Below are 71,455 nucleotides of genomic sequence, written 5' to 3'. Positions count from 1 at the left end.
CAGCCGCTCCAGGCACTTCATGATGACGGATGTCAGTGCAACAGGACGGTGGTCATTCAGACAGGAGACCACTGATTTCTTAGGAATGGGGATGATGGTGGATGTTTTAAGGGACCACTGACTGCCTCAGGCAGAGGTTGAAGATGTTGGCGAACCCCCCTGCCAGCACACGCTCTGAGAAGCCGGCCTGGGATGCCGTCCGGTCCCGGAGCTTTGTGAGGATTGACCTTTTTGAAAGTCCATCTCACAGCTTCTGTTTTGAGAGTTACAGCCTCCCTGTGCTCCTGAGGGTAGAGGATCTGCTCTCTGTTGTCTTCATCAAAACGAGCACAGAAGCTGTGGAGCTCGTCTGCGAGAGATGCAGTGGGCTGAGCACTGACCGTGTTGTCCTTCTTGTAGTCAGTGATGCAGTCAGTCCATCCCACAGTCGCCTGGTGTCAGAGCTGTGGCAGCTGGACTCCACTTTGTCCCTGTAGTCCTTTCTGGCCTTTTTTATGGACTTTCGGAGGTCGTACCTGCTGCTTTATATGCATCAGCGTCCCCGGAGTTAAAGGCAGAGGTCCGCACTTTTAGCTTAGCACGAATGTCTTTAATTACCCAGGGTTACTGACTTGGATATATGTTTCTTTACTGTGTCACTGAAAAATGTAATCTGATTACACTGATCATACATCACCATTATGTGGAAGTGATCACAAACAGAAAGATCTGCAGCTGCAGTGAAGGGTGGGAAACATGCAACAAAGAAGCCGGTGGAAGGTGGTTCTGAGGCTCCCTAAGTTAATGTCAGTTTTGCTGATTGGCTGGAAGCCATGGCTCTGCTCTTTTCTTCTTCAGAAGCTAAATGCCAAAATTGCAATCTGTGCTGGAAAACTTTGATCCAGTTTGATCAGATCTGGTCCGTCTACATGACGGGGTCCTGATCACAAACCAGGTCCTGATCACAGAGGCCTCCCCGCAGCCCAGCGGGAGCTTGGGATCTGTGTGGGCCAAACTGAAGGATTCTGGGAAGTCGACACCTAACCTGCCGCTGATGCAAAGACTCTGTTCAGCTTTAGGCTGCACTTCATCCATGATAGCATGCGACTGCAGAACCTTTCTCCTGAAATCTGTAATAAACGTCCGTATTAGAACGAAGCTGTGCACAAATTGCTGCCATCATTTTTACTTTTTAGTGCCACTGAATGAAAAAGGTGTAATTCACTTGTTCTAAGTGTTTCCTGTCAGGTTCAGACCTGCGGCTCAAACAAAGCACAAAGAATTCATTCACATTCACATTCAGAGAGAAAGCAGCCACAAAATGATCCCCCTTCAGGCTGACGCGTCCCCCGCAGCTCACACTCACATGCAAAGGTAACCTCCCTGCTCAGCATTAAAAGGCAGCTGTCATTAAGGCCACTGCAGTGTGTAACCACGTGTGTGTGTGAGCTGCCATTAGGCGCCCACCGCAGAGCAGCTCGGTCCACTCTGGCCCACGGCATGCTGGGAAAATCTTCAGCTTCCCTGCCGGTCTGAGCTCAGAGCCAGAGAGCTAAATGACAGGGTTGGCTCCTCCTGGACACCCCGCACGGCGAATCCAGCGCTCCCTCCACTGCTACCCTGCAATTAACACACTGCTGAGAGGAGGAGGAGGAGAGAGCTGAGGGAAAATAAAAGTGATGAATGTGTCAGATGAGGATAAAGATGTACTGAAGGAGTCGCAGCCATGATGGAAAAGCTCCATGTTCATGTATGTAGTCTGTGTACCACTCAGCCTCTTCTCACGGCTGCTGAATCATCATTCAGAGCCTGAACGGATCATGATGTCAATAAAACAGCAGAATAGCAAAACAGTCCTCTTTCATCTAACTGATGAACTAAGGACCGTTAAACGCTTTGAGTCAATTCAGATTAAGACTTTGGGGTGAAAAAAGGCACCAGGGAGCCTCCTGGGTGGGTATTTCATTACCAACATCATGGAGACCCAGATCATGCTGGGGGTGGATGGATGGCTGACAGACGGATGGATGGATGGATGATGGATGGATGGATGGATGGATGGATGGATGGATGGATGGATGGATGGATGGATGGATGGATGGATGGCTGACAGATGGATGGCTGATGGATGGATGGATGACAGATGGATGGATGGATGGATGGATGGATGGATGGATGGATGGATGATGAATGGATGGATGGCTGACAGATGGATGGCTGACGGATGGATGGATGATGGATGGCTGACAGATGGATGGCTGATGGATGGATGGATGACAGACGGATGGATGGATGGATGGATGGCTGACAGATGGATGGCTGACGGATGGATGGATGATGGATGGCTGACAGATGGATGGCTGATGGATGGATGGATGACAGACGGATGGATGGATGGATGGATGGCTGACAGATGGATGGCTGATGGATGGATGGATGGATGACAGATGGATGGATGGATGGATGGATGGATGGATGATGAATGGATGGATGGCTGACGGATGGATGGATGATGGATGGCTGACAGATGGATGGCTGATGGATGGATGGATGACAGATGGATGGATGGATGATGAATGGATGGATGGCTTATAGATGGATGGATGATGGATGGATGGATGGATGACAGATGGATGGATGGATGGATGGATGGATGATGAATGGATGGATGGCTGACAGATGGATGGCTGACGGATGGATGGATGATGGATGGCTGACAGATGGATGGCTGATGGATGGATGGATGACAGATGGATGGATGGATGGATGGATGGATGACAGATGGATGGATGGATGGATGGATGGATGGATGGATGGATGATGAATGGATGGATGGCTGACAGATGGATGGATGGATGGATGGATGATGAATGGATGGATGGCTTATAGATGGATGGATGATGGATGGCTGACAGATGGATGGCTGATGGATGGATGGATGACAGATGGATGGATGGATGGATGGATGGATGGATGGATGATGAATGGATGGATGGCTGACAGATGGATGGATGGATGGATGGATGGATGGATGGATGGATGATGAATGGATGGATGGCTGACAGATGGATGGATGGATGACAGATGGATGGATGGCTGACAGATGGATGGATGATGGATGGCTGACAGATGGATGGCTGATGGATGGATGGATGACAGATGGATGGATGGCTGACAGATGGATGGATGATGGATGGCTGACAGATGGATGGCTGATGGATGGATGGATGACAGATGGATGGATGGCTGACAGATGGATGGATGATGGATGGCTGACGGATGGATGGATGATGGATGGCTGACAGATGGATGGATGGCTGACAGATGGATGGATGATGGATGGGTGGATGGATGACAGATGAATGGATGGCTGACAGATGGATGGATGATGGATGGGTGGATGGATGACAGATGAATGGATGGCTGATGGATGGATGGATGACAGATGGATGGATGGCTGACAGATGGATGGATGATGGATGGCTGACGGATGGATGGATGGCTGACAGATGGATGGATGATGGATGGGTGGATGGATGACAGATGGATGGATGGCTGACAGATGGATGGATGATGGATGGGTGGATGGATGACAGATGAATGGATGGCTGACAGATGGATGGATGGATGGATGGATGGATGACAGATGGCTGACAGATGGATGGATGAATGGGTGGATGACAGATGGGTGGATGGATGGATGGATGGATGGATGGGTGGATGGATGACAGATGGATGGATGGATGGATGGATGGATGGATGGATGGGTGGATGACAGATGGGTGGATGGATGGGTGGATGGATGACAGATGGATGGATGGATGGATGGATGGATGGGTGGATGGATGGATGGGTGGATGGATGACAGATGGATGGATGGATGGCAGATGGCTGACAGATGGGTGGATGAATGGGTGGATGACAGATGGGTGGATGTCCTGACTGCACGAGATCTTAATGCAGATTTGATATTTGCATTCTAGTAAACAAAGTAAACAGACCTACAAAGCTTTGTCTCTCTCGGGTCATCTGCTAATCTGAAGGTCGATAGTTCGATGCTGGGATGCTCCAGTCCACATGCCAAAGTATCCTTGAGCAAGATGGGACCCTGAGTTGCTCGTGATGGAATTACTGGAGTGTGACTGTGTGTGGTGACATATAAAGTGCTTTGAGGGCTACAGTGGAAACATGGAAACAAGGACCGGTCCTGATGACCTGCAGCTGACGGCCCTGCACGTTTCACACTGATGCATCATGATGCGACGCCGACCGTGGATCAGAGACACGTCGGACGAGCTTAAACGTCTCGCAGCATCTGTGCTCAGTCTTTATGTGATTTATTTATTATGTGATTTATTGATTGTTTTGTAGCGATCAGCAGTCAGACTGACGGCTGCACTTCCTGTCCTCTCGACTCAGAGTGCTAATTGGATAATTATCCAATCAAACATCAGAGCTTGTCCACAAATTAGCTGCTAATTGACCTGAGAGCCCCGAGAGAGCCAGAAACATCCACCCCGCCTCTGTGTGTGTGCGTCTGTGTGTGTCGCAGTGGGGGTTACTAATGGAGCAGGTAGGCAGTGAATTCATTACTGTGTCATTTCTAAGGAGGCCGTTTAAATGACCGAACCCCACGGAGCGAAATTACTGGTCTGTGTGTGTGCGTGTGTGTGTGTGTGTCTCCTTGTGCGTGTGTGTGTGTGTGTGTCCGTCTGTCTGTGTGTGTCCCCGTGTGTGTGTTACCGTCTGAAGGTCAGATGTGTTTTCAGGTGGAAATAAATAAAAGTAAACGAACAGTAGAAGATGATTTTACTGCCGTGTGTGTTCCTTTCCTAACCTTGATTGGCGTCTATTTCAGTCTCAACTGTGTTTTTATTGGTTTCCAGTGCGCTGAGCCTCCCACACTCTGCGTGAGTCGTCCTCCAACACGAGCTCGTGGTTCTGGTCCGGGTCCAGAGATCACATTTAAACCCAACGCAGCACCAAAGACTCTCAGAGGACACTCGGGGAGGTCTCGTCTCTACGTCGTCCTCAGACCGCCACACAGACTGAGCGCGTCCAAACTTTGGCTCATCTCTACCATCATCTCGTGCTTGTTAAAAAGAAGACGACCTCCATTTATCCAAATGTAATTCACCAATGGCACGTCCTCCTGATGAGCGTGACAGCAGCGCTTTCATTATGTCTGAACAGACGTGTTTTCGCCACGATCGTCCATAAACAGATTTCTCCATGAAAACGCACAAAGCGTGTTTATGACGAGGAGGAATCAGACAAAACGAGAGCAGACGCTGCCGTAGGAACAAACGGGGACGCTCAGGGTCTTTCATCACAAACTGCATCCGAATGAAGACAAAAGAAATCCCATTTTCATCACGCAGGTGGAACAAAAGGCAGGAAACACAAAGAGCTTCCTGTCGAAGTCTTTGTGTTTGTGTCAGAGTTTCTGACAAACACCAGGAGGAGGAGGAGGAGGAGGAACGCACGAAGGTCATTGAACTTGCGTGAGCAAACGTCCTAAAAGTTCACGTCATCACTGAACGGCCTCTAACAACCATGTTTTTATTACTCTGCAGCTTTGTGTGTTCGGGGGGTGAACTGGTTTTACACTGGTTTTACACTGGTTTTACACTGGTTTATTCTATTCATTTTTTCTTTTTTTTACTTTAGTTTTGTCTCATTAAATCATGCAGAATATCACCAATAATTAAAACTCATATGTAAACTGATACTGGATTGTTTTACTTTCCAGAAATTTCCTTGATTCTCCGGATGAAATAAAGCAGAATTTTCACGGGAACATTTCCATCATGAGCGTCTCCTGAACGAGCACCGCCACCCGAGTCTAACCTCAGTCCCGCGTCTGCAGAGAGGACCGGTGCTTACAGGCTCTGCTTTGTCATTGGTCCTCACGTGAATCACACACACACACACACACACACACACACACACACACACACACACACACACACACACACACACACACTGTAACTGGTACATAATTGACTCACGAGTTGTTTTCACACCGTGGATCGGCTAACACGCCGTGACTTCTAATGGACGTCCGCACAATGCGGCCTCATTAGTCGGGCCGACAGCCTCTCCTCCCTGTGAGGCCACAGCTGTGGGACTTGTTGCAAACAGATGGACTCGTTTTTACGGGCGACTCTCGACACAGCGCGCTCGGCCTGTATTGTAGCGGCACAAAGAGCAGCTGGTATTTAGCGGCTGCTGCAGTCATGTTCGAGGAGGAGGAGGCCGCTGCGCGTTCTTAATCTTTTGACTCTCGAGACTTTAATGATCCTTTAATGAAAACACTCATTTGTCACATTTATTGGTGGAAAGTCGTTGCGTTTGGAGGCCGCGGGAGCGCCTGCAGATATTTGAAACTGCAGTTTTCATCCTCCAGCACAGCTCAGCCCGGTGAAACAGAACAATATTAATAATGTCTTTATCTTTTCTTTATATTATTTATATTTGTTGTGTGCAGGAATCTGACAGCGCTCCTGTTTTCCATTTTAAACATGACAGATTTCCTCTAAGTCAGTGGTTCCCAAACTTTTCCTGCTGGCCCCCCTTTGTTTAACAAGAAACATGTTCGCCCCCCCTGCGTGCACGCGCACACACGTCCTCCAACCACACACGCCCATATTTTGCTCCATTGCGGTTTATTTCACACCTCAAACATTTAGTAAACAATTAAACAAATACAAGTAAACAGCAATAAATTACAGGTAGTAATAAAATAAACCACTAACTCTTTCACGCTGCGTCCGCACCTACACGGGTGATTTTGAAAGCGCAGCTGTTTCGTCCACGTAAACGATGTTTCAAATCACCAAAAACTGAGATTTTTAAACTCCTTTTTTTGCGTTTACGTGGACGAGGAATACAGAGTTGGTCACGCAGTGTCAAAGCTATGTGTCTTTTTTCACGTCACGCTGTGGCCACGTTATTGCTTACATGAGATGAATTGCAGAATGATAGAGACGAAATGCTGTTAATCTGACTGTCTGCAGGTTTTACACACAGTTACTGTCCCTCCGTTTACAAAGGCAGAGGCGTCACAGTGTGATTATCTTACGTGTAGTTGTTTTTCCTGTGTAATAATGTTCAACATTGCTGTCAATACATTTTTCAAAAAATGCTTCTCTGTGCAAAATGTGTTCAAAAACATAAACAGCTGTGGGATCCTGTTAGTCCCTGATTTGAAGAGCCCAGCGCTGCTCCCGACGCAGGGAAACCTACCTCCGCACCTGTGCAGGTGAAGCCAAAGGGAAGATTTGCTTCACCATACTTTCTAGTCTTTGGCTTAGAATGAAGTTGGTTTGGAAACATATTCAGCGACGCTTCATCTCCTGCTTTGCGTCCGTGTGGGCGCCGTGCTAGCAGTGTCCAAGCATTGTTTTTTCTTTTCAGTGGTGAGAGTGAGACAGGGATCGGTGTTTTGAGCCATTTTATTCAGATCACAACACAACACACACCAACCCCGAGTCCCCGTGTTTTAACTCTGCGGGCGTGATTAAGGATGCACCGCAGACCACGCCCCCCCCTGCAATGGCTCGGGGCGGGCCCCACACTTTGGGAACCTCTGCTCTAAGGGAACACGTTTGTTTTTCTGCATTTTTGTTTGTTGTTTGCGGCGCAGTTACAAACCTGTTTAATGACATCACTCTGTTGTTGTTTGTGTAGTTTTCACGTCATCGTTTAGTTTGGTTGTTGTTTCACTGAAACAGGAACTCGTCTGTTCAAACGCATCATAGTCCTCATGAAACAACACAGTAATCAGATTACCACAGGCTGCCAGTACAAACCGTGGCAGTAAGAACAGTCATCATCACTTTGACCTTCTCATTAATCTGTTGACCTTGATGGAGAGGTCAGAGGTCAAATGTGACACCATGTTTGAAGTCCTTGCCTATGTTGACAGCACGCTCATGCTAAATAAATCCTGACTCGAGCTCGTGGATAGACCGTTACCGTGAGCCCGTTCGACCTGACGTCTGTGGCGTTGATGTGGCGGGACGTTCCCATCGCCCTGAACAGCACGGGTGAAGTACCATCAGCAACACGTGGCGTGTGCAGCTGGCAGTTTGTCCCGCGAGCTTCGCACTTTGTTTGGGGCTCGTCGAGGACTCGGAGCGAGCCGCCGTCTTCAGCTCTTTAAACTCAACAGATTTCCGCTCTCACCGCTTCATTCGCAGCCTCGACAAACACAAAAAGAAAAGATGAATATTTTTCAGGGAAAGTGACGCTATTGAACCGCATGACTTTGTCCTCCAGAGCCAGGCGGAGATTGACGAGCGCTAATTTTCCCCCTGAAAGGCTCCCATTCAGGAAGAGGACTTTCTTTCAGCGCTGAAATCATTATGATTAACATTATTATGAAGAGGAAGAAAAACTAAGGTCAACACGTCTCCCACAGGTCAGCAGCTGAGAAAAGCTCGCCCATTAGCACACGCATGACAGCTGATAGGAGCCGGGTAAGAGAGGGGTGATACTGAGCCACACACACACACACACACACACGTTTGTCCTTATATCCCTGTGGGGACCCAGATCAGTGCCGAAACATGAACCTGCTTCCATAATAATAAAAATACAAAGGTCCCCACAAGCTATATTAATCTGTCGTATATTTTTCAGGGAAAAATAATCTTTATGCTGAAACATTTGTTTTTATATCAGGCCAGTTCACAGCAGCAGTCATCTTTGGTTCATTATTTTCCTTTTAATCTAATTTTACATTCAATTATTTTTGAATTTATTTTTCATTTTACTTTATTTTTTATTCTATTCAGACTATTTTTGTATTTTCCTGTAACATGTGATTTTTATTGTTTGTGCTCATTTTATTTTATAGTTTGCCCTGCAGCATTTTCAACGTATATTTTTGTAAAGACTGGAAAACACTTTAAACTCGTGTAATTTTAAACGTGCACACATCATATCATCTGCAGGTAAATACACTTAACTGTTCGACCTCCAACACGAGCTCAGCTTCATGGTCTGTCTCTACGTACTGTCTCCATGAAGTGACATTTAATATTATATATAGTATTAAATACCATTGAAATCATACTTTTGTAGTATCAGTGCTGTAGTACTGCAGCGGAGGACCCGAGCATTTCTTCCTGAAGCAGAGCTGGTTTAAAGTGTCCTCGCAGCGTTGGTTAAAAGCTGAGGCCGGTCCTCACAGAGGTAGCCCGGTGAGCGCACACACACACCAAAGATTCAGAATTGCTAATTGAATTTCATGGCCTGTCTTTGTCGTTGGCCGCCACCTTCTGCTACTGTTGTCGTGCTCTGTAACAGTGAATGAATGAAAGTGTGTTTATGGGGGGGGGCGATGAAATGGCTCTTTGGCAATAAATGGCTCTTTTCAGTGGCGGTGTGTGTGTGTGTGTGTGTGTGTGGGGGGGGGGGGTAATAGACAAGCCTATATACTCCCAAACAATAGCTCCCCTCCCCTGGTGGCGGTGGGGGGCGGCGGAGGATCAAGGCCTTTCCAGCCCATGAATTCATTAGTGCTGCTTTCTGGGCGAGGGGGCGCGCTGCCTCGTCTTTATCGTGCTGAAATGAGCAATAAAAGAGGCTTAGGGAGGTGACGGGGGGGCGGCGAGGGCTGACAGGACTCGGGCGAGAGACGGAGGGTGGATTTAGGGAGACAAGAGAGAAACTTTTGTGGAGGTGGAGAGCGAGAAGAAAAGTGGATGGTGTGGAGAATGGGGAGTGACGGGTGCGCTAATCTGGCATCCATCTGCTGCTGCTCGTACGTGACTGCCAGCGGCCCCCAGCACCTCGAAATGACACCAAAACATTGGACTAAATGTTTCTGGATTAGGTGCTTTGTCAGTGACACCCCTCAGCACCCGGCCCAGTGCATGACAAAGAGCCCCCCCACCACCAAATGGTTAATAATTAGATTAAAACTGAAAATAAATGAGGTGTGAATGAGGCTGAAAGCTGTCTGCCCGTCCCTGGTCACACCGTCCACTCGTGGAACCAGTTCACAGCACTCTGCTGGTTCCCAACGTGCAGCTCGGGCCCCCCCAAAGTTCCCTGACAGATGATTAATGGTCACGGGCGTCAGTCCGCGTGCACGCTCAGTCGTGCAGGTCGCTGTAGACTGCTCTGTGCCTCGTGAACATGTTTAGATCCTGACCAGCGGCCTTCTGCTCGACCGCCGATCTCTGCAGCAGTCACTTTATTAGGAACACCTGCGTGTCATGCAGTGATCGAACGAGTCAGGATGTGACCATATGTTGCCCATTCTTGACCAAGAAAACAAGAGAACGGCGTGTGGCATCACGGAGATGGAATGAGCTTTTCTACTGGTTTCTGATCAGTTAGTGAATCAAAACTAAATAAATAAAAATATGAGAGAGGAATAAAAGTTCCCGGTCCATCCTCCCAACCCGCGCCCATGGTCTGGATTTGCTTCGTGACTGGACCAATAATATTTCAGTTTGAATTTCATGACACGATGCAGCTCAGAGCGTCGAGTGCTTGGCACCAAACATCCTCCTTCTGTCTGCACACACACATCTCACCAGAGTCCACTGAAATTTTCCCAATTTTTAGAGTTTTGTGACAGAAGCTGAGGCTTTGATGCAGACACGTGCGTTTGTGCGTGTGCACGGAGATAATGCAGGCAGGACGAGGCGGCTCGTCCCTGAAGCTGTAATAGCGTCGATGTTGTTGTTGTTGAACCATCTCGGCGCTCAGCGGCAGCGTTCGAGGAGATTGAGGCGCAGATGACATTTTGTGTTTGGAGCTGATGTGAGTTTTCCCAGCGGGAGGTAAAAAGGACTCGACTGCACTTTATTATCACTTAGACACACAGGAGGGTGAAATCAGGCTGTTTGTATTCAGCCTGACACTCCTCTTCATCACCTCCTCCTTCCTGCCTCTCGCTTTCTCTCCTCTTTTCTCATCCTGCACACCTCGCTCGGTTCAGTTCAGTGATTCAGTCAGCAGGCAGTGCTGGAATGTAACTAAATACATTTACTCAAGTAAATCAGATTACTCGATTACTTTCTTTTTAACTCAGCAGGAAATATTCTGCACTTCCTGGATCCAGTGAATGCACACTGAATGAGTTCATGTTGATGGTTTGGCTATAAAAACATAAAATATGCAAAGTTTTAGCAACTCTGCTCATTTTAATATACGACCATCATCGTCATCCTCATCATCACCAGCTGTACCTGTGTGTTTAAGTTAAAGACAACAGCTGTGATTGGTTGTGACGCTAGTCGACGTCCACATGGAAACACCAAGCCTGCAGTTCCTCCAGCATCCAGCAGGGGCAGCAGTGAGTCAGCCCCACACACTTCCATGTTAAAACTTTCCAGCAGAAATAAACATGTTTACAGCCGGATACACAAACTGCTCGTCTACAGATCAGCGCCCCTTGGTTATTTTTAGGGGCGTGGCCTCTTTGACTGACACTGTAGCTGCTAGCTGCCTGCTAGCTTCGCCTGAACTCGCCGTCTGGACCGTGTTTGTGCTGTTGGAGCCTTTTGGAACATTCAGAATTATATGACCAGTAACAGGTTATTGTACTAACAGGCCGTCCAAGAAGCTCCAGCTTTACTGAGAGAAATTGTGGTCAATTTATGTTGACTCCACCCTCTCATCCCATTGTGGTCACCAACGCAGCGACAGCCACAAAGCAGTCGTTGCTTGTTGAAGTCGATGATCTCAGCCGGCTTTGCTGAACGTTGCTTTGAGCTTGAGTCACAGTGATACCATAAACACGCCTCCGTCTGATTGCGCCCAAGTGCCTGAGAGCAAAACAACCCCGAAAACGAGTAAAGAAAGAACAACAATTAAAAGAGAGGTAAGAGAGCAAACTGTGAGCTGCGAGCAGTGCTTGTCGTCACCGACGGAGCTGCCATGAAACCGACAGCGTCCACAGTCTCCCTGCAGTCTGTGTTTGCTCAGTCGGAGCACGCTCACTGGGCTGAACGCCTTTAAATGTGTGGTTCCAGAGGAAAAGTTTGTGGCTCCATACATTTGGATGTGCCGGGCGTCTGCCTGTCTCAGTAATGTGTAATGGATTGAGTCTGCAGGAGGCCGCCATAATGAGTCGTCTAAAAGCAGCAGGCCTCTGATCATCTGTGCGATCAGCCCTCCTCCGCACACTTCAATCAGAGCTATCCGAGCGGGGCACGGCCACAAGTATGTGGACGCTGCTCAATGGGAAGAGCTTTTTATTCTTTGAATGATGATGAGCACAGAGGCAGAGAGGAATCTGCCAGAGGAGATGATTCAGAGAGCAGAGCCTCTCCTCAGCAGCACATACACGTCCCTCATAAACTGTATGTGCTACCCGCATGTCTGAACACCTCTTCTTATCACACTTTGTGCTTATCTTTTACATATTTAGTGACATCCATCCATTTTTAACCATTTGTCTGGCTTTCCTCACCTCAAGCACCACTTCCAGCTTTCCGCTGCGAGTCATTCCCAGGCTGTAGTATCCTACAGCGAGTATGGGTTTGCAGCAGTGGTGAACCGACAGCTTCTCTACAGATGCTCCGTCTGTGTTATTGACAATGAATCAAGTCAACTTTATTTACACAGCGCCAAATCACAACAACAGTCGCCTCAAGGTGCTTTATATCGTAAGGTAGACCCTACAATGATACACACAGAGGAAAGCCCAACAATCATGTGACCCCCTGTGAGCAGCACTTTGGTGACAGTGGGAAGGAAAAACTCCCTTTTAACAGGAAGAAACCTCCAGCAGAACCAGGCTCAGGGAGGGGCGGGGCCATCTGCTGTGATTGGTTGGGGTGAGAGAAGGAAGACAGGATAAAGACATGCTGTGGAAGAGAGACAGAGGTTGATAACAGTATGATCACCTGCGACCGGTCTTTGGCTAGAGTTGGCTCTGCTTAGGTACATGCGAAGTAGAAGGATTTTCAGAAACTGGCAGAGACGCACTTTTTAAATGACGTCTCCTACAGTCAGGTGTGAAATTCTGTAAAAAGGAGAGGAAGTTAACCACACCCTAAGCCTGGATGGGTCACCAGAGGCCTGAGGTACGCAGTCAGGTGTGTAGGACTTCAGGCAGTCACTGCAAAGGACTGTCATTCAAGTACTAAAACCAGGCCTGGTGTTTAACATGATGTTAGTTCATGCTTCATTCATATTTTATTATATGAGTATGAGGGGAATCGGAGGCGCCTGCAGCTTGTGCGTCACCGTCCCATCAGCACAGAAACCTTTCAGCAGCTCTGCGCCGACCTGAAGCGGGACGAGCCGACCCAAACCCGCCGCTGCAGGAGCCTCAGCTATTACTCACAGCCTGCCATCCTCATCCTCACTGAGAGCTCCCTGACCTGTAAAGCTCGGGCCCCCTCCCTGCTCTGCGATTTCAACAAAGAGTCACTCTGAGCACCCGACCTCTTACAGCAGCTTGCTGACCCGACCGTCGGTCTTTGCGTCATTTTAGAATTCATTGTAAGACGTGACTGATGGTTGTAAACGCTGACCCCACCCTCTCTTGTGTGTAAGTATTTGATTTTTTTAAGTATATTTAATGTCTGCAGCAGGAAGGACGTACAGGCTCCTCCCCCAGGATGCATTGTCATGGCAACCAAAAGAGGAAAGCTTTAAGGAGAAGCGGCAGGGTTTTCCATGTCTGCGTGTGTGCGAGCGCTTTGTCCACTCAGACTCGCTGCCGACGCCCACAGCTGGCCTTCAGTCAGCCCAAACTCAGCCTCAGGTCCAGCTGCTGTGGGCCAGATGTTATTATTCGTTTCATTTGTAAAGGCACCATGTGCGGTTTTACCATACATGCTGTCGCTGTTGATGAGATCAGGCAGGGCATGTCACTGCCCGAAAGCAGAAGAAGGTACAGTTCAGTCTTCAGCTGACCCTCGTTGATCTGACAGAGCGAAATCAGTAAGGTGAAGCAGCGGAGGAGGTGCCACTGTTTCAAATGTTAAACACTGAACACACGCTGCAAAATAATCACACTTTTCTAAAGTCGTTAAGTGACGCCTCTGCAGACTCTCACCGAGGTGGGACTGCACACATCTTTTTAGTGGAGCGCTTCGGTCAAAAGCCAAAGTTGCTCGTAAGAAGCTGAGCTGTCAGGTGACTGCAACCCTGGATGATCCTGGCAGCAGACTGACGGGTCTCCAGTCAGTGATGAAGGCCTCTGACTTTGGTCCACTCAGGTTGTGTTTGGTCAGGCAACGTTTCCGGCGTCTGCTGGATGTGTTGTGGTTGGTAGGACCTCCGTGTACGCAGGACTTACACTCCACATGTGCTCGTTGTGGACGTCCAACTTATTTTAGACGCTGTGCAGACGGCTCTTCAGCTCATTCAGACACACTTGCACAAACTTGTTGTACTTTCTGTCGCCAACGATCACAAGCACACTCACTTCCTCTTTCACAATAAAACTTGTAAAAATTATACATAAATGTTCTTTTAAATTCATGAAAATGAATCGTGAATTTTCAGATTCATGTTTCATAAATTTAAAAGAGCAAAACGGATTCAAAATGTTCTAAATCCTTTAAAAATGAAAATGTGATGAAAGTTATGAGCGAGTGAGACACTGCAGTAAAAACAGCTGTTAAATCCAGCAGGGACACAGAAGGTCACGCAAGACTGAGGACATCTACGTTTTTACATGGACATGTTGGATTCTGCAAAAGGGGACAGTGAGATTTTATGCGTTTTTTACGGCCTGTTAAAACTGCTGCGACTTCGTCATTGATTCAGTAAATAAGTCAAAAAAGATTTTTGATCCCACAAACACAGAAGGGAGTAAAAATCTCGACATGTTTCTCAGACTTATATGTATGAAATCAAACTTTATGGTTTCACCGGTAGGTACAAACAGGCCATTATCATTCTTCCCGCCTGCGCACTAAACACGGCAACGACGCGCACGTCGTGTCCAGCTCTGGACATCTAAACACGTCCACGGTTCAAACGTGGGCGTCTGTCACAGGTGCAGGAAATGTGCAGGATTAATAAATGTGATATTTTTACATTTACAAATATCAACATGATACATATGAATTATTTATAAACAAACGTGATTTATTGGGGTTGTTTTTATTTCACATTTTGCTGTTTTTCTTTAACTGGTTTGTTTATTTAGGTAGATCAACATATTTCTTTGTCATGAGGTTAAACTGTCAGTTATTAAAATGTGTTGAAATATTAAAAATGTTGAAATGTAAAATATGAAATAATAATGTTCAACAAAGCAAGTGACGTTTTTTCAGCTTTTATTCTGACGGAATTCATTTAACCAGCAAAAATGTTGCGACATGATTTCATGAATGATTGCGACACGTCATCACCTTCAGATCATTTCTTTCTTCATGCAGCGATGAAAACATCGAGTCACGTTTCTCCACGATCACGGAGTCTGTCTGACGGCCCAGAGCAGAAACGGGTTTAACTTGTTGTCTTTAAATATTCACGCGTGTTTTTTATTTACCGTTTTTCTTTTTCATGTATCCTTCCGCCCATAAACACGTGCAGAGGGAGGCCTGCACACTCCACACCTGTTGAGACCTTTCACACCTGTGCCCTCCGTCGTGGAACACGTTCGCCGTCTCTAACACGGGAAACGTGACGTGAACCGTGTCGCGCGCTGACCTGTGGAAGTCTCCCGGCCTCAGGCCCGCGGTGCCCTCCGACCTCAGCCAATCAACAGAGCGTCCGCCGAGGTCGTCCCGCTGAGCTCGGCGCGTTTGGGAGCGTCGCCGCTGCGGGGACCTCGGGCGGTTCAATATCGGAGAAAAGAAGAAAAACAGGAATTATCCACATGATTAGAGCAGAAACCTTCACTTCACGCACCATTTCACTCCAATACTCCCCCCAACCCGCCCGTGTCTCCGCCCCCCGCTGGGATCACACACACCTTCAGGAGAAAGACTCAGTCAGGAGCTGCTGCTTCGTAAAAATCCTCAAGTACCCGCTCAAAGTGCCGCTCGTCCATCAGCGCTGCGGCTTTGCTGTGCCGCAATAATAATAATAATAATAATAATAATATTAATAATAATAATAATAATAATAATAATAATAATAATAATAATAATAATAATAATATTATTATTAATAATAATAATAATAATAATAATAATAATAATAATAATAATAATAATAATAATAATAATAATGCTCTCTCCGTGTATTTAATAAATGATTTGGAGTTTCTCAGCCTCGAGCTCTCCTGATGCCAGCCGAGGATGAGACCGGTTGTTTGACACCAGCACGCAGTTTCCACCACACGCCACGGCTGATTGCAGACACGGCACAGAAAACCCCCGACAGACCCCAGTGCGTTCGTGGCCAAACTGACATCATCTGTTGATGCTTATAAGTCCGTTTTTATCTCGAATTACTTCCCATTTTTATTCTTTCTGCTTTTTTATTTAGTGCTATTTTATCCGAGGCGCAGCCGAGCCCACGTGGTTTCGTATAATAACGATTCAGGTCTTTGCTTTATGAATGCTGAGGGACTGACAGGCTGTTTCCATCTGTCACAGACACAGATGATGCTTTTATTTAGCAGGACCAAAACCAGGTGCCGCGGCTGATGAAGCATTCGTAGAAATGACGGTGAGGTGATGACTCATGTGCGCAAACAGCAACAAATGCAAGGAGCGAGCTTTCAAAACACCAGCTTTGAGCAGGGATGGTTATCGTTTAGGTTTTATCCGATACCGGTGCCAAACCGGTACTTTTGAAACGTTGCCGGTGCTTAAAGAATGGAGAATACACACTTTGTCCAAAAACCTCTCATGTTCATCTGTTTTTTTGTAAAAAGATAACAATGTTAGCCTTTTCTGCAGCTATGGGGCATATATGGTATCACTCTTGGCTGGAAGCAGTGCTTAAACAATGGAAAAAACACAAACTTTGTCCTAAACCTCTCATGTTTAACTGTTTCCCTCTTTTTCTTTGGTCATTTTAGCCTTTTTGGCCAGGGTGAAGGGAGCATCTGCCATCAAACAAGAGGACAGCCGCATGTAGCTATGATGATGTTTGCTAGTTCACCTTACATGCATTAATGTAATAACGTGGTTAGCCTACTCAACGTAAATTACACACGAACAACATTAAGCTCCTCACGCAGAGAAGAACGGCTGCTGCTGCATCATCATCCTCATCATTTCTGCTACACTGGCAGGGCTAGGGGCCAGGACTCTCCTCCTCGTGTTTTTGGGGGATGTTGCATAACAGGCAACCCACCCGCAGTAGATGCGCTCGGTGTGAGGTCTCACAGCAAGCTATCAAATACGGCGCATTTCTGGGCTTTTAAAAAAACGCTATGCGTCGCCAGGTGTTTCATCGGATTCGAGGAGTTACCTCCTTTGACAGTATCACAGTATCAGCTTAAAGCACTTGTTGCTGCTGAGTTTGCATCTTTTGCTGTGAAGTACAGCCAGACTTTTGACCGCTTCACCTTGGGCATTTTTAATCTGTAGCTCTGCTCTAAAAGAACGTACGTACCTGGACCCGCCTACTATCCTCGGAAACGTAAAATGATTGGCTAGAAGTGTATCACAGCTCAGGAAATAAAGCACCGAAATGTGCGCTGCTTTTCGGTCTGGTTACTACCGTTTATGTCAGAATCCGGACACCGGTACCCATCCCTAGGTAGGAGCAGCGGGTGCAGCCGTGCACCTCCTGCGGACATGGACACTTTGAAAACACACTTTAATATTTGTACTTTTTGGAAACGAAGCTCCAGAAACACGAGCTGTGAAACTCCTTCAGCTCTTTAGTCTGTGACGTTTTCGTGGCCGTAAATAATCCGAGTTCTTTATCGGCCCCAGTGCGTGGATCGTGATTAACCAGCGCGCTGTGATGTTGACATCAGCACAGAGAAAAGGTCAAACCAGCTGCTGCACGAGCTTTTTATTTTTAACCTCGTGCACGACAAACGATCCCGAGAAAATCAGACGCAGACTGAGCGACTCCACGCGTGTCTGCGGAGTGCTCCACATGAAATCACAATACTTGATTCATCCATCAACAGTCACGCACTGGATCACATTAAATAACACAAGAAATGACAAAGTTTACCAAACACTCCTCTTCGTGGCGTGTGTGTGGGAAGCAGATGAAGAGGATGAGAAAGAAAAAACTGGAAAGAGGAAATGAAAATATAAAAACGTTAAATGGTTCTTTGAAACAGATCCTGGTGATTTTAAACTTCAGGTAACTCAGAATTATTATGCTGTTGTTTATCTGATGCTCGTCTCTGTTGATCGGTTTTTGTATTCTTCTATCTGAAACAGGAAAGTGATTAAAACGATCGCTGCACCCAACTGTAAGCAGAGAGGGGTAAAAAGTCGTGACTCATGTGTAAGTTCCCTCTGGGCGTGACCTCTGCCCCTCATCACATCCAGCATGGCGGACACACTCTCGCATGGTCCAACAGGGAGAACCCTCACTGTAGGACACACACACACACACACACACACACACACACACACACACACACACACACACACACACACACACACACTCTGTGGGTCTTAATGCCACTTAAGGCTGTTAGTGTTTCCTGTTAATGGTCAGCAATAACCTCTTCAGAAGCCATCCTTTTCCACTCTGCAGAGCTACACACACACACACACACACACACACACACACACACACACACACACACACACACACACACATAATAAAATGTACACACTCTATGATTTCACAGCCTTTAACTGAACGAAGTCTCAGATGGAGGGACGGGGGGATCACGGGGACACCAACTGGGTCTTCATAAACCACCTCATTTGAACAGTGCAGGTGTGTCAGTGTGTGTGAGGTCACTGCAGGTCACACTGAGCCTCTGTGTGATGTGTGGACTCGTGTTTCTGGAGGAGCTCTTCTCCTCCTGTGGATCCTGGTCACACTGCCTCCAGACCCACCTGAGACCCACCCGACCTGATCCACACGAGCTCGTTTTCATTATGTTGCACACCTGCACGCTACTTCTACCTGTCACTTTGCTGCTGGGTACCTGAACTCCCCTGATGAGGGACAGTAAAGGATATTTCTGAGCTGCTGTACTCACTCTCACCAAACTCCTGCATGAACTGAGCACAAACAGCTTCTCTCACAGACGTTTCTAATAAACGTGGCCTGGGGTCATCAGGTGGTCACAGGGTGGCGGTGTTCTGAGAAACCATCCTACTGACAAAACGTCCTACCTGTATTATAATTTGACGGTGACTTGTGAATAAACCTACCCCTACCATAACCATAACCATAAGAAGTATCCTGGCTGGGTGAGAGAAAAAGAAGTTAATCGGCGTTGGTGTTGTGCATGCGCCGCGTCTGCGCAGAAACATTGGGATGTCTTTTCAGGTAGGATGGATTCCCACAACAGCGTCACTAACCATCATACAGGCGCTTCATCAACATCAACCCCGCACCTATCGCCTCAGACCCTGTGTCAGGAGGCGGGGACTGAGGGCAGAAAGCATAAATCAGATTGGTCCTTAAACGCCTCGCTGCTGTGACATTGAAGAGCAAAAAATGTGTATATCAAGAGCAGAGTAACCTGATTACTTCTTATCCTTATTGCTGTGGACTACACGTTGAAGTCAAGTTGTCTTTATGTGCAGTGGAACCAGAGGTCAAAGGTCAGAGGTCTGTTTGCACACACACAGAAAACCTCTCTCTGATAGATCCTCCTTCTCCTTCATCTTCTTCTGCTGCAGCTTAAACTTCACTCCGCTCTCCACCTGTGGAGCTGGCTCTGACACGTGACTCAACGCGGAAGCGGAAACACAGCAGCGAAGTGGCAACAGCTGAGAAGCCCAGCAGAGATCGTCTATGAGGGCGACGCTCCGCTCAGAGTTTAAAGAGACCGGAAACGGCTCCGGAGTACGTGTTCACCGAGAGCTGCAGGAAGTGCAGCAATGAACAAACACATTAAAAACCGATCAGTGTTATTGATCACTGATAAATATCAGACAACAGTGAGAACTCTTAAAAAACATTTTTATTGACTGAAAACATTGCACACAAATTCTTTGTGGCCTTTTTAGGGTCATTTGTAGGTTCTCACGGGTCTTTGCGAGTCTCTGAGTTGGTTTGTGATGTTATTTCAGTCAAAGCTCTGATATATTACCAACGAGCATTAAGACCAGGATTCTTTATTAAAGTTCTGAATCTTTTTGGTCATGCTGAGCTTCCTTGTTTAACGGTTTGTGTTATTTTGTGAGAGCTTGCGCATCATTTGTGTTGATATCTTTGCTAAAGTTGTATTATTTGGTAGAATTGGTTTTAAAGCCAGCTTTTATCGTGTCCGTATGGCCACGCGGGCTCTTGCACTTTCAGTAGTTTCATTCGAGCGTGGTGCAGCTCCGGGTCTAGTTTTTCTCTCGGAGTGACACCTCTCGCCTCTTTCTTCAGAGCAGCTAACAGCGCGAGCTAATCCGGCTAACAGCTAACGGCTAGCTAGTGGCGCTATGATGGCGGAGCTGGTGCAGGGACAGGCCTCGATGAACCAGCCGGGGCTGAAGTCAGAGGGCCTGGCCGATGTTTTGCAGCGGGCCCGGCAGGTAACAACTCCACCCGGGCTCAGCCCACACCCGTTCCGGGCCGAATCGGGTCGTTTAGATCGAGCCAAAGCACTTTTATCGGAATTGTCCGTGTTTTGCTGCTGCTACTCGAACTTGTACCACACACACACACACAGTTACACTCACACACTCCGCAGCATGCTAACTAGCTAGAAGCAGCTCGGAGTTGGACTTGTGGCCGCTTGTGTAAACTTTTCCGGTGCTGACACGCTCCTGGAGAGAGTTTGGGGGGAGTTTGCCGAGCTGTCACCCGGAGGGGAGCGCGCTGGGACGGCGGAGGGGAGACGAGGGTGGGGGGGAGCGGGAGAGAAGTTTGGCCACACGTGTCACTCCGCCAGCGGGCAACCTGTTGGGCTGCGAGGGGCAGAAAGGACGCGGGTCACCGGGGTTACTGCGCCTTCTGCCCCCGTCGAGGGTCTCCTGCAGGCCGGGGGGTGTCTGTACCGAGTCCTAGCGGTTAATGGGGGAGACGGGCCCCCTCCCCCCCCAGGCTGCTGTTTACTGTAAGTTGGTTAGAAAGTAGGCTGGCGTTACGCAACAGCCTGAGAGCCATATACAGGCAGGAGGTGTGTCTGCGCCTATAGACAGACAGGTTCACCCTCCTGTGTCTGCGTGCACCTCACTCTGCACTTCTGCCTGCGTGCACCACACCTAAGAGTCAGCCTCAGGTAAACAGACAAGTGAGCGTGCCCTTTAAATTGGCACCCTGACCTCTGAGTGCCACCCCAGCCAATCACAGCCTGCTCCCCCAGGACTGACTGAAGAACTCCTCCAGGCACCGGTAACTTTCACCTGAAGACCTGAGAGCTCACAAAGTCACAGCGAGTCTGTCCGGCGATAGTTTCCCTGTTAATGGGTCTGTTTTATTGGACCAGAAACAAGCCAGTGCCACAGGTGTGTTCCTCCAGGTGTCACTGCGGTGACCTCAGGTGTGAGGTGCACGCAGTCTGCAGGAAGTTGGATCATTTGTGTTTTACTTCCTGTTAGTGTGTTGTCTCTTAAACTCCCTTAACTCTCAGCCACACTCTGTCACACTGGGTAAAAACATCCGTCACTGCCCGCTAACACCTGGCCTGGGGCGACGCTTGGTGGGCGATGCAGACTAACCAGGCGCAGTCCTCCGTGTACAGAGTGCTCGGCGACTTCCTGGCAACCACCAGTTGCTAAGGAAAAATGTGTTGAGTGGTTGCTGCTTGTCATCGCGTAGAATTGGTCATGAAACGATGCTTTACCAAAAACCTCGGTGCGATTGCTTTGGTTACCAGCACGTTGATTCGATCGTCTGTAGTTTACATGCAGCCAACCTGTCTGCAAACTCTCACAAAGCGAAGTGTCTCAAACGGGAAATGTAGAACGCTCGTCTTCAAAGTAAAAGCTGTGCTTTTTGTTAGTGATAAAGGATGACTTTTACTTTGAAGGCAAACGTTCTACATTTCCGGTTGGTGTCGCAGTGTATTTAGCGTCTTCCATCAGCCAGCTCGCTGATTTGATGGTGATTAGAATTCCCCCCCCCCAAGTCTGGTCAAAGTTTAGCTCCACCCTGTTCCTCTGATGATGGTTTACACCAAGCGAACCTCCACTAAAGAAACTGCAACACCTCCAGCAGATGGTCAGGAATCACACACTTCGCCTCTCATTTACTACGTAGGAAGTGATGTCACAGTGTTACCATACTGAACTGTGGAATCACTTCTTCTTTTTGAGTGCAAGTGCTGCTGCTGACCAATGAAATCATGCTCTGGAAATGTGTGCACTGGTGATGTTAGCTACGTTGTGCTAACTCACAACGTTTGTGTGTATGTGTGTCAGATGTGCAACAGATGTGTGAGACATTTAAAACGTGACTGGATTTTGAGGTTTGTGACTTGATGTTTGTGCGGTCAGCGTTTAGCTCCCTCTCGGTTTTTCGGCTGCTGGACTCGTGGCTGCTCTCGTGTTTTCTCTTAATGAGTAAATTTGTTGATGTGTTCATCCTGAGAGCAGTCAGCAAGCTCTTATTTTGAAAAGTCAGTTGTCGTTAACCAGTTGTCCCTGGTCCTTACGAGTAGGGCTGGGCGATATGACCCAAAATTCATATCTCGATATTTTTTAGCTGGATGGCGATATAAGATATATATCTCAATATTTTTTTTTTTTTAAAGCCATAAGTTAAGAACAAAAAGAGAGTTCTTAGTCACACTGTGTCCCAGATGTCACACGGGCACTTTTATTTACATACAGCGTAGATGTACATGAAAACATTACTCAAAAATAAATTATCAGCATTTATTAAATAATCATGCTCCATAAATAAAAGAAAACTGTTCTTTTTGTGCATAACAAAAAGCTCACAATTGTGCAGTCAAAATGTAAACTAACAGACGCTGAGCATAATAACAAAGAGACAGATTTCAGAGCTGCACCACGTCTCTGAACAGGTGCCATTTGTGGTCCTTATACACACACAGTACGTATCACTCCGCGAGGCTCCTCCTCGGTAGCCGTAATCATCCGACAATCCATCAAGCGGTGCAGCTCCGTAGCTTAGCAAAGTCATATTAAAACATTTTTTGACAGATTGCTGAGCGCTGTGTTTCACATAAAATCGGTTCGCGGTCAGTAAGCACAACCATAATCCATACATAGGGCGCACTGTCGAGTTTTGAGAAAATGAAAGGATTTTAGGCCGTGCAGCCCGGTTAGCGCGGTTAGCTCGCTAACACGTTGACGCCGTCCAGCCCCACGCACGGGGCGATCCGCGGTAACTCGCTAACGGAGATTTTCCGCTTTCATCTTGTCATTGCCTGCAGATGAAGCTATGGCGGAGGGGCAGTTGTGTTCAGTGAAGGAGAGGCGAGGCCGAGTAACGCAGTGTAGAGACAAAAGTGGACGAAAGAGAGGCAAACCTGAGGCTCCACAAGTATAATTATAACGTAACATAGACTATATCGATATAAACGATATTGTCACATCTTATATCTCGCATGAAAATATATCGATATTTTTAAAAAACTCGATATATCGCCCAGCCCTACTTACGAGTAAGTCACGACAGTCCTTCATGTCATTAGCAGCTTCTCGTCCTTTTGTTGGAGGCTTCTCCTCCTTTGTGCCGCACTCCAGGTGTGACGGTAACCTTGGTTCTGTTCTTCACACCAGAACCTGCAGCAGGTGAAAAATGGTTCATGAGCAGAACTGGGACCATTTGGAGAATAACGTGGAGAAGAATGAGTGTTCGAGCTCAGGAGAGGCGGTGGGGGAGCCTCTCCTGAGTGTGGAAATCTCACCACTAATGTCAGTAGATTGGAATTATTTAAGTTCTGTTTTCTTTCTCAAAGTTTAAGGGCATAATCTTCGCTGTGTTGGCTGCTGAAAGACAAACAAATCTAGCTGCTGTTGATCTCCAGTGAGTGTAGGCTTTCAGCCTGCTGTGTACCTCAACTGTCCAGGTGTGTTTACTCTGGAGGCTATAACACTGTCTGAGAGTACGATACGAGCTCACTTCTGTCCAATGACGCTGTTTCTAGCCTTTGTTTAGCCTCAGGTAGCTTCTGTTAGCTGCCGTCAGCCTCAGTTAGCTGCTGTTAGCCTCAGTTAGGCGCAGTTAGCCTCAGTTAGCCGCAGTTAGCCGCTGTTAGCCGCAGTTAGCTGCCGTTACCGAAACTGCCTTCGAAGTGACTATAAAATAGTTGGAGTTTGATGGCTGGTGAATAAAACCTCACACGATGTGAAATCACTGGGAAAGCATGATTCTTTAAAAAAAATATTAGCGTAATGTTAGCAGTTGTTGATGTTTAGCTTGTTAGGTGTCAGTTGACCAGAGATGGGAGGGTCACATGTCTAATCTCCTGACAATAAGTTAGTGCAGCATTATCAGGAGTAAATGAGCACGTTTAGTGTTAGAGCCCTGACCACAGTTCAGCAGACGAGGCTTGAGCTGAGGAGGAAGAGGACGACGCCTCCGTCAGGTGTCGGGTCAGAAACCTTTGTTTAAAGTTTGCACGTTTCAGCTGAGAGAGTTTCAACGGATTATTTTCTTTACTAGCTGTCTGCGGCTCACCTTTTACAGGTAATACTGTGAGGCTGTGGAGCACTGTGAACAGGTGTGAGCAGGTGCAGCAGACTGACTCCGCCCACTGGACTATTTTTACTGAGCAGCAGATTTTTCTTTAGTCTTTATCAGGAAAACACTCAAGGTTTCCTCTGTGTGCGTCTGTCTCTCTCTGTGTGTGTGTGTGTGTGTGTGTGTGTGTGTGTGTGTGTGTGTGTGTGTGTGTGTGTGTGTGTGTGTGTGTGTGTGTGTGTGTGTGTGTGTGTGTGTATTTAATAGTATTTGCAGTCTGCGTACCGTCAGTTCGTCCTCTGAAACAAACAGTTTTAGCTCCTCCCCCTAAATGGCAGCTGAAGTCTTGATGTCATTCCCTGGTTTTTTGTGGCCTTCTTTATAGTTTGATGAACATTTTCTGGGTGTTTGTGGTAGAAGAACATCTATGCTGGACCCTGAAGAAGATGATGGACGTGTTGAGGAAGGTTTAGTCTCCCAGGTAGAGTTGTGACGTTTGAGCCTCACGCCTTTAAAACGGCTCCACCAAATCTTTGTTCTTCACACCAACTGTAAACTTTAATGAGCTGCAGCTCTGTTAGAAATATCTGCGCCCAGTCAGTCGAGTGCGTCTGCAGCCAAACCGGGCGCCTTATTAGGAAGCCTCCTGGTTTAGGGAGTGAGGCTGAGCTGTGTCGGCCTCTGGAAACAGGCTGCATATGAAGACACGTCGGCCTGCGCTCGGGCGGCCGACCTGCTCTAAAGCAGAGGTGCTGTTGGACTTTCTGCTGACCTGGGACCAGTTTGGGGCCTAGTCTTTATCCTGCTGTGGTTTTGGACCTGTGTACTGTAAAAACTTTACTGTTCTAATTTTAGTATCGCTGTTAGTTTCCGGCCGCTCACATGTGCCGAGCTGCTGTGAACAGATGCAGGTGTTACAGCTGTTTCTGCCATGTTCACAGATGGTGGGCAAGCTGGGCGGAGAAGGGATGTCTCACCTCAACAGCTCCTCAGTAAGTGTCGAGCCCTCGCTGTACTACCCGGGCCAGAAACGACCAGGAGAGGATGGAGGTAAGAGGCTCATACACCCGCACTCCACCCGTCAGACTGCTCAGTGACAGGACGGCCGTGACGTTCCAGCATTCAGCGAGTTCTTATGAAAACACTTTACAGGCCGTCTGTGGATGTAAGAAGGGAAACCTGCTGTAACTGCGGCCCGACTGAAGCTGCAGTGACGTCTTTTTATTTTGTTTAATAAACGACGGCGGGAGAATAGCGTGTCTGTGCTCCGACGTGTTCCCGTGTTTGCCGCACACGTCATGCCAGTTCGATTCTCGCTGTTCGCTCTGATGATCGGCGCCATCACATCAGCCTGACGTCTAATCTCTGTCTCTGTCTCCCAGTAGGTAACCAGCTAGCAGCCATGGGGCATCAAAGGTACGACCCGCAGCTTGTATTGATCACACTCACACACACTCTCTGTGGTGTGTAATGATGCGTGTGCAGCTTCATATTCTTGTTTGCAAATCGACACGTGTGAGGTCGTGGAGGTGCACCTGTGTTATAGATCTGTCCTCCTGCAGTCTGCATCAGAATAATCACTTATTGACACACACACACACAGCCATGCGTGACCAGGATGCCGATGTGTGTGTTTCTGTGTGTGTTGCAGGGTAATCACAGAGGATTACAAGGTCCCTGACAGGATGGTGGGCTTCAGTGAGTATGACCTCTGACCTTTCGCTGGGCTCTCGAACCTTTACATAGAATATGCGTGTGAACCTGGAGCTGTTCCCCTGTACTGTGCTCTGCAGGCGTCCTGGTGTCTGTCTGTAGTCTCATTTCTAGCGACCAATCACATCTGAGCAGCCTGTGGCTGTGTGCAGGTAAACAGGGGGATGGTATTTGCATCGAAACCTTTCTCACAGAGACTAAATCCTCTCCTCAGCCAATGGGCTTCCAGTCTGATGGTAACCTGCTGTCTCGGCGTTTTTACTGAACCTTTCCTTTGACTCAGAACTGCGACGGTTCTGGTTTTTCTGGATGCAAACCCCATAAGTCAGACGTTAATGTCAGAACCAGAATGTGGGTCCGAGGCGCCGTTTGGCCTCAGAAGCCTCGAGCACATCAGCTGAGCCAAGTCTCATTTTCCTTCCCGGTACCTCAGAGGAAGCAGGCTGATGTCAGTGTGTTTGACCTGGAGTCACGGTCCTTTACTTACTGCATGTACAGAAGCAGCAGGTGGATGTTCCTCTAATTACGTCTGTCCTCCTCCACCTCAGTTATTGGCAGGGGAGGAGAACAGATCACCAGGATCCAGTTGGAGTCGGGCTGTAAGATCCAGATCGCTCCCGGTGAGTTCAGCGCTCCGTGTTTTTACGTTTCCTCGGACCACGGAGAGTCCAAACTTCTCCGTGGTCCCTTTGAATTAAACGGCCTGACGACTTACCTGACGCATGCGTGTTTCTGCAGAAGGCGGGGGTCTGATGGAGCGGCCGTGTTCTCTGACGGGGACTCCGGAGAGCATCGAGTGAGTTAGTGAAGCTGGAGCTGGCGGAGCTGCAGGTGAAGCGACGCTCCCGCTAAACTCTGTCACGTCTGGCTGTTTTCAGGCAGGCGAAGCGGCTGCTGGCCCAGATCGTGGACCGCTGCAGAAACGGTCCGGGTTTCCATGGCGATGGAGAGGGCGGGGCCTCGGTGCAGGAAATGCTGATCCCAGCCAGCAAGGTGGGGCTGGTGATTGGCCGAGGAGGAGACACCATCAAACAGCTGCAGGTAGATTCACGTCACAGGTTCAGATCAACAGGGGGGCTCTCGCTCAAGGAAGTGATGTCACTGCGAGAGGTGAAATGAATATGACAGCTGACATGGTTCCGCTCACTGTTGGGTCTGCAGACAGACATGTTTCCAAGTCTTTGAACTTTAGATAAACAAGTCTAGTGTTTCTTTTACATAATTATAATCATTTAATGACTCAGAGTTCTTTGTAGTTATTTTATGGTAAATGGCCTGTATTTGTATAGCGCTTTTACTTGGTCCTAAGGACCCCAAAGCGCTTCACACTACATCCACCCATTCACACACTGGTGATGGCAGCTACATTGTAGCCACAGCTGCCCTGGGGCGCACTGACAGAGGCGAGGCTGCCGGACACTGGCGCCACCGGGCCCTCTGACCACCACCAGTAGGCAACGGGTGAAGTGTCTTGCCCAAGGACACAACGACCGAGACTGTCCAAGCCGGGGCTCGAACCGGCAACCTTCCAATTACAAGGCGAACTCCCAACTCTTGAGCCACGATCAGATCGTTTTCACTTTCGTAACCCTGCTGAGGAGAGTTATCTGTGCTGGCTGGTGGAGTGTGTACGTCCTGTTTAGAGCGTTCGCCATGAAATCAGGTGTTTTCCTTTTATAGAACAAATCGTGACGATCGTGAAGCAGGAACGTTTGTAGGGTCAGGACTGAGGTGCCGATTGAATAACAGGGTTTCAAATAGCAGGAAATGTTAGTGATGTTAACTGCTCTGGTTTTCAGGAGCGAGCTGGAGTGAAGATGATGATGATCCAGGACGGCCCGATGCCAACGGGGGCCGACAAACCCCTGCGCATCTCCGGAGACCCGTACAAAGTGCAGGTACGCCGGCGAGTACTGTCCAGGAGTAATCGTTCTGCAGGACGATAACTGTGACGCAGACTGCTGATTTATTACTGAGCGTCAGTGAAGCAGGAGCCGTCAAAGGACGAGCTGAGGACACCTGGAGCCACGTACAGCAGCTGCGTCCTAATGAAATGAGACCATGTGACTATCTGCAGCTTATTAATACAGGGAAACTGACCAGTTACAATCATCTAAAAAACATCCTGATCTGATTCTTTTCACTACAGATTTGCTGTAAAGTGTTTAGTGAGGAAAGATTTACCGCTGAATCCACAAAGTTTGAGGACATCCTGTAACAGGATTTGTCAGTGGAACCTACGGGCGGATTCAGGGCTCTGATTTGTTGGATCTGTCATGGGTTCCTCCGAGGTCCTGGGCTGGTTCGGTTTAGATGATCCTTAAAAGATTTTGGCTTTCAATGACAAAAGGTTACTGATCGAATTGGAGACTTGAGGTCAAGCAGAAAGTTGGTAAATATTTCGATGCTTTTTAGTTCCATCCTTTGAGGCGGGGCTAATCCCGGGCCGTTTCCTCCTGCAGGCAGCGAGGGAGCTGGTGTTGGAGGTGATCCGGGAGAAGGACGGAGACTTCAGATCGGGTCGCAGTGACTTCGGCGCCCGACTGGGAGGAACCAGCCTGGATGTATGACTTGGGCAAACAAGCGTTCCTGGGATGGTTGTGTTTAGACGCCGTGCTGATCTCTCCGTCTGTCCTCAGGTTCCCGTTCCCAGGTTTGCTGTCGGCATTGTGATTGGCAGAAATGGAGAAATGATCAAAAAGATCCAGAACGATGCAGGGGTCCGGATCCAGTTTAAAGCAGGTGTGTCATGCTTTGGCTCATTACGTGCTGAATCTTTCTGAATGTGAGCTTCGAGTCCGCTTCGTTCTGCAGCTCCTATCATCACATCATCCATGAACACCAGTGAGCGGCTTCCACCATGATGTGGACGCGTCAGCTGCTTCTCTGCACTTTCCTGCTTCATCATCTTCAGTGCCGTTATTGTGAACGTCATCCTGGTTTCATCTCTGTCATATTTAAAGCTGTTAGTTTGTCCGGCTGCTTTTGGAGGAACAAACGCTCAGATTGACTTGACACACTGCCTTTCTTCTGACTAGCATTAGCTTACTAGTTGACTTCTTGATGGCTACCGTAGCAGCTAGCTGGGAACCGTTAGCTTGCTCTTTAACTTTGTCCCCATTTAATCCTCTGAGGCGACGTATTTCTTTGCAGGTAAGCTAGCTAGCATTAGCAGAGAGACAGCTCAGGCTGGTTAGTCTGATTTTGTGTTCACACCAGTTTAATCCACAGTTCAACTGGTCAGTGTGAGTTAATCATTTTATTACAGTGCTTGTTTACACAAGTGTAGAAACAGATAAGCAACGGACTTTCTGTTCACACTGCTGAGGATTTGACCTCTGACCTTTTAGATGATGGTGTCAGTCTAGAACGTGTTGCCATGGTGATGGGTCAGCCGGACCGCTGTCAGCATGCTGTCCACCTCATCAATGAACTCATCCAAACAGCACAGGTAAACACACACACGTTGGTTTTTCTTCTGAGCGGGGACCTTTGTTTATGTTCTGCTTCATGGGTCCTTTTACATGTTGCTGTTTTCACAGGAACGTGATGGTTTCGGTTCAGCCTTGCGGAGCGGGCGGGTCAGAGGTCGTGGTGATTGGACTATGGGCTCTCCTGGCCCCCTACAGGAAGTGACATACACCATCCCTGCTGACAAATGTGGCTTGGTCATTGGCAAAGGTAGGAAACTGAGTCTGCTTAGTCTGGTTAGAAAACTGAAGGTGAGGAAGACGTTCACACTGCTGTCGTTTGTGTTTACCAATGTGTTTACATTAATGCAAAGGTCAAGGTTCAAACGGGTGCCTGAAAACCTTGAATATGCTTGGATTTCAATGTTGTCTGTTCAAGGTTTGAAATGTGCGCCCTGCATGACCGCACTAACATGCTGCAGGTTTTAATGACAAATACAAATCATGGCTCAGATAACAAGGGTGCAATCCGCCTGAAACGCCTGCAAACAGGATTTGCACCTTTTCACACTGGGGCAGTTTGTGTAAGTCCGAGTGAATCATTTTCCACATTGTGTGCGTTACTCAAGATAATCATAACAATTATTATTACTATTTTTGTAGCTAGCAAACTCGTGAGATGGATGATTGACATGCACTGAGTGTGATGCCATACAGCAGCGCCAGTATAGCAGTTAGTTACGGTGATTTATGGAACATGCTGTGAACTCAGACTGAATACGGTTGTTTTCCCCCTGAACAGAATAATAATAGAGCGTGTCTCGTTTTTAAACACAATCTAAAGATCACAGCAATCTGAGGAAGTTTCACTTTAATCCACGTGAACGAAGCTACGTTAGCTCATTGCAGCAGAAACTGCGCGACGTGGATTGGATGAGTAACATGATAATGATCTTATAATCCTGTCACTGTGCGTCTTATTTTGGTGTTTTGGTCCTGAGTGTTTGTGCTGTGAGCAGACGTCCTGCAAACATCAGTGAGACACATTTTAACCCCACAGTACCAACAACAGGCGGCGCAGCCTCATTGACTCTATTTAAAAACCTCTTACAGCCCATCAACCTGTGTGTGTGTGTGAGAGAGTTGGAGGTCAAGAGGGTCGAGCAGCAGCCTCCAAATTAAAAGCCACAAAGAAGAAGATGTCAAGTGCAGCGTGTTTAGACACCATATGGCCTGTTTGCGCGCGCACACACACACACACACACACACACACACTCTTACTTTGCACCACTTTAGAGGACCCAGTGTTCGTTTCCTCTGATGAATTCTTCGTGCTGACAGTCCCCCCACACATTCAGACCTGCTGGTTGTGAGGAGCAGCCAATCACAGAGGTGGAGGATGAAGTGAGGGGCTGCGCCGGCCCTGATGATGGGTTATTAATGCAAAACTACTGAAACAGAATCCAAGAATGAAACAAAAGAAGAGGTGACCTTTAACCTCTAATTATCAGGGTTATACTCGGGGTCAGACTCAGAGCTGATCAGATCTAGCAGGCTCCACTGTGTTCATGTGGAAATGAGGTTCAGTATGGAGGTTGGCCCCGCCCCTCCCCGCCCCTGGTTCTGCTGGAGGTTTCTTCCTGTTAAAAGGGAGTTTTTCCTTCCCACTGTCACCAAAGTGCTGCTCATAGGGGGTCATATGATTGTTGGGTTTCTTTGTATTATTGTAGGCTTCAGACTGACAGCAGCAGCTCTGAGTCGACACAGGTCCTCCTCCTGGTCTCTGCCAGCAGGTTCGTGTTTCCTGTCCTCATCTTGACCGTCCTGCTGGGACCAGCTGTACCTGTGAAGCCCCCCAGGCTCCGCGGCTAATTACACAAACTGAAATTTAATTTAATAATTTTCCCAGAATTAAGCAAATCAGATAAAATCCTCAAGTCAGGTTTAAAGTTAAAGTCGAGGTTTTCAACTTCCATTTATTTAAACTAGAGCTGGGCGATTTTTTTTCATATCACAATGTGTTTTTCATTTCAGGCGATAACGATATCTATCACGATATAAGCCAAATAACTATATTTGTAAGATTTAAATGTGCCGTTGCTCACAAGTAAAATGTGAAATAATCAGCAGCTTGTTTTTATTTAAATATTTATTTCCCATAATAAGTTCAACAGGGTAGATGTACTTAAGGAACATGAGACTTTTTCAGATAAATAAAGGCAAATATTGCAAACTACACAAAAGGCAGCCGCTAAAGCGTTTAAGTTTCAAAACAGAACAAACGAAACAGACTAAACTGTCAATTCCACTTAGAAACAAAATATTAAACGAACGTTGTTCCTCTCACACGCTCCTGCACACCAAATCTGGAACTACTGTCCATCATGTGTCGTCCTTTTTATCTACCTCGGGAATTTACATCGGTCATTGTAAGTGCCGTTTATATTCCACCACAAGCGGACACGGTCACCGCCTTATGCGAGCTGCATGAGGCACTCACACAGCACCAGACACAACACCGGGACGCTGCGCTTATTGTGACAGGGGACTTTAATAGCGCCAACCTCAAACGCGCAGCGCTGAACTTTTATCAACACATCACCTGCCCCACCAGAGGTGAAAGGACACTGGACCACTGCTACACTACGGTCAAGGACGGCTACAAGGCACAATCCCGCCCCCCGTTTGGCAAATCTGATCACGCCGCCATCTTCCTCATGCCAAAATACAAACAAAGGCTGAAACAGGAAGTTCCGGTTCAGAGGAAGGTCGCGCGCTGGACGGCTCAATCGGTGGCCGCGTTACAGGACGCACTCGATGACGCAGACTGGGGCATGTTCAGAAACAGCTCCGACGATGACGTCAACGTGTTTACGGAAGCGGTTGTGGGATTCATCGGGAAACTAGCGGATGATACCGTGGAGACAAAGACTATCACAACGTTTCCCAACCAGAAGCCGTGGGTGGATAAAACCATCCGCGACGCTCTGAGATCCCGCACCGCTGCCTACAACACGGGACTCATGACGGGGGACATGGACCCGTACAAAGCCGCGTCATATCATGCCTGATGTCATGATGTCATGAAGACATCATGCCTCGTCCCTGTACCAAAGACGCCTCGTCCCAGTGGCCCCCAGGATTACAGGCCCGTGGCACTGACCTCCCACATCATGAAGACCCTGGAAAGGCTCATCCTGGACCAGGTGCGACCCATAGTAAGACCACATCTGGATCCCCTTCAGTTCGCTTATCAGCCTCGTCTCGGAACAGAGGACGCCATCATCTACCTGCTCAATCGTGTCTACACCCATCTGGACCAGCCGGCGAGCACTGTGAGGGTCATGTTTTTTGACTTTTCCAGTGCTTTCAACACCATCAGGCCGACCCTCCTGGGTGATAAGTTAGCAGCGATGCAGGTGGATGCTTCTCTGGTGTCCTGGATTGTTGATTACCTGACAGGAAGACCACAATATGTACGTCTCCCACAGTGTGTGTCTGACAAGGTGATTAGCAACACAGGGGCACCACAGGGGACTGTCCTCTCCCCCTTCCTCTTCACCCTCTACACCACAGACTTCAGCCACTGCACGGAGACCTCCATCTTCAGAAGTTTTCTGATGACTCTGCGGTGGTTGGATGCATCAGCAGGGATGATGAGACAGAGTACCGGGCTGTGGTCGACTCCTTTGTCACGTGGTGTGAGCAGAATCATCTGCAGCTCAACGTGGCAAAGACCAAGGAACTGATCGTGGACTTCAGGAAGACCAGGAAACACTTGACCCCTGTTTCAATCCAGGGGGTCAGTGTTGACATTGTGGAGGACTATAAATACCTTGGAGTACACATTGACAATAAACTGGACTGGGCTAAAAACACCACAGCACTTTACAGGAAGGGCCAGAGTCGTCTCTATTTTTTGAGGCGACTGAGGTCCTTCAACATCTGCCAGAAAATGCTGAGGATTTTCTATGAGTCTGTGGTGGCCAGTGCGATCCTCTATGCTGTTGCATGCTGGGGGAGCAGGCTGAGGGTCGCAGATGCCAACAGACTTAATAAACTGATCCGTAAGGCCAGCAATGTTGTGGGGATGGAGCTGGACTCCCTCAAGGTGGTGTCGGAGAGGCGGATGCTGTCCAAGATAAAGACAATGTTGGATAACACCTCCCACCCACTCCATGACATGTTGGTCAGTCACAGGAGCTCGTTCAGTGAGAGACTGAGATTACCGAAAAGCACCACTGAACGACACAGGAAATCATTCCTGCCTGTGGCCATCTCCCTGTACAACGCATCCACTTAACACACTGTTTGCTGCTACAACTACACATGTTTCTTTTCCAAATATTTATTTATGAGTGACTTATGTATGTATGTATGTATATATATGTATATATTGTACTATTCTTAGTTAGCGTATTGTCTGTCTTGTCTTAATGTTGGTTTAAAATGGAGCACTGTAACAAAAAATAATTTCCCCCAGGGATCAATAAAGTATTCTGATTCTGATTCTGATTCATATAACGTGCGGAGGGCGGTGAAAGAGGCGAAGCAGCGCTACGGGAGGAAACTAGAGTCACAACTCCAACAGAGTGACTCTAGGAGCCTGTGGCGGGGACTAAGGACAATAACGGACTATAAAGCACCAACAACCGATATGACGAACGCGGCCGTGACTCTGGCAGACGAGCTGAACACTTTCTATGCTCGCTTCGAGGCTGCAGCTAAGGTCTCCAACAATGCTAGTGTTAGCGGCGCTAACGGCTGCAGACAGGAAGATACTGCCAGCACTGGAAACGTGCTCGTCATCTCCGAGCATGAAGTAAGGAGAGCCTTCAAGAGAGTGAACACCAGGAAAGCAGCAGGACCAGACGGCATCCCAGGTCGTATCCTAAGAGACTGCGCATACCAGCTAGCTCCTGTGTTCACTGAGATATTCAACATCTCTTTATCTCAGTCGGTGATCCCCACATGCTTCAAAGAGTCCATCATTGTTCCTGTCCCGAAGAAACCCCACCCTGCTTCTCTCAATGACTATCGCCCTGTAGCCCTCACCTCAGTAGTGATGAAGTGCTTTGAACGCCTGGTCAGAGACTTCATCATTTCTTCACTACCAGACACACTGGACCCACTACAGTTTGCTTACCGTCCAAATCGTTCCACAGACGATGCCATCTCTCATCTCCTCCACACATCACTCACTCACTTGGACACTAGAAGGGGGAATTATGTTAAAATGCTCTTCATAGACTACAGCTCTGCATTTAACACCATAATTCCCTCCACACTCACCACCAAGCTGGAGCATCTGGGACTCAGCTCATCTATGTGTCAGTGGATCTCCAACTTCCTAACTGGCAGACCACAGGCAGTAAGGATGGGCGGACATGTCTCAGCCTCCACCACTCTCAGCACTGGAGCCCCCCAGGGGTGTGTTCTGAGCCCCCTGCTGTACTCTTTGTACACATATGACTGCGTGGCCACTACCAGCTCCACCACCATCATCACGTTTGCTGACGACACCGTCGTGGTGGGCCTGATCTCTGATAACAACGAGACGGCCTACCTGAAGGAGATTAGGAATCTGGAGAACTGGTGCCAGAGGAACAACCTCCTTCTAAACGTCAGTAAGACAAAGGAGCTGATAGTGGACTTCAGCACTAAGCAGGAGAGGAACTACCAGACCCCCGTCATCAACGAGTGCCCAGTGGAGAGAGTGGACAGCTTCAAATACCTCGGAGTTCACATCACGCAGGACCTGTCATGGTCCTGTCACATCAACTCCGTGGTGAAAAAGGCCCGACAGCGTCTCTACCACCTCAGACGCTTGAGAGACTTCCAACTGCCCTCCAAGGTGCTCAGGAACTTTTACTCGTGCACCATAGAGAGCATCCTGACGGGAAACATCTTAACCTGGTTCGGGAACAGCACCATGCAGGACAGACGAGCTCTACAGAGGGTTGTGCGGTCAGCTGAGCGCACCATCCGCTCCGAGCTCCCTGACCTGCACTCAATCTACAGCAGGCGGTGCTGGACCAAGGCCGGGAAGATCGTGAAGGACCTCAGCCATCCCAACAACAGACTGTTCTCTCTGTTGAGGTCAGGAAAGCGATTCCGCTCCCTGAAGACCAACACAGAGAGACTGAGGAGGAGCTTCTTCCCGCAGGCGATACGGTCTCTCAATCACACCACCACACAGTACTGACCCACACATATGGTTCTTACACACACACTGGACTTTCTGGACTTTGGTTTTGCACAACACTGGTCACTATATTCTTCATTTCCGGTTAATACTTGTACAGCTGCTGTTATTGTGTATATATTTATTTATATTTAGATTTCTTCATACATTCTTATATAGTTCTATATTGTGTATTTTGTTGTACAGTTATTTTATTTTCAACTTTAATTTATATATTTTATCTTATTCTTCCCAGTTAAATTTACCCTTCATTCTAATTTGTGTTGTACAGTTATTTCATTTTTAACCTTAATTTATATTTTATTCCTTCCTAGTTAAATTTACCCTTTTTAATTTTTCATATTTATTTCCTATCTTATTCATAGCCTTTTCCTTTTTTGTTCTCTTTAGGTCACGAGCAGTTGTCCAAGCATTTCACTACATATCGTACTGTGTATGACTGTGTACGTGACAAATAAAATTTGAATTTGAATTTGAATTTTATTAATTCTAAAAATAAATCTTACTTTGTTTTACAGAAGAACAGACAAAACTGACTAACTTTTGTCAATATCAAATAAACTGAGAACTAAAAGGAAATTCTCGACCTCTCCTTGTTGTATAGCTGAGCTTTTCAAACAGCTGTAACAGTTACTTTAGTCTGACAAAAGCCGAATGACGAATTAGCGCTTCCAGTCAGAGACTGAGCTGCACCGCTTTATTGTATTTCCAGACTTGCTTTCGGCACATTTACAGTGCAGCTGCTCTGTTTTTGTCAGACTTGAAATAGCAGAAATACCTTCACACTACGGAGCTTCTGTGGCTCTTCCATTCGACAATCTCTCCGGCGTTGGAACCATCGTCTGTTTTCTCCTCGGTAACCTTCGGTCGCGCTCTCGGCACACTCATTTCCTCCGTTACCCGGCGGCACGGCGGCTGGCTGCTTCCCAAACAAATACACATGTGCGGCTTGGCACTTGTGCTGTACGCAACAAGTCACGTGACGTGACACTGCGGCTGTGATTGGTTCGGCTCTGCGCTACTTAATTTGGATTGGCTGTTTTTTTTTTTGGTTTGTTTTTTTTAAGAGGACAAGAGCGGTGAGGTCTATCGCAATAGTTTAATTTTTCTATCGAGAAAAAGTTATTTCACAATACATATCGTTATCGTTCTATCGCCCAGCTCTAATATAAAGTCACATAGACCGACATGTCCAAGAGTGCTAAGCTAACCCAGCCATCGAGGTCATCCCCTGATTCCATGCAGCATCCTGCAACATGATTTTACTTGAGTGTAAACACATTAAAATCCCACCGATGAATGAAGCACGTCTGTTTCTGTCAGAAACAGCAAAGAACAACAGGGTCTACTCTTTTCTACTCTGAGCGCTTCTGAGCGTCTGTCGGACGCTCCCAACATCTTCATCCGATGGTTTCCACCTGAGCTTTGTCGCGTTTTCCCAGCAGTGACACCACTGAGCCCTGCTGAAGGACTCACCACCTCTGCACAGTCCTGCTGACCCGGGGCCGCCCCCGGCGCTCATATTGATCAGCTGTGTGAATGACACCTGCTGTTTGTGTCTGCAGGTGGAGAAACCATCAAGAGCATTAACCAGCAGTCTGGAGCTCACGTGGAGCTGCAGAGGAACCCCCCACCCTCCACTGACCCCAACACCCGGGTCTTTACCATCAGAGGCACCGCCCAGCAGATGGACCTGGCTCGCCAGCTAATAGATGACAAGATCGGGGTATGTAAAACAAGCGCACCTCTGTAGATGCTTTATCTCGAAGAACGAGCGCTGACCTGCATCTCCTCCCACAGGGTTCGGGTATCATGAGTAACGGAGGGTTCGGCTTCAGCCCCTTCACCCAGGGTCCCGCTGCACACCAGAAGTAAGAGTCCTCAGATCTTAGCGCACGCTGCCGTCACACAGCACATACGTCCGTGATCCACGTCCCTCAGAAGCAGGAAGGACGCTGCACCCACGGAGCGAGTCCAGTCCATGAGTGGGCGGGGCTGCTTTGGTGTTCTTCTACAGCGGGGGTGGGGAAGTCCAGGCCTGCAGCTTTTAGATGATCGCAGCTGATTTAAAGGAGCTCCTCAGGCCTGGAGTTCCCCACCCCCGCTCTGAGTCTGAACATCCTGTTGTAATGATAGCCAGCTGCGCTCTGATTGGCTGACTGTTAAAAGGCATTGCTAACTTCACTGCAGGTAAATGTGATACCTAACAGGTAGTTTCAGGTAACCATGGAAACTAGGGCTGGGTATCGTCACTGATTTCTGGAATCGATTCGATTTGAATCAGGGAAATTTTGCCTCAGACAGTCAGAAATATTATAACTCTGATCACTTGTCACTGCGTATCTATATTTTTATATCTATAAAACAAAGCTGACACTGTGGAGGGTAAAGAGGGAGGGAGGGGGGGAGGGGGAGGGAGGGGGGGAGAGCTGTGCATGAAGTGAGATAAGATAAGATAAGATAAGATAACCTTTATTAGTCCCACACGTGGGAAATTTGTTTTGTCACAGCAGGAAGTGGACAGTGCAAAAGTTATGAGGCAAAAATTAGAATACAATAAGAATAAATACAGTACACAACTGTACAGAATAGAATAAAATAAAATACTATATACAGTAGAATAAAATAAAATAAATATACAATAAGATAAAAATAGAATACAAATACAAATACTATATACAACTGAGTAAAAATACAACGATGACAGAAAGGATTATTGCACTTAGTATTATATCGTGGTCGAAGCAAAACAGCAAAACTCAGAGTGAGTTCATGACGGTGTTTATGTGGAGCGTAGTTTGGATCAGGTTCAGAGATAAACTAACAGCTTCAGAATCTGCGCAAAAAGGGCGTGAACACAAAGCTCGACCCGCCGAAACGTCAGAGTCAGCGAGCTGTCGGCTTTCAGCCCCGAGCGTGTCCGTGCCGTCGGTGAGAAAGTCACAGCTCGCTGACTCTGATGCGTCGGCGCTGTGTGTTCACGTCTCTGTGCAGAGTCGTGTTCCTGCTCTCAGTCACTGTTTCAGCTGTTTGGTGGTTGTTGAAATGTTGTGAGGCTGAACCTGAGATTCTGGCGTTTCGGCCAAAATAAAATCGATTCAGGATTTTAATGAATCGATTTCACGCCATCCAAGCCAGAGTCGATTCTAATCGACGATCAAAACCCTAATGACGTGACGTTCTCTAAACGAGCAGTTCCACGCTCTGCCTCAGGGGGAGTGAGGGCGGAGGCCATGTTTGCTGTGGGCGTGCTCCGTGATGGCGCCGTGTGATGACGGTTCATGGAGAATTTCAAGAGCTACGAGTGTGACCTGTTTTCCTGTGGTCACGATGAAAACCTTCGCGGTCCACACACGTGACGTTTCCACCTCCAACACGACCACGGCAGCGCCGCAGGCCCGTGTAAGTCTGAGGCAGCTGTGGGCGTGGCTGTGGGCGCTCCGCCACATCAGCTGATTCGTTTAACTGTCCTCTGCATTTTGTCGCGTTCGTTTGTCTAACGGCCTCATGCTGAGACGCTGATGATGATGGACGTGTGTGTGTGTGTGTGTCTTTGACTCAGCCAGCTGTGTGTTAAACACATGTTTTTATGCAGCTGTGGGAGTGGGCAGACCTTCCTGACCGGCGTCTGGGGAAACACCTACCAGACCAGCTGGCAGAACCCAGGACAGCAAGACCCAGGTACCACACACACAGGGACACAAACACACACACACAGGGACACACACACACACACACACAGACACACAGGGACGGACAGGGACACAGACACACACACAGGGACACACACACACACACACAGACACACAAACACAGGGACACACACACACACACACAGACACACAAACACAGGGACACACACACACAGCCTTTGTTTAGTCTAGAAGCTAAGACTTGTGTGTGTGTGTGTGTGTCCCTGTGTGTGTGTGTGTGTGTGTGTGTGTGTGTGTGTGTGTGTGTGTGTGTGTAGGTCACAGTATGGCTCAGACAGGACAGATGGACTACTCTAAAGCATGGGAGCAGTACTATAAGAAGCTAGGCAAGTCAACAGACACACACACAGACAGACACACAGACAGACAGACAGACAGAGCTGTGACAGAAACATATTTTGTATATGAATGTGTGATGTTTATGTATCTGAGCTCCGAGCAGTGACATTGACTGTGTGTGCGTCTGTGTGTGCGTCTGTGTGTGCGTCTGTGTGTGCGTGCGTGTGTGTCCAGGTCAGCAGAACCAGCCTCAGAGCTTGATGACAGACTACAGTAAGGCCTGGGAGGACTACTACAAGAAACAGAGTAAGACGTGTGTGTGTGTCATGTGAAGCTCAGTGCTGGGAAGGTTACTTTTAACATGTATTCCACTACAGATTACAGATTACAGATTACATGCCCCAAAATGTATTTTGTAACGTATTCTGTTCCGTTACTCAATGAGAGTAACGTATTCTGAATACTTTGGATTAGTTAATATATTACCTTGTTTTTTACAACTACATGAATGTCCTATTGCTGTGTGATTTATTACTATTACTGAAGGTTACTCTCCACACCAATACCAGCTAGATGTTTAAATCTTAATATAAATGAGTAACAGTAGGTGGACATTAGGTAAGGCTGTACTTTTTGCAGCGATCTCGTATAGAAAACTATTCGGCGCGTATATACAGTGGGGCAAAAAAGTATTTAGTCAGCCACCGATTGTGCAAGTTCCCCCACTTAAAATGATGACAGAGGTCAGTAATTTGCACCAGAGGTACACTTCAACTGTGAGAGACAGAATGTGAAAAAAAAATCCATGAATTCACATGGTAGGATTTGTAAAGAATTTATTCGTAAATCAGGGTGGAAAATAAGTATTTGGTCACCTCAAACAAGGAAAATCTCTGGCTCTCACAGACCTGTAACGTCTTCTGTAAGAAGCTTTTCTGTCCCCCACTCGTTACCTGTATGAATGGCACCTGTTTGAACTCATCATCTGTATAAAAGACACCTGTCCACAGCCTCAAACAGTCAGACTCCAAACTCCGCCATGGCCAAGACCAAAGAGCTTTCGAAGGACACCAGGAAAAGTATTGTAGACCTGCACCAGACTGGGAAGAGTGAATCTACAATAGGCAAGCAGCTTGGTGTGAAAAAATCAACTGTGGGAGCAATCATCAGAAAATGGAAGACATACAAGACCACTGATAATCTCCCTCCATCTGGGGCTCCACGCAAGATCTCATCCCGTGGGGTCAAAATGATCATGAGAACGGTGAGCAAAGATCCCAGAACCACACGGGGGGACCTGGTGAATGACCTGCAGAGAGCTGGGACCAAAGTAACAAAGGTCACCATCAGTAACACACTACAACGGCAGGGAATCAAATCCCACAGTGCCAGACGTGTTCCGCTGCTGAAGCCAGTGCATGTCCAGGCCCGTCTGAAGTTTGCCAGAGAGCACATGGATGATACAGCAGAGGATTGGGAGAATGTCATGTGGTCAGATGAAACCAAAGTAGAACTTTTTGGTATAAACTCAACTCGTCGTGTTTGGAGGAAGAAGAATACTGAGTTGCATCCCAAGAACACCATACCTACTGTGAAGCATGGGGGTGGAAACATCATGCTATGGGGCTGTTTTTCTGCCAAGGGGACAGGACGACTGATCCGTGTTAAGGACAGAATGAATGGGGCCATGTATGGTGAGATTTTGAGCCAAAACCTCCTTCCATCAGTGAGAACTTTGAAGATGAAACGAGGCTGGGTCTTCCAACATGACAATGATCCAAAACACACCGCCCGGGCAACAAAGGAGTGGCTAAATACTTTTTTGCCCCACTGTAAAACAGGTCCGCGGCTCTGAACCGTAGTAAAGGGACCTCTGGCTAATACGTCGGGTTCGTGTCGGGCTCGTAGCTGAAAACTAGCTTTACTTTGTTGTCTGGGTCGACTTTGCTAGCGAGAGACAGAGAGAGGCGTTGAAAGACTCCAACGGAGCTTATTGTTTCAGAGGAAACACGAACACAGCGTACAGTCGAGTCTTAATAGCTTACTTACAGCTGGACTACACTGCCCACGAGGCTACATGCTTCAGGGCGATGCCTGTAACACTCTGCCTGTTGCCTTCTTATTAAGTCATTTTTTGAACAGTAATTTTTAAAAATATTTCTTCATGTCAGTATGCGGCCACATGTAGAGGTGACGTGGGCCGTGAGATTGAGACACAGACATTGTACTCTGTTACTCACCAACACTGGTGACGCTTCAGGCTGTTCCTCCGTCTCAGAAAGAAAAGTCACTTCTCTGCGTTTCTCTCTGAGCGGCTGTCAGGTGTGCGTTACAAGTTGAGCTAAAGAACAAAGGTAGGCGTGCACAAGTGTGTGCGGGGCAGCAGGCAGCTGACAGTTCCTGTTTTTACCTGTGCTGCTCCTGCTCAGGGACATTTGTAGTGTGAAGGTCAAGTTTGGCCTCATTGCATGTAAAACTATGGGCTCAAAATGTGGTCATAAATATTTTGTACTTGTAAAAAAGATTTGTGTGTGGACTTAGAAAAAAAACCCTGCAAGTTACAAGTACGGATTTTGACCCGATTTTTCTTCCTTTCATCTGATTGGTCCATGTCATGTCAATCACAAATGTAACAATCCAATCAGAGAACAGATGGGTTTGGCTGTCGAGGGGCGCTTTTTTTGAACTGCAGGTCCTTGAAGGGAATAAATGCCCTTTTACATGCCAACCCAGCGTTTTCCTTCATCACCACAAAGGAAAACAGTCTGTGGTCGTCCGAGTTTGGTGATTTTTGTGTCACAGGTCTACGTGTTTAATACAGGGACTTCCACAGCCTTTTCAACAGCGCTGCGGACCGCGGGGGGGGGGGGGGGCAGTGTTTTGTAAATGACAGTCTTCATTACAAAGCTTTCTTCGTTATGAATTAGCATACATGTTTTTACATTTGAAGAACTAGCAAAAAAAACCAGAAACTCTTGTAGAGGACATAAAGTCAGAGATAGAAAAGACAAGGAGCAGGTGCATCTAGTACAGGTAGAGCTGCTGCAAAAACCCACAGAGCCCAGCAGCCAGCAACAAATTCTGGATCCTTGGCTTTTAGTTAGCAGTTAGCATTAGCAGCACATCCTGCGTCCGATGTGAAAGGACTTTTATGCTGCGCACTGTGACTCACAGCAATGGTCCCGGGTCAGCCCTGACTTTGTGTTAAACTAATCCTAAAGTAATAATGCATTTCTAACCACTGATATACCACAACTTTATCCTTTCAACAGCTGCTGAAAGTTAGGGGACCTAGCTGCTATCGGATATTTATATAGCGATCCTCCAGCTTCAAACGGTATCACCCTTCAAGGACCTGCAGTTCAAAAAAAAGCGCCCCTCCGACAGCCAAACCCATCTGTTCTCTGATTGGATTGTTACATTTGTGATTGACATGACATGGACCAATCAGATGAAGGGAAGAAAAATAGGGTCAAAATCCGTACTTGTAACTTGCAGGGATTTTTTGGCTAAGTCCACACACAAATCTTTTTTACGCACACAAATCTTTTTTACAAGTACAAAATATTTATGACCACATTTTGAGCCCATACAAAACCAGCTGATTGATGAACAACATCACACTACATGCGTGTGTGTGTGTGTGTGTGCGTGTGCGTGCAGCTCAGTCGTCTCAGCAGAGTTCAGTGCCAGACTACACTGCAGCATTAGCAGAATACTACAGACAGCAGCAGCAGCAGCCCTACCTGTGGAACCCCGCCCAGATACAGGTAACACAGGCGCCTTCTGCTTCACAGCGATGTCCTCCTCCCGTTTGTCACGACGGCTAAATGTCACTGTCACTTCCTGTCTCCTCAGGATCACTAGAGGCTCCTCCCTCACCGGCGAAGGCCTCGGATGGTTGTCGATGGCGTCCGAATCGGGGTTTCCTAGCAACGCTCTGCCGCTTCCTCCTCCTTTTGTAGAGAAAAACTAAGGATTAACTGAAAAATCACGAACTTTCTTTCTGTTTTTTAACCTTACAAAGTCGATATTTTGTCAGGCAGATGTTTTTGGACTAGCCTCCGGTCTCCCGCGGTGTAGACCTGGTTTTTCTTTGTTTTTATTTTTTATCAAACTTGAATTTCAAGATGTATCCGTGTGGCTTTGAACAAAACGAAATCCAGTATAATCTATATTTTGTCTAGTTTTATTTTCCAATAAGAAAACGGTATAAGGCTTAGCAGTCTTGAGTATGAAAATCAGATATTAATATTATTATTATCATTATTTTGGTTATGATAATGTTTTAAAGCATGCGTCAGGCTGTGTGTTGACTCAGTTTGTTTTTTATTTTGGCATCAAACCGTTTTAATGACATCGGATGGAAATGTAAAGTTTTTGTACTAAATCTGCTCGCTGGGTCTGTTTCTCCTAATTTTACCTGTTCAGTCGCCAACTTGGAGGTGCAATGATGCATTACTGTTTTCTTTTGGTTTGACCATAGCTCTTATTCTTGTATCTTTATAGTGATTTCTTTAGGTTTTTATGATGTAACAATGAATAAATAGCGACTTGTATTGCGTTGTCTAAAGCCAGATCTCTCTGTGGTCTAACGCTTTGTATTCTCACACGATTTAACCTCCAGTCACCGCCACATTTTCCTGCCTCCGCTTTTATGACCGAGTCTGGGAAGATAAGTTTTCTTTGAGTGAACTTTATTATTGTTGTTGTTGGTCGCATTTCTATTTTCTGATTTGTTTTTAGAGGAAATTTCAGGAGCTGATCAATGAAGTTATCGATTCCGTGTTAGCTAAACAAACGTGTGTGTTACCTCAGCTGTGTGAATGTTTCTGCTAGCTGTGCTTCGTTAGCTAAGTGGTGCCTGTTAGCTGAATGTAAGTAAATGGAAATGCTGTCCGAGCGCTACGTTAGCTGCTGTGGGGTTGTTTGTTTTTTTCTATGCGCACGTTACAAAGGCTAGCTGAATGAATGTGCTAACTGAACACCGTGCTTGTCTGTTGTGTGTTAACCAGGTGTCGGGTAGGTCTACAAAACCACGTTCCCAAAATTGTTCTCAAGATCATTTATGCCTAAGGTCACATGTTCCCAAAGTTGCTTCCCAGTTTCCAGGTTCCTAAGTTCTCAGGCTTCTTTGTTCCAAGGTTATATGTTCCCATTTTTGTTCCCTAGGTGCTTTATGGTTAAGCTAACCTCTAAGCCTCGTTTCCATCTCAGGAAGCGCTAAGCTTATTTCAAGTTCCCTGACATGTCGGGCAGTCTAACTAAAAGCCATACAGGGAACAGAAAATCCCTTTCACAGGTTCCAGCAGTCGTCACGTTGTGTGGCTAACGACTTACATTACGTATAGCTGTGGGGAACGTAGCAGTAGTGACTGTTTGGGAACTTGGTGTTACTCTGCGCTCGTGACGTGTTGCACAGACTGTAAATAACGACTAATAACATTTAACCTGATGCAGATCGTGGAGATTTTGTAAACATTTTAGAGGAAAAGTATATTAGAAAAGTAGAGCTGTACGGGATAATGTCTGAACGTGGAAGCATGAGCTCTCACACTGTTACTGCTAAATGGTGTAATCTGATGTGTTAGCAAAAGGCCAAAAACAGCGTTTCTAGGCTGAACGTCCATCTGTCTCATTCAACCGCATGACTAGCATGAACGAGTGACTCTGTAAATACGTTAGCCAAACAAACTAGCCGGCTGCTGTACATTAGCTGTATGTTCTGTTTATATTAGGGCTGGTTTACACTTCAAAATAAATGTACAATTGTTTTGTTGCTGTTTTATACTTGCACAGATTGTAAATGTGTTTTTTTGTTTGTTTTTCAAACGCAGCCGGACTTTGAATCTACTGATTAGTTTCTTTAGCGTTAACATGCAGTTAGCAATAAAATTATTTTGTGCATAAATTCACATTCATTGATACTTTTTAAAAATGTGCTCATCTGTACATGTGCTACACTTAGCGTTAGCACTGTTGAACGTTATCAGCTAAGCAAGTAGTAAGGATTTAATCTGTGTGTTAGCTGAACGTTTAGCTAAACTTTGCGTGCGTGTTAGTGTATGTATGCTAGCGCTGTGTGCTGTTATAAGTTTTGTTTGTTAGCTGAGCGTTTAATGAAAATGTGTGCGTTTTGGCTCACTTTGTGCGTCGGCTCGGCGCTGTGTGCGTGTTGGCAGAGCAGTTCTCTGAACGTTGTGCGTGTCGGACCACAGAGAGGTTTGTCTTGTCGAGGGAGATCTGGTTGTCGTTGAATCAGTGCTTCTGCTTCGTGTATGTGTGATGATGATGATGATGCTGATAATAATGACGATAATAATGAGTTCTCCTGTTCAGGGGTCTATTTAAATCTGTTATGAATATTCATTTTGTCGATGTGATGATATGGTTTGTGTAAATTTCCACTCTGGCGGGTGCTCTCCAGTTAAAATGTACTTTGTTAAAGATGATATTGTTTAATTCACGTGTCGTGTCTAACCGAAGCTGAATATGTGTTATATTCTCAAGACTGCTAGGCTAACTGTCTCTCTCTCCTCGCCTGTTCCCGTCTGGATGCCGCCACCTTCAACACGCCTGTAATTGGACCAGACGAGCTGAGCGTTGTCGTCGCAGGCGTGTTGAAGTCCCGCAGCTCGTTGTTGTGGCCCCTCCGAGGCGTGGGGAGCTATAGTGAAGGGGTTAAACCCCCCCCCCCCCCCCGGAGTTGTTAACGGTGGAGCGGACGCCGGCCTGGTGTCCGGTTCTCGCAGCGTCTCAGGACCTGAACCGGACACGACGCTCGCTCCACTCTGGCCTAGAACTTCCCAGTCCCGATCCCGGTCCTGAAGGGGGGACGGGGAGCTTTTTGGTTTTATGGTTTCTGTTGTTTTTCTAATGGACAGACGTCCTAACTGTAACCTGCAGATTTTTCTATTAGATTCTATTGACAGATAGAGTTGTGTATGAACCCGAGCCACGAGACTGTCGGTGGTCGAGGATGATGATTAACATGAGGGTTAATAAATGGGCTCATTCTTTCTGACTGTGTCTTTGTGACGTGCATTCACATCAAACATTCAGCTGCTGAGAGCTGCAGCCACGTGACAAACCTGTTCATGTCCTCTCATGAAGTCTTCCATCTCTACATAAACCCGCTGCTTCCCTTTAATGAGTTCTGACACTTCTGATGCAAACCCAGTGCTGTAGTTCTGGAGCAGGTCTGAAACAGAAACCGCCCGTCAGTTTGTGCTTGGTGTTATTTTAGGTTCAGCCTCTTCAGATGGGGTCAACGTGAACGAGCTGCGGTCTCAGAGCCGCGTGGTGGACTGCGTGGACGGCCGCTGCTCCGGACAAGTCCTGCCCAGATGTTCTCAAACAGCAGTGCTGAGAGAGCCTTGGTGAGCGGTTCCCACAGCAGCCTGTAAACAAGCAGCAAACCATCCAAAAAACTTGATTCTGTTCATCTGGACGTTTTCTTCAGTGTTGGCTGACTGCAGGGTTCAACCTTATAAACAGGACATCTGCACAATGGCTGACACATGCAGCACTGATGAACAATGCTGCATCCGCCTCACAGCTCTGTGTGAATGCTTCTCATGGACATTGATCAGTGGACATAAGAATTTGCATATTAATGATGATAAACTGACCTCCAGCACAATGTCCTGTTCATAAGGTTGAACCCTGCAGTCAGCTGAGACTGAAGGAGTTACCTGATGATGAGGAAACGTTTCTCTCACTGACAACATCCAGAAGAACAGAATCAAGCTTTCCTTACCTGGATGACTGAGCGTGCATCAACACAACCAAGCTCATCGTTTCCATAGAAACAGCTTCCTTTGACCCACACTAGGCTGAGTTTGCCATATCTGAGCCATAACTGCCAAACGTGGCATCGATGTTTCTGCTATCAGGAAACTGATTTAAGGTTTACTCTTACTGACCTTAACACTCGTTGCTGTGCTGGAATCATCCGATCCGAATTGCCCCAAGTCTTCACATTTGAAAGTGAGAACTGTTGTGGAGCCAGTTCAGGGAATATAAAGCGCTCCCTCTGCAGTCTGTGCCTCAGCCAACCAATCCAAATCTTTCAGATGGATTTCAAACTTCCAGTTAAAACATGTTTGCCACAGAGGCGGACCTCCAGAACCTGCAACATTTAAAGTTTTCAGCCGGATGTTTGTGAAGACCCAGGAGGATTCCTGAAGCCATCTGAGGAAAGCTGGGACATCTTGGGTCAAAGCTGCAGCTCAGACTTCAGACATTTTTCTGTTCGTCTGTTAGATTCTGAATTTTCATTAGCTGGTGTGGAGTCGGTCCTCACAAATACATAGCAGCTCTTCTCACATGAAAAGTGGGAGTTATCATTTATTCATGTTCCCGGAGCGCAGACAGATGGTCTGAGTGACGGCCTGATGTCATCCATCATTAGGGCATTACTGTAATCACACGCCTGCAGATCCCTGGGGATCAATAACAGTGATCCATCAGGTCTGCAGCTCGAGGCGCCGGGCACCTGAGCAGAGTTAAAAGCCCCGCCCCAACACGGCCTCCTGCAGGAGCAACAAGTTTCAGAGATGGCATCTGTTTCACGATGAGCGTGACGAGACGGCGTTATTTTTGTAAACCTGAAGCTGACCGACAGGCGTTTGTTCCCACTGCGCTGAAAAGAGTGACAAATGTTTAAAGTGATGAAGATGAAGGGAAAAAGTGAGAGCTCTGTTATTACTGCCAGTGTAGGTGTACTCGTATATGTGCCTGTGTGGGGACTGTGGTGTCATTAGCGTCCTCAGGGGACCCTGCAGTCACTGAGTGCAGCACTTCAGTAATTATTCAGTATGAAACTGGCAGCTATCAATTCTTTTGGTAACTTATCAAAGAAATAGGACGTTTCCTTATCGTCTGATGACTTTATGGAACGTTTTAGTGTGCCATCCTCAGACACCTGCACAAGGGCCAGTATTTGAACACGTTTCGCGCTCACGGTAGAATCCAGTTCAGGGTCAGCGCCACAGTCCCCATATTGCATTATATTGCCGCGGGTCCTCACAGAGACAGCTGGACCGGCGTGAGTGTGTGCTGCGGTGCGGAGGAGAGTGTTGGCGGTCGTAAAGTACAGGAAGCAGCTCGGTAAGTACAGATGAACCCTGAGTCTGTGGCAGGCCTGATTAAACATTAAAGTAATGGTGATCTGGATCCAGTCCAAACCTTTTCCCCGAAGCTCGGAGACCAGCAGGCCAATAATCTGTCTGCCAGCCTCGCTGCAGGGGGCAGAAGTATGTGGACGCGTGACTCAGTGTTCATTAATGCGCTGCTCTAAAAGCCTGCACTCGTGCGGTCTCAGTCCTGCGGTCGATGTTTGTCCCGCTGATATGACAGAACATTACAATGAACATTAACCCTTCACGAGGCAAAGAGCCAAGGTTACAGAGCAGCGTGACGCCTCGTTCATCATCCAGGCTTTGTTTGCTCCGGAGGACAGGCCAGACCACAAGTTTGTGGACGCTCCCGCAGTTGCTGCTTCATCTTTTGAGTTTGAAATGAGGAGAAAGCTTTGATGTGAGCAGGTGAACATCCTTCCGAAGGAAGCGTGACTCGTCTTTAACACGTACCTCCATGTCTGTACCCCCCACCCCTCCGCGCACACACACCAGCCCAAACAGCTGGACGGCAGACTGACACTTACTGTCGTTGGCACCAAAGTTAAACTGTAACTTGAGTGATGATAACATAAAATAATAATAATGAGAACATACATATGAGTGATGTCTCAGACTGGATACACAGTGAGCGACGTCATCGTCCTCTGTTACTGAGCAGCTGCAGACCAGATGTGCACCTGATGTACACCAACTGCTGCACCTCCACCCACCAGTCTGTCAAGCTAATCAAGTTTGCAGATGACACCACCGTTATTGGGCTCATCTCGGACGGGGATGAGTCTGCCTACAGGAGGGAGGTTGAACGTCTGGTGTCTTGGTGCAGCCACAACAACCTGGTGCTGAATGCCCAGAAGACAGTGGAGATTATTGTGGACTTCAGGAAGCACACAGCTCCACTCCCCCCCATCATCCTGACTGACACCCCCATCACCTCTGTGGACTCATTCCGCTTCCTGGGTACCACCATCACCCAGGACCTGAAGTGGGAGCCCACCATCACCTCCGTCATCAAGAAAGCCCAGCAGAGGATGTACTTCCTGAGGCAGCTGAAGAAATTCAACCTGCCAACACGGACGATGATGCAGTTCTACACTGCAATCATCGAGTCCATCCTCACCTCCTCCATCACCATGTGGTACGCTGGAGCCACTATCAGGGACAAACAGAGACTGCAGCGTGTTGTGCGCTCTGCTGAGAAGGTGATTGGCTGCAGACTCCCATCTTTGCAGGACCTGTACACCTCCAGGACATTGCGGCGTGCAGCTCGGATCTCAGCTGACCCTTCTCACCCTGGACACAGTCTGTTTGACCTGCTCCCCTCAGGCAGGAGGCTCCGGTCCATTCGCACCAGAACCTCTCGCCACAAGAACAGTTTCTTCCCCTCTGCTGTTGGACACATGAACAATAACCACATGACTGTCCCCGCCACTAACACATGACCCTACGCTGTGTCACTGCATCATTCCATGTTTGGCACTGATCACCACCTGCACTCATGTATATATCTTTCTACGTAGCACTCATAATTCTTATTCTCATGTATATATCTCATGTATATCTCATGCACATATCTTTCTTTCTACATAGCACTTTAATTCTTATTGTTTGCACTGAAGCACCGCAGCAATTTCCTAATGTTGTAAACCTCAACATCTGGCAATAAACCCATTCTGATTCTGATTCTGATTCTGATGTGAGCGAGGTCATAGAGATGCTCACCTGGTTGTTCCACAGCGTGTCCGCAGCACTCGGCGTTGTTCTGCGCTACACTGAACCTCAGTCAGACTCATGTTTGAATTGTGCTCGCAGCGCCCTGCTGAACTTTGACCTCTGCCTGAAACCATGTTGAAGGAGCGTGAAGCGAGACGTTTGTCTTGAAACCTCGAAAACGATGAAGAAATAAGGACCGAGCAGATGCTCCGCCTCAGCACCCCGGGTCACATGACCACGCGGAGCAGAAACATTTCTAAGCATCGGTTCGTCTTAGAAACATAAGTGTGCAGCACATGTACTCTATTACAACCCGAACACACCTGACAGCGCTCAAGTTACACTTTCCAACTTACAACGAACCAGAACCTGAACCTGAGCAGCTGAAACATGCCGATACGTTGAGCCGGACTCGGATCGACCTCCGATTGGGGTGGTTCCGTGTGGTCGTTGGTGAGAGGAGGGCGGAGACAACAGCCTCAGAAGATCACGTTTAACGCCATCTTTTATTTACAGTCTCACGGAGCAGGGCTCAGGTTTGTCTCCAAAAAACTGAAAACTGAATCTAACAGGTCAGAAAGACGATCACGACTGACCTCTGACAGCAGAGGAGGATGATGATGGTGGTGGTGGTGATGAGGCTCGGAGCGGGGGGGTGGGGGGGTGTCTCGCGCAGCTGAGCTCATTAAAGCGCTTTTAAACGCGGATTATTTGCGGCTCCGTCTGCGCGCCGCATGAATACTAATGAGGCCGCAGCGCTGCTTAATCATGTTAGCGGAACAATATCAGTGCGCCATTTGTGCGCGTTCCCACCACCTCTTCCTCACCTCTCCTTTCACCTCCTCCCCGCCTCCCCCTCTTGTCTTCACGCGTGCCAGTCACCTGCCGCCCCCCCCCCACCGCCCCTGACTTCCCGCCTAAAGTGGATCCTGATTGGCCGTGAAGAGCGGGATAAAGGCGCGAGGACACCGGGCACGCTCACGGGCCTTTTTGTCGGAGAAGCTCATTAAAGCGTGTCCGCTTCAATACATGCGCGTCCCCGTCAGCAAAACCCTGCTCTGCTCCGGGAACGCGCGGCGGGAGAGACCCGGGGCCGAGGCCGCCGGAGGAGTCACCGAGCCCGGAAGGAGACACCGAGGACTCACCGAGGAGTCCCGGAGCAGATTGATGTCGGATTTTATATTTACATTCAAATAAGCACAAATATTAAGAAAACACACACACACACACACACACACACACACACACACACACACACACACACACACACACACACACACACACACACACAAGCCCGTTCAGCTATCCCAGTGAGGACCTTCATTGACATAATGCTTTCGCTAACCATTACAGATGAACACCTGACCCTAAACCTGACCATAGCCCTGACACTAAAACCACATTTGGAGCCTCAAAAAGGCTTCAAACTTGTGAGACCGGTGTGTGTGTGTGCGCGCGCGCGGGTGCGTGCGTGCGTGCGCGTGTGTGTGTGTCCTCACAAGTGACTGTTCTCACAAGTAAAGTAGAATGCAGATTTCGGTCCTCACAAAGATAGCTAGACAGGTACACACACACACACACACACTCACTTCATGACGCTGTGTGTGTGTGTGTGTGTGTGTGTGTGTGTGTGTGTGTGTGTGTGTGTGTGTGTGTGTGTGTGTGTGTGTGTTTGGACAATAAATGTTTAAAAGCTCATAAATACAGATCAGAGTGAGCGAGAGAATCATAATCCTGTTGAGAGACAGCGGGAGGATGAGGAGGAGGTGATGAAGAAAGCAGCTGTTGTCCTCTAATCGGTTTTTCTGCTCTGTCACTCAGCCCCCCAAACACACACACACACACACACACACACACACACACACACACACACACACACACACACACACACACACACATTCCTGCGCTTCATTTTCAAACCTGTTAAACAGAAGAAATCTGTGTTAGACTGAATTTCAAACACACAAATGACACATTTTACATTCATCTGCATTTGTTGTGTCAGCTTGATTAAAATGATAACAATGTATCAGTCATCGGTTTATCATCAGTTACAGTTTCTGAGCTGTGGGCGGGTCTCAGTCTGATGTTAGGATCATTTTTCTCATATTTGATCGATGGATTTGATTTTTGTTATCGCTTTTAGTCTCCGCCCAGTTTTGTGACGTAGTTGTAAACTGAAATGTTTCCTGTTTTTGTTTTTAACGATCAGCTGTTTGATCGCTGTTTGTTTGATCAGCTGCCCATGAGCCTGACCTGCGGGCTGAAATCAAACTACCAACCCTGCCTTCAGGCAGGAGCAGGTGAGCTCTGAAACACGCGCCAGGAAGCTGACCTGCGCATGCGTGAACACCTGCCCTATGAGGTCCTGCCCTAAGAGGGCTTGGACCTCCGCGGGGCCTCGGTCCAGTACCGGCCCGGCTCCGCTCCTCCCGGTGGGGTGTCGGTGTCACGAGCCGAGCTGTAAACGGAGCCAATAACAGCGCGTGCAGGATTCCCCCCTCCCTCTGTTAGAGGAGGAGGAGGTGATGGAGCTCCATATAAAGACCCCCCCACACGGCCCGCGCCCGCTTTGCTCCTGCTCCTCTCAGGATTTTAACTTCACCTCTTACTGAGACACGCAAGCTGCTCCTCTGCTCCTGTCTCCTCCTCGCTCCTCGGTCGGTGTAAAACAGGAGTTTTTGACTGTGTTTTTTTGTTTTTTTTTATTTGTTCAACGGGAGGATTTCTCCCTGACCCCGGCTCTGACCTCGGCTCTCCCCTCGGCTCTCGCCGCCATGGGCTCCGTGCTGCCCGGCTCCTCTCTGGGCCTGAAGCCGGGCTTCAAGCCTCCGCTGTCCCTCGCGGACATCATCACCTCGGACATCCTGCACAGCTTCCTGTACGGGCGCTGGAGGCACGTGCTGGGCGAGCAGCAGCACCACCCGCACCAGCATCACCTGCAGCACGAGGACCGCACCGCCCCGAGCGCGAGCCCCAAGACCGCGTTCACCGCCGAGGTGCTCGCGCAGTCCTTCTCCGGAGGTCAGTGACCAACCGTACAGCTCAGAAACGGAGACACCAGATAACAACAAGCATAATAATAATAATGATGATAATAATGTCAGTGGTAACTTTATTGTCTCCAATGGCAAATTGATTTGCAGTATGTCCACACATCACACAACACAAAAAACAAACAAACACACAAAATATTATTTTACTTATCCTACTATAATACTATTATTAATAACAACGACAATAATAATAATAATAATAATAATAATAATAATAATTGATCTCATTTCTTCTGTTTTTTTTTACTCGTTTTATTTATTCTCTATATTTACAAATATTTGCAAATATTTGTAAATATTTACACAAGTGTCGCATAAATTTTAATTTTGGAGCCTAAAACGAAAAAGATAAAAATCTTTAATGAAACAGAAAAAAGATTTAATTTAACCTTTAAACTCGTATTTAAAATAAATCTGTTAAACTGTTTAAATATGAATTTAAAATATTGATTCTTGTTTGTTTGTTGCTAATTATCCTCATCAATAACTGATCAGATTTGATCACATTCTTTGGATGGTTTGTTAATGAACAAACAGCTGCTGACTGATTGGCTCCTGATCGGTAATCACGTCCGTGATCTCTCTTTCAAAGCGCGAGCCGCGGCCCGTTTCTCGCTGTCGCGCGCTCACTTCTTTTTTTATTTTAATGTGATTTTATTGTGAAATTCGTTTCCGTTCTGGGTGAAGTTCGTTGGGGACAATTTAGGAGGAGCGACCGGGCTTCGGGTGGATGCTCCGGGTCAACTCTCCGACGGACGTGTCGCGTTTTCCCGCGGCGGCCTCAGCTTTCATCTTCACGCCTTTACTCCCGCTTTTCTCTCCCCGCGCGCTCCTTCAGCTCTCCCGTATAATGTCCAGGGGGTTTTCCTGATTGTAGACGTGTTCTCGGGAACATTTCCTGCTGCTTCCATCAGGTATTCATCTTTCGGGGACTTTTTCATCCATAAACCGGCAGAAAAATGCGCTCCGAGCGTTTCCGACGCAGTTTAAAATGCGTTTAAAAAGTTCGAAGCAGCGCTGTCATTTCTATTTTCATTTTTGAATTCCAATTGTAGAAGCAGGAGTGACACATGTTGACATGAAAATCTGCGCGCTGTGTTTGTGTCCAGAGGTGCAGAAGCTGTCCAGCCTGGTTTTACCCAGTGAGGTGATCATCGCTCAGAGCTCAGTCCCAGGTAAGCTCACCTGTAAACCTCTGTGGGTTTGCTGGTCTCTCTTTAAAGACCAGCCGCAGATCACCGGTGCCGTGTTCTTCTTACGCCCTCTCTTTACTGTTTTCTGTGGTCCCAGGAGAAGGTCTGGGCATTTTCTCCAAAACCTGGATCAAAGCGGGGACAGAGATGGGTCCGTTCACCGGACGCCTGGTGTCACCTGAACACATCGACCTGTACAAGAACAACAACCTGATGTGGGAGGTGAGGCGACGTTCACGTTCAGACTGCTCTGTCCCAGCTCTCATGTTTTGGTGTCTTTCTTTTTCCTTGGATTTTTTTTCTAGAGCAGCTTTGTGTGTTTCATAATGAAAAATAACCCTTCTTATCCTCTACTGGAAAGCAGCTGTTTGTGTTCCCTAAAAATAAATAAATAAATCATTAAAAACAAAAACCCTTGTCTTTGTCAGAGGAAGGTTTTAGGTTCAGCGTTGCCCCCATGGAGTTCCCCAAGGCTTGATTCTGGGGCCGTGTCTTTGCTCCCTTTAAGCTATAAGAAGTCTGCCGACTTTCTACCAGCTGTCAGACTAACTCACTCAATTTTAACACTCTACTTAATTAGTCACCTACTAGTAACGAGCTCCCCGCTAACTTATAAAACTCACAGCGAGCAAGTGGCTGGCTAAATGCAAACATACTTGCTAAACAAATACCTGAAGGCTAACTCAATGTTAACCATCGAGTCTTTCAGCTTATTTCCAGTGTTAACTAGCTGCTGGCTGGACCTTTACAGACAAACCTCAGTATTTACTTAAAGTTTGCTGGTTAAGAAGTTTAGTGACTTGATTTTAGCATATTAGCTAGCTCACACCTAACTAACAAGTCAATTGCTACCTAGCCAGCTAATTGGTTTATCAACAACATGGTTAACTGTTAACTATCCAACTACTTGCAACAAGTTACATGGCTAATCTAACTTACAAACTTATATGCTGATTCTTAGCTTGCTATTAAAATAACTGAACCAACAGATTAGCAGGATGATAACTAACTGTTAACTGATCCTCATATGCAGTTCCACTGGTTAGCATGTCAAAAAGCTTAGTTATTATCTGTGTATGAGGTCTTTGAAATAACCCCCTAGTGAGAACACTAAACTAATGACTTTAGCTGGAAATGGTGTTTACTTTCTTCTTCCTGCCTCCCTCCTCAGGTGTTTAATGAGGACGGCACAGTCAGGTATTTTATCGATGCGAGTCAGGAGGACCAGAGGAGCTGGATGACGTACATCAAGTGTGCGAGGAACGAGCAGGAGCAGAACCTCGAGGTGGTCCAGATCGGCAGCAGCATTTTCTACAAGGCGGTGGAGGTTAGTGAAACTCGCCATGTTCCAGCTCCTCAGGTATCATCGCACCTGCTTCCACCTGCAGGGTGACATCATGTGACCCAGGTACATGTACACCTGCGTTCACGGAGAGATGTTGGTGGTTTGGAGGCTGAGGTTCTTGGTGGTTCAGGGATCTTTTCCTCCTCATGTCTGCTCAGAAGTATTTATCGTTGCTTTTATCAAACCGCCTGCTGGAACAACAAAGGAATAAATAAAGGAAGGCGACCATGTTTCAGTGAATAAACCCAACATCACTGCACACCTCTACAGACTCTACACGCCTCTTAACTTACACCATAAACGTGCACACAAAGGTCACTGAAGCAGCACAGCAACTACAGAAACAACCAAAACAGCCAAAAGAGCAGTGGAGCAGAGGAGGGTGTGGTTATTCCACGTCGCTTCATCATGTTTGGAAAAGCTGATCTCAGATCAGCCTGAGAAGACTCCAGATCCATGTGAAGGAAACATGGGAAGCTTCAGTGCGCTGCCGTCACCTGTTCTCTAAAATAAATCCTTGAGCGATGAAGCTCGGCCTGATTTCAGGCGCCGTTCTTCGACCGGCTCCTCCAGGTGTCTGAGCGTAACCCTCCACTCGATGCTCGAAGGTTAACGACATGCAGCTGAAATTTAAACAGATTTGAACTGAAGAAAAGAAAAACATAAATTCTGAAAATGTTTCAGAATTTATGACAAGTTTGAAAGAAAGAATCAAATATTTACAATAAAACAATAATACTGTGATAATGAAACGCAGTAATGTCGCTATGATAAAGTAAACGCTGATTCAAGTATTTATTGCTCTTCCTCTTTTCTCTTCCCTCCTCAGACCATCCCTCCCGACCAGGAGCTGCTCGTCTGGTACGGAAACTCTCACAACACATTCCTGGGAATCCCTGGAATTCCTGGAGGAGAGGACGAACAGAGCAAGAAGACCAAGAGCGGTAATCATTATTGATTATTGATCAGTGAGGTCATTCATAAATCTACTCAGTTAGCCAAACATCCAGCAGCGCTGCAAGAACCCTGAAAACAGCAGCAAAAACATTGTTTCATTGATATTTTATTAAATCTGTGTTGGAGTCATCGAAAGGGCTTTAATCCATCACACTGTTACTATTATTAGTATTATTACACATGAAGTTCTTTCAGATATAAAATATTATTTTGGAAAATAAAAATTAATAATATTATGAATGTGTGTGAAAAATAATGTATATTTAATTTATCTTTAATCAGTCTGGAATAATAACTATTTAAAAAGTAAATGTATATTTTATATTTGGTTTTATTAAAAGTGTGTGTGTGTGTGTGTGTGTGTGTGTGTGTGTGTGTGTGTGTGTGTGTTATAATGGATAATATAAGTATATCATTGTAATATTGCAGTTAAAGTACACATTAGTATAAAAGTGTACACATTTAAAATTTGTAGTAATAATAATAATATAATAAAATGACAAATTAAAAATTTAATGCATATATGTTCAAATATATTATTGTTGGATTGCTATTCATAGAACTAATAATCATTATTATAGGAAAAATAAATAACATATATATAGTTCCATACATATTTAATGTTATAATAATAATAATATCCATCCATCCATTCGCTTCCACTTATCCTTTTCAGGGTCGCGGGGGCGCTGGAGCCTATCCCAGCTGTCATAGGGCGAGAGGCGGGGTACACCCTGGACAGGTCGCCAGTCTGTCGCAGGGCCAACACACAAGGACAGACAACCATTCACACTCACATTCACACCTAGTGGCAATTTGTATTATCCAATTAACCTATCCCCACAAGATGCATGTCTTTGGACGGTGGGAGGAAGCCGGAGTACCCGGAGAGAACCCACGCAAACACAGGGAGAACATGCAAACTCCACACAGAAAGACCCCGGCCTGATGGTGGAATTGAACTCAGGACCTTCTTGCTGTGCGGCAACAGTGCTAACCACCGTGCCACCGTGCTGCTATATATATATATATATATATATATATAATTATAATAATTATAATAATAATAAGATAATAATAATAATAATAATAATAATAATAATAAGATAATAATAATAATAATAATAATAATAATAATAATAATAAGATAATAATATAATAATAATAATAATGATAATAATAATAATAAGAAGAAGAAGAAGAAGAAGAAGAAGCAGCCAAGTTTCAGAGAGGTGCTGTTGGGGCAGAAGCTTGACAGTGACAGTGGGAAGGAAACACTCTGTGAGGCGATTGTTGTTGTGATTTGGTGCTGTATAAATAAAGTTGAATTGAAAGGTTCCTCTCCACAGGTGAGAGGGTGGTCTCAGAGTTCAGTCTGAAGCTCTTCTTCTTCTCTGCAGATGATTTCCACACCTGTGAAGGCTCCACCTCCACGACCTCCACTTCTTCCACCAGTCTTGGGCGCATGCGATGTGTTATCTGCCACCGCGGCTTCAACTCTCGCAGCAACCTTCGCTCCCACATGCGCATCCACACTCTGGACAAGCCGTTCGTCTGCCGCTTCTGCAACCGTCGCTTCAGCCAGTCATCCACACTGAGGAACCACGTCCGGCTGCACACCGGAGAGCGCCCTTACAAGTGCCACGTCTGCCAGTCCGCGTACTCGCAGCTGGCTGGTTTGCGGGCGCACCAGAAGAGCGCCAGGCACCGCCCCACGGGGGACAGCGCCGCCCCAGGAGGAGGTGTACTGGTGGTTGGAGGCGGAGGTGGGGTGCACTCGACGCACTCGCCGCCTCCTCCTCACCCTCCCCAGCTGACCGCCGTGCCTCACCCAGCGTCGCTGGTTCACCACATACCCACCATGGTGCTGTGATGGGGCGACAGCGAGAGGAGACGAGCTGAAATAACTGACGCGCACATGGACACGTTTCAGGCTGGAAATAAGACAGGAACCTGCTCACGTCTCATCAACCAATCACAGAGAGATGTTTCCAACCAACCACTAGAGGGCGCCATCGTCTTCTGCAGAAACAGCAACAATAAGAAAAAGCAAAGCTTCGTCATTAAACTCACCTCTGGCAACAAACAAACGTCCTCCTCCAAACAGCTCCATCACCCAACCCAGGGCACTTCCTGTGAGGGGGGGGGGGGGCGCTGTTACGTGCATGGAAACGAGTTTTAGCCGACATATGACCCTCCGCCCCCCGTACCCCACACACTGGTACAGTTTGTTCTGAATGCGCTGCTTCGTGAGGACAAGCTGAAACAAAAGATGCAGGCTCCTGTTGCATGACCAGTCGTGTTCGGTCCTTCATGTATGTTTGAATCTGTGTCTGTGAGCTTACGTGTGCCGTGCTTTGGTCTGCATGCTCCAGCTTCTGTGTTAAAGGATGTCATGTATGTGTGAAAACAAGAAGAAGATGCTAAAGTCGCCAAGTCTTTCAACACTCAGACTTCTTCAGAGGACAACACTGAGTTTCTGGTAGACAGCCCACCTGGTCAGTTTGTCCAGGTGTGGTCATAGTGAAAAGAAAGTACAGGACATATCAGCTGCTTAACTGGTTTCAAAATGATTTAAATCTGATGAACAACAACACAGTCTGTGAAATCCTAAGTCCACCCTTTGTTTGGATGGAAGGGTTACTAGTGAAAGCCTCTTCTCAGTTTAGGTTGCCAAACCCCACCAACACCTCGTACCAACTGTCAGCACGGTGGCTCGCTGAATGAACCATGAACTCCTCTGTATGCCAAAGTATTCACATGTGAGGCCGTCTGTCTCACAGCTAAAGCTTGGACCAAACCGGACATTGATTACAAGCACAGCAGGAAACCTGCAGCAGAACGGCTGGAAAAAAAAAAGAATGAAGCTGCTGCAGCGGTCCAGTCAAAGTCCAGACCTCAGAGAGCTGTGCATGAATGAATGCTGGTTTTACTTACCGCTGAAGCGTGGGGTGGACTCAGTTTTTCACAGGACTGCATGCTGTGCCTGAATACTAATTCAGTAGTAATGTGTTAGTTTGTTGAGTTAATTATAAAATAACTATTTGTGACTACATTCATCTATTATCAGAGCAACTTTATTGACACTTTAGCCTTGTTATGCAGCATTAGCCACCACGCTAGCACTTTAGCTTACACGTTATGTATTTAATTTAAAAAAGCTCAAATGAAAATTTTAAATGTAGAGCATTATTTTACTTTCACTCTAAAAGTTTTAGTTTTAAACACTTTAAGCTTAAATGGTACCTGCTAGCCTAACAAAGCGTGGTAGTTACAGATAGTTTCATACAAATGTATTAGCCTGCTAAGGCAAATTAGCAGGCTAATGAATACATTCATGTATTTTATCTCATGCTCACCACTGAAGAAGGAAGTTGTGTTTTGATATTTGGTGCAGCGTTAGCTGCATGCTAACATGTTAGCTACAAACACATCACTGACCAACAAATCGGTCTGCTAAAAAGTCATTAAATCCCTCTGAAGAAGTTAACCACTTATTAGAGTAAGTAGAGTCTGAAATTTAGCATGTTTTACTGTTTTTTCATTATTAATGCTGATAATGTTTTAGCTGTGATGCTAACTAATTAGCAGGCCTAAACGGGCTAACAGATATGTTTGATAGAAAAAAAGAGAACTGTAATTTTTTCTCTTCCCCACTTTTTACCCTGAGGCCTGATTTGTGTATATGATGCTCAGAATGATGACAAGAGACACTAATAACTGACTGAGCCTGTTAACTGACAACTAGCTGTCAGGCCTTATTTCCTGCTGTGTAAATTAGCATCGTCAAAGATAAGAACGTGAATATAAACATGAGATATGCCCAGAACATAATTCTATTGTCACTTTATCTCTGTATATGTATATGTAGAAGGTCATATATGGCACATGTATTGGTAATGAAGTATGTTGACTTCTAAAAGGGACACTGTATTTGAGCCTATATACTCTTAATAAAGTGTTACTGTATCTCATCTTCACCCAGCAGTCGCCTCAGGACAACTGTAAGCTAAGGTAAAGGTAAAGACCCTGCAATAATACAGAGAAAACCCAAGAATCTGACAAGCTCCAGTGAGGAAGCACTTGGTGACACACACACACACACGCATGCACACACACACACACACATACACACACACACACACACATGCACACACACACACACACACATACACACACACACACATACACACACACATACACACATACACACATACACACACACACATACACGCACACACATACACACACACACACATGCACACACACACACACACACATACGCATGCACACACACACACACACAGACGTACACGCATGCACACACACACATACGCATGCACACACGCACATACGCATGCACACACGCACACAATGGCATCAACTGGGAATTTAGTGTCTTGCCCAAGACTGGAGCAGCCAGATCGAACCACCAACGTCCAATAAGTAGATGACCCGATTGACCTCCTGAGCTGCAGCTCTTTGAAGAACGTTTGCGATGAAGGGAAGGTTGGAGACTGGCTGGGCTGCTTTAACAAGGAAAAGGTCAAACACTGCATGAAGTTTGTTTACTGACAATTACAAAGTGGTCAGTGACACCGATGGTTTTTGATTATTTCCTCTTTTCACTGCTAGAGATTTTTAATTTTTTTGTTGTCTTTAATGAAACTGCTGTTGTGTAGAGGTGAAGATGACAGTGCAGACAGGGTGGAGTGGGTGGAGACGACTGTCACGGGGGACTAACAGATGTTTGTGAAGGACGCTTAGTGTTGGTGCGACACAGGGAGATGCTGGGATAGGAGGAGTCAGAGGAAGGACCAGTTCCCTGTGCAGCATAGTTTAGCTGGTGGGCATGTACTGGAGTCAGGACGTGTCTGTGTTCATCTGGATGTTTCAGTGGGAGAAACGTTTCATCATCATCAAGTGACTTCTTCAATCTAGACTTGTCGTCAAGACCGAGACCAAAAAGTCTTTAAACTGCAGCCAGATGCTGCTTCGTTTACGGGTGTCGGGCATATTATGTGTTTTTGCGATGCACAGCCCTCCTCACCGCTGTCTCTCACTCACTGAGAGGACAGACGCACGCTCCACGTGACTCTCACCCTCTCTGTTTTTCACACAATGATATTATCCTATATCCTCGCATGTGATTGGCCACAATATGGAGGGATTGGAGCATAGCTGAGCCCCTGTGTGAGAGCTGAGCAGCCAAAGGAAATTAAGTGAGGAGCGGCTCTCGCTCAGTGGGAGTCGAGTCTGATTCACTACAAAGCGCTCTGTAAGCACGGCTCTTAGAGCTGATGCTTTTGAAATGACACATCATCGAACGTTACGGTGTGTGTCATGGAAACTGTTGACTCCAGATCTCCCGACCACTATGTCGATCTGAGACGGCGAGACCGAGACAAGACGGAGACAAGACGGAGACCACGTAAAAGTGGTCTCGAGACATCAAGTCTACTTCAGTCTCAGCTGAGTGTAGGCCTCCAACCTTATAAACAGGACACTGACTGAAACCAGTAGCACTGACAACAGTGCGCTGTGAGGTGACTAAACACATCACTGTGTTTAGTGATGTGTGGAGCGAGGACCCAAATGCAGCCTAACCGTAGCCCGGCTGGAGCAAACAAACATAATGGAAGCAAACTGATCTCTGTCATGGTCGGCTGTGTGGCAGGCAGGCAGGAGTGGTGGACCCAAAATGCAGGACTCTTAGGAAACGAGGGTTCAACTGAAAATGCAGCTTTACAAAACTCACAAAAGCAAACAAAACTCTAAACTGAGATGCAGGAGGACTGGAAATCATGAACACACAGCAAGTGCGGGTGAACAGACGTTAACGACGCGACACTGACACAAAGACACACTGGGCTTAAATACACTGAGGGAGTCATCAAGGAATTAGAGACAGAAGGGGGACACAGCTGGGAGAAATAAGACCTAACGAGACAGGGAGAGCAAAGCCGGAACACTGACATCAGACAGGAACAAGAACCTTCAAAGTAAAACAGGAAACAAAACACACTTTACTAAGACACGGACTAGACAGAGAGAGACAGACTCGACACTGACCAAAGTCTACTAAATAATAATCATAATCAAAACAGTATCACTGATAAATCAAATCATAAATCATAATCTAGAAAAACACCAAAGGATGAAAAACAGAAAGCTGGGTCAACATGACCCAGAACCGTGACAATCTCAGTGCACATGAGACAGAGGCCCAGACATGACTGAGCTGAGGGAGAGACAGATACGAGCAGAGCAGAGAAACAATACACAAGATCTCAAACCTCATTCCAGAAATAACTAACACTTCCACGCAAACACAAACCCGGGACAGCGACAGTCTGTGAGGGACCCGCAACCCAAACCAGGTACAAAACGTAGGACTGTAGAAGATGTTCATCAAGGGTTGCAGTTTCTCCGGGTTTAGATGGATTCTGATGGCCCCAATTCCCAGGTGGTGCAACACCTGGTGGTGCAGATGCTCCTCAGAGACAGAAAGGCCTCGGAGGTCTGCAGCCCAGTAAGAGCAGAACCACCAGAAAACCCAGATCTGATCTCACAGCAGTCTCAGCCTTCAGACGTTGTTTGCTCTTGTTGTGGTCACCGCGCCCTCTAGTGGGCGCTAACAACACCTCACTCAGTTGGTCTGTTTTATTAAAATTCTCCAAAATGCTTTAGTGTTGACCTTTGATCGTGTTTTCTGGCGTCGCGAGGAGCCCGGCCGGCAGCAGACAGGTGACTGCCTGCGTTCTGATAACCTGAGAGTCAACAGTGTTAGGTAAGACCCAAAACCCCTGCTGAGTAAACTCACCTTTGTTACACACTCAGCTCTGCATACAAACAAACAGGAGCTTCCACCTCGGTTGTGTTTCACTGAGGACCCCCAGCTGTTTGCCAATAGCCGAGTAAATGAATAACTAATCAAATCCAGCTGTGTCGCTCAGTTCTCTGCAGAGCTCAGTGTGCTTCTTACCTTCAGGATGAAGGTGTGTGTCCTCCTCGCGTGTGCGTGGCTTCTCTGCTGGAGGTCGGAGGCTCAGTCCAGCTCGTAAGTCTGTTTGAACTTTATTACTTGTTAATGAATGTTTTATTACCCTGCAGCCTCCCATTTACTGCCGCAGCTGTTTTGGGCTTAAACAGCTGTGTTCATGTTCAGCTGCAGGGTGTGCAGAAGAAACAAAGGGTCAGAACAACTTATTTGATGCCCAAGCACAAAGAAGCTTGTAGCGTCCTGCATTTCCTCAATCAGGCCGGCCGTGTCAAACAGCAGAGAGTCAGCGTGGTCCTCGTTAGTCCTGTTTACCGTCCATCAGGTCACCAGTGGATAAGTGAGGGTTAAGGTTAGGTTGAATTTCCCCACATGCTAAACATGCCCAGCTTTTCAAACTAGAAGATTTTACCTCTCAACCAAATCTCATAGATCCATTTTGACCTTCCAGCTTTCCGGCACGCCAAACAGGTGAAAATTCCATATAAATGTGATCCTATTCCAAACAGGTCGGTGGAAACCTGTGGGTGTTAAGAGGTTAAGAACCACAGAATCAATAACCTCTATAGACAGGGACAAGGTTTTTGTGCAAGAAGCTTTTGTTGACCAATCACATTTGACCGGGTGAGTCACACACCTCCAGGAGAGCGTTAACCAACCCAAACGCCCCCTTGCTCAACGGTCATGTTTACCAAGGCTTCAGCAGGTTCCAGTACAGGTGCAGAGCAGTCGGGGCTGTTTTTGCAACCAGCATTTTAAATTTGCAGCTGCAACAAAGTTTGTAGTGATAGGTTTGTAGCTTGAACCTATTCGCTGGAACGTTGAAGGCAATATAATTACACCGCAAGCAAGACACGAAGTAGGCAAAGTTCTTCATGTTTCTCGTGCACGGGAGAGAACCGGACAGACGCCGTTCCTTCGCTTGACCCCAGTTGCTCTCTCCGTTCTCCCGTAACACTGTTGTTTTATTGAGGCTACATGAATATGCATAGGTTCATTAACATATGATGTCTACATACAAACAAAGAGTACCGTGTGTGTGTGTGTGTGTGTGTGTGTGTGTGTGTGTGTGTGTGTGTGTGTGTGTGTGTGTGTGTGTGTGTGTGTGTGTTACTGCTGATCAAAGGGTCCTATAACATGAAAGCACAAAAGCAAACATCCTTGGTCAGGAAGAGGGTAGCCTCCCCCTCACCCTAGATGGTTCACCCTAGATTTCCCCCAGGGATCAATAAAGTATTCTGATTCTGATTCTGATAACACGGTGAGGAAGTCCAGCATTTAAAGCACTTAGACTAGAACAGACGTAGCTACGTTAATCCTACCATAAAACAATAAGACAAGGTACGACCTCTCCCGTGCTCCCAGAGTGCTCTCTAATGCACACAAAGTTTGCAGACTATCACTACACAATTGATTATACACCTCTAAGCATATATGGTTAAATATTTCTAAGCATAAATGACAATCAACAATACAAAACCTAACATGTAGTCTTTCGATAAAAAGAGCTGCAAGATAACGTTGTTGTGAGTTGGCACTATGTGATAAACTGAAATCTTCACACCGAGTTCTGAGTTTCCAGCAGCCTGAAATAAACCAAAATTACATCCAGTTGACTTTAAAGACCCCGAAATAAGAAGGTGGAAAAAACTACTAAAGGTTTGTTTCACCCTTTAAAGACACCTTTGAACTCTTTGGGTACTTCCTGGAGATTGAGAGCATTGGACTTGTGAGGATGTGTGTGGGGGAAACAGCTCGTAGCTTGCATGGAGTGTGAGTCTGTGAAGGTTCTCAGTCATCCAGGTCATCGTAGTCCAAGGAGCTCGGAAAGAAAAGGGTCTGGACTTCTTTAAGCTGCTTGACGACGCTTCATCTGAGAAGCTTCTTCAGGTATAAGGTTAAATGGTGGAGAGTCCCAGATTAGACTATCCTCTCTACATAATCGCACGAGCCAAGGAGTGATTATGGAGGTCTCAGTCTTCTAAAGAGAAGACAGATGGTTTGAAAGAGGAGTGAAAGAAGCATCTTTGTCCACTTTGAACGGCCATCTTTGAACAGAGGCGGGGCTTATGACCCCAACTGTCTGCCTATAATCCAGACACCTTAACGCCCACATCCAGGGCCATCTGACCTCAGTTAGTCACATGACAGGGTGGGGCTAGGTTTCACAATGAGCTCACCCGAAACCCTGGTTGATTGTGACCCACACCCGTTTTCACACCTTGGCTCGTGTGATTAGGTGGAGGATCATCAGGGGGTCCTTTGTCCCTCTTTGGGGGGACTCTCCGCCATTTGACCCTAGAACTGAAGAAGCTTCTTGGATGAGAGGTGAAACGTCTTCAAGCAACTTACAGAAGTCCAGATGCTCTTCTTTCCAAGCTACTTAGACCATGGAGCGCTAGCTTTGAGTTGTTTCTGACTCATTGGAATAACAGCAGAATATTCATTGAGCATAAATATGCTTTTTGAAAATGTAATTCCTTAAATTTAAATTTGATACGAGTCTGGACAAACGTTCACAGACTGTATGTGCTGATGATATGTGCAAGTATCAACAGCATAAGCCGCTCTAGACGAACGTGACAAACTGATAACAACCTAAATATGCATCACTTTAAAACGTCTCCTCTCTCAGGTATCTGATAACGGCACCTCTATCGCTCCGCCTGGACGCCGTGGAGACCGTGGTGGTGCAGCTGTTTGGTTTTACAGGTGAAGTCAACGTCTACCTGTTCCTGAAGACGTCAATGGCTCCGAATCACCGGGTTCTGGCTCGGGAGGTCGTGACCCTCAATGCACAAAATAACCACCAGGCTGACGCCAAAGTCCGGGTGAGAAAAGATGCTAACAGGCTAACACCTGCAGTTTAACTGAAGGCATCTGAAATACTTATGATGTCACTTCCTTTTTACAGCTGTACCCAAACCAGCTGGACAAGAGTGCAAATCATGTGATTCTCCATGTGCAGTCAGACGTGATCAATCAGCACCAGTCTGTGCCCATCAGTCGCACCAATGGCTTCCTGTTCATCCAAACCGACAAACCGCTGTACACGCCGCGTCAGAGCGGTGAGAGAAGTTTGTCCCAGTTCAGACTCCAGCCTTCTCCTCATTAATCTTATGTTTTATAACCCATCTTTACACTCAGCTAGTCAGGTGGTTGTCTTGTAGTCATAAAGACAGACTGGTTTGGGGGTCAGAGGATAGAGGGTGTGGCCTGTTGAGGCTGCTGGAGCTCAAACTGCAGAAGAAGTTCATGGTGGTTCTGATAGAAAGGTGCCACAGTACACAGAGCATGCAGTTTGTTGCATAAGGGACGCATAGTCACGGACCAATCACGTTACCCGCGCTGACCCATGTTCAGCTGACAGTACCAACGATGGGCACGAGAGCTTCAGAACTGGACCACAAATCACAAATTATACAGCTCCAAATCCCAACAACAGTGTCAAGGTGCTTTATATTGTAAGGTAGACCCTACAATAATACATACAGAGAAAAACCCAACAATCATATGACCCCCTTTGAGCAAGCACTTTGGCGACAGTGGGAAGGAAAAACTTCACCTGGAGGGGCGGGGCCATCTGCTGCGACCGGTTGGGGTGAGAGAAGGAAGACAGGATAAAGACATGCTGTGGAAGAGAGACAGAGGTTAATAACAGATATGATTCAATGCAGAGAGGTCTGTTAATACATAGTGAGTGAGAAAGGTGACTGGAAAGGAAAAACTCAATGCATCATGGGAATCCCCGGCAGCCTACGTCTATTGCAGCATAACTAAGGGAGGATTCAGGGTCACCTGGTCCAGCCCTAACTATATGCTTTAGCAAAAAGGAAAGTTTGAAGCCTAATCTTGAAAGTAGAGATAGTGTCGGTCTCCTGAATCCAAACTGGAAGCTGGTTCCACAGAAGAGGGGCCTGAAAACTGAAGGCTCTGCCTCCCATTCTACTTTTAAATACTCTAGGAACAACAAGTAGGCCTGCAGAGCGAGAGCGAAGTGCTCTAATAGGGTGATATGGTACTACAAGGTCATTAAGATAAGATGGGGCCTGATTATTTAAGACCTTGTATGTGAGGAGCAGGATTTTGAATTCTGGATTTAACAGGAAGCCAAAACAGGAGAAATCTGCTCTCTCTTTCTAGTCCCTGTCAGGACTCTTGCTGCAGCATTTTGGATCAGCTGAAGGCTTTTCAGGGAGTTTTTAGGACTTCCTGATAATAATGAATCAGGTGGAAAAGATCAAATATTACTCAGTGAGTTGAACTTTTTTCCTCATGCGTGCAGATTAAAGAAGAAAGAATCAGATTTTACAGACAACTGTGTTACTGCTGTGTGTGATCAGCAACATTATGAGCTCATTGTCTGTATCATCAGGAATACAAAGACACAGATACATCAGTTAAATGTTTTTATGATGGAGGGGCGTACCATCTAAGCTGATGTTTCTAAAATGTCCTTTGGGAGCTTCAGGCATAGCTGGACTGGAACCATCAGCTGCTGATTTGGAGATGTCTGTTTAAGAGAACAGATAAATAACTTCAATCTGAATTCCAGCTGCATGTTAACCACTGTATCAATGTACCTGTATCATAGCAAATTACAGTTCAATGTCCAATGTGTAAAAGAGGTCATATAACTGGAGATCCAGTTGGGCCACTGGTCGGGGGGCTGCTCCCTCCTGAGTCTGTGTGCTGTTGGCTCCAGCCAATCCAGGAGAGAAGGACAACCGCTGCCTAAGCAAAACCTGTAGTGATCCCATACGTGTCAGGAGTATCGGAGCAGCTGAGACGCATTTTTTCTAAACACCGGGTCTCTGTGGCTTTTAAACCTCAAAACACGCTGCGCCAAAAACTGGTCCACCCCAAGGATCGGGTCCCCAACACAAACAGAGTAACATGGTGCACGCTGTTAAGTGCAGGAGGATTGGCAGGATTTATACATCGGGGAAACCAAACAAGCTCTGGCAACACAGAAGAGCCGCCTCGTCAGGCCAGGACTCTGCAGTCTGTTTACACCTACAGGCCAGTGGACACTCTTTCAAGGCAACACGTTCTCACTCCCAAAGCATAACATTTTACGCTAGGTGACAAATCGTCAACATATTACGTTTTCGGCTACACACTACGTTCCTAAATGACGACCTCGGAAAAATGAGGAAATATGAGAACCGTCTGAGTTCTCATGTTCTCCCCGTGTTCGCGTGGGTTCCCTCCGGGTACTCCGGCTTCCTCCCACCGTCATGCAGCTTGTGGGGATAGGTTAATTGGATAATCCAAATTGTCACTAGGTGTGAATGTGGAAGTGAATGTGAGTGTGAATGGTTGTCTGTCCTTGTGTGTTGGCCCTGCGACAGACTGGCGACCTGTCCAGGGTGTACCCCGCCTCTCGCCCTATGACAGCTGGGATAGGCTCCAGCGCCCCCCGCGACCCTGAAAAGGATAAGCGGAAGCGAATGGATGGATGGATGGAGTACCGTCTGGACTCAATCTACACGTTCGCTCTTTTTCTTCACATCGCTTAGAAACACGCTACTTAACATCATTAAAGTCCCGGTTAAGGTCAGGAATAAGGTTAGGTTTAGGGCTGGAATACAGGGCTGGAACGTCTATTACCGCGGGAGCATCATTGCACTGGATTTCAGCCATAACCCGCAGTGTACCATAAGAACGCCGAAGGTCTCCTTTCGCGTTCCTCAGGAACGCCGCGGGACGTGACAAAACATCGGCATGTTACGCCTCGGGAGTGAGAACGGGCTGTTCAAGGATGGGGGATGTACACATCCTGGACAGGGAGGAACGCTGGTTTGAGGGCGGAGTCAAGGAGGTCATTTACGTGAAAAGGGAAAGACCATCTCTGAATGGAGGAGGGGCCTAAGGGTACATCTGTCACCATCTTACAATGCTGTGATTGCAGCCATTCCCCAACTCTCTGTGAATGGTACATGGTCATAAACTGACCTCACAGCCCATCGTTCATTCAGTGCTGCTAGTGTCAGTCACTACAAATGTGCTGTTTATAAGGTTGAAACCTGCAGTCAGCTGAGACTGAAGGAGTCACCTGATGATGATGAAACATTTCTCCCACCGAACAGAACCAGATGGACAGAATCAGCCTTTTGAGACTTGTGGACATGATCAAAGAAGGTAACAGTACAGCTACCTGCATGTGGGAGAGGGTTCGTATACCTGGAAGTCCACTGGAGACTCCGCCCCCTCGCTCTCTAAGTCAGTCAGTTCTGTCTCCTCTCTGCTCTAACACGTGTCCTCAGTTTCCATGAGAAGCATTGGTGTGTGGTGTCTTTGATCAACAGGTTCATATGCCTTCATAGAGTTTGGTAGATCTCCTCAGCCAGTCCTTGCCAAGGGTTCCTGTTAAGGTCTCCATCAGCTCAGAGCTGGAGTTCATCTTTCAGGCTGTCTTTGTCATGGTTTCTGTAGTCGGATGGTTCTCATTAACCTAAAAATTCAGACGATCCTCTTTCAGGTTCTCCGTTACACCATCACCCTTGTCACTCATACAGCTGTGCTTCTGTTCCCAGTCAAAGTGAGGGCGTTCTCCTTGAACCAGGAGTTGAGACCGGCTAATCGCAGCGTCTACCTGACATTTAAGGTAAGCGGGAAGTTGTCCTGTGTAGTAGCAGGTGGGTGCAGTGATGGGTTCCATAATATCTTACCCTCTCCCTCCCGCCAGGACCCGGACCATACAACAGTGGACATTGTGGAGATGGTCGATGTGAACAATGGAATCCCATCTCTGCAAAACCCCTTTAAGATCCCCGTCAACCCAAAGTAAGAAATAAGAGTGTAAAACAAGCGACACACAGCTGCGTGGTCGTGTATCTAAGGTCGTGTCTGTGATTCCAGGTTGGGCATTTGGTCCATTGAAGCTTCTTACTCCAATGATTTCACCACAACAGCAACCACCGACTTTGAAGTTAGAGAATACGGTACATTATAATATCATGAAGCAAACTGCTGGTGCTGATCGAGGGTAAAACACGCGTTATTAATGGCTTTCACCCTGCATCAGTTCTTCCCAGTTTCTCCATCCAAGTGGAACCAGAAGCAAATTACATCAGTCACAATTTATTCACCAGTTTCAACTTCAAGGTTTCAGCCAGGTGA

At 47.0% G+C, this 71,455-nt stretch overlaps 3 protein-coding genes and 1 long non-coding RNA gene across 8 annotated transcripts in view; 3 read left to right on the top strand and 1 right to left on the bottom strand.

The window, feature by feature from the left end:
- The first annotated feature begins 19,578 nt into the window (after positions 1 to 19,578).
- On the top strand, positions 19,579 to 44,485 carry LOC113033271 (far upstream element-binding protein 3-like). 5 transcript variants are annotated; one of them, XM_080308979.1, is made up of 19 exons: positions 19,579 to 19,626; positions 25,548 to 25,656; positions 25,992 to 26,022; positions 26,258 to 26,304; positions 26,868 to 26,939; positions 27,058 to 27,115; positions 27,198 to 27,360; positions 28,119 to 28,217; positions 28,782 to 28,883; positions 28,959 to 29,061; positions 29,670 to 29,770; positions 29,862 to 30,000; positions 37,500 to 37,660; positions 37,735 to 37,805; positions 39,530 to 39,615; positions 39,905 to 39,973; positions 40,161 to 40,232; positions 43,590 to 43,696; positions 43,785 to 44,485. In XM_080308979.1, exons 1-19 carry the CDS (start codon positions 19,594 to 19,596, stop codon positions 43,791 to 43,793), a joined length of 1,632 nt encoding a protein of 543 aa, XP_080165105.1. In that variant the 5' UTR covers positions 19,579 to 19,593; the 3' UTR covers positions 43,794 to 44,485. The 5 variants fall into 5 exon arrangements, with proteins under 5 accessions (XP_080165105.1, XP_080165104.1, XP_026042695.1 ...); XM_080308978.1 differs by having other exon boundaries at positions 25,989 to 26,022; XM_026186910.2 differs by lacking the exon at positions 19,579 to 19,626 and adding an exon at positions 20,385 to 20,543.
- An 8,860-nt stretch (positions 44,486 to 53,345) lies between these two features.
- LOC113034210 (PR domain zinc finger protein 12-like) lies at positions 53,346 to 59,251 on the top strand. Its single transcript, XM_026188600.2, has 6 exons — positions 53,346 to 53,803; positions 54,945 to 55,010; positions 55,126 to 55,250; positions 56,200 to 56,355; positions 57,203 to 57,317; positions 58,731 to 59,251. Exons 1-6 carry the CDS (start codon positions 53,557 to 53,559, stop codon positions 59,201 to 59,203), a joined length of 1,182 nt encoding a protein of 393 aa, XP_026044385.1. The 5' UTR covers positions 53,346 to 53,556; the 3' UTR covers positions 59,204 to 59,251.
- Positions 57,044 to 64,873, bottom strand: LOC145432263 (uncharacterized). Its single transcript, XR_013912544.1, has 2 exons — positions 64,316 to 64,873; positions 57,044 to 57,278 (listed from the first exon to the last, which is right to left on the bottom strand). It is a non-coding gene; the product is annotated as an uncharacterized LOC145432263 (long non-coding RNA).
- Positions 64,246 to 71,455, top strand: part of c5 (complement component 5) — a 37,119-nt gene continuing 29,909 nt past the window's right edge. The window contains exons 1-7 of the mRNA XM_026186397.2: positions 64,246 to 64,390; positions 66,966 to 67,161; positions 67,245 to 67,398; positions 70,870 to 70,940; positions 71,022 to 71,119; positions 71,195 to 71,277; positions 71,361 to 71,451. Coding sequence (XP_026042182.2) covers positions 64,323 to 64,390; positions 66,966 to 67,161; positions 67,245 to 67,398; positions 70,870 to 70,940; positions 71,022 to 71,119; positions 71,195 to 71,277; positions 71,361 to 71,451 — 761 coding nt within the window. The 5' untranslated portion in view covers positions 64,246 to 64,322. The remainder of the gene's footprint in view (positions 64,391 to 66,965; positions 67,162 to 67,244; positions 67,399 to 70,869; positions 70,941 to 71,021; positions 71,120 to 71,194; positions 71,278 to 71,360; positions 71,452 to 71,455) is intronic.

Source organism: Astatotilapia calliptera, chromosome 12 (genome assembly GCF_964374335.1).
Source record: "Astatotilapia calliptera chromosome 12, fAstCal68.1, whole genome shotgun sequence".
NCBI classification, from domain to species: domain Eukaryota; kingdom Metazoa; phylum Chordata; class Actinopteri; order Cichliformes; family Cichlidae; genus Astatotilapia; species Astatotilapia calliptera.
Note: the sequence above shows the minus strand (reverse complement) of the source record. Positions and strands in the feature narration are given on the sequence as shown.

Bases quoted from the DNA above. Each gene is read 5' to 3' on its own strand.
- LOC113033271 (XM_026186909.2), top strand. From the start codon at position 20,451: ATGATGGCGGAGCTGGTGCAGGGACAGGCCTCGATGAACCAGCCGGGG. The intron at 28,218-28,781 runs GTACGCCGGCGA...TTCCTCCTGCAG, and splicing joins GAGACCCGTACAAAGTGCAG to GCAGCGAGGGAGCTGGTGTT. The intron at 28,884-28,958 runs GTATGACTTGGG...GTCTGTCCTCAG, and splicing joins TGGGAGGAACCAGCCTGGAT to GTTCCCGTTCCCAGGTTTGC.
- LOC113034210 (XM_026188600.2), top strand. From the start codon at position 53,557: ATGGGCTCCGTGCTGCCCGGCTCCTCTCTGGGCCTGAAGCCGGGCTTC. The intron at 53,804-54,944 runs GTCAGTGACCAA...GTTTGTGTCCAG, and splicing joins CGCGCAGTCCTTCTCCGGAG to AGGTGCAGAAGCTGTCCAGC. The intron at 55,251-56,199 runs GTGAGGCGACGT...CTCCCTCCTCAG, and splicing joins ACAACAACCTGATGTGGGAG to GTGTTTAATGAGGACGGCAC.